General features: G+C 47.8%; 1 protein-coding gene across 1 annotated transcript; it reads left to right on the top strand.

Annotated features, from left to right (window-relative positions):
• The first annotated feature begins 1,304 nt into the window (after nt 1-1,304).
• Nucleotides 1,305-45,411, top strand: PLPP3 (phospholipid phosphatase 3). Its single transcript, XM_039556012.1, has 6 exons — nt 1,305-2,028; nt 25,862-26,019; nt 30,616-30,899; nt 31,896-31,953; nt 39,120-39,296; nt 43,573-45,411. Exons 1-6 carry the CDS (start codon nt 1,890-1,892, stop codon nt 43,696-43,698), a joined length of 942 nt encoding a protein of 313 aa, XP_039411946.1. The 5' UTR covers nt 1,305-1,889; the 3' UTR covers nt 43,699-45,411.
• The last annotated feature ends 25,403 nt before the right edge of the window (nt 45,412-70,814 follow it).

Raw genomic sequence — 70,814 nt, forward strand, 5'->3', positions numbered from 1 at the left:
TGTCGTCCCGGGCAGCTTGGTCCCCCAGGTGGGTGATTGACACCATTTTGGGCCAAAAGTGATGCTTTTGTACTCAGTGCCACAGGGTGATAAAGGGCAAAATAGCCTCCTGAAAACTACATTGGGAGGTGGCACCAGATTTCACATCACTGAGGCATAAACAAAGAATTGGGGGAACATCCAAGGTCTGTTTTCCCCTTTCTTTTTTACACCGCACATATAAAAGTAAAATATGGAAACACTTTCTTCCTCCCTGCCAGGATGGGCTCAGTATGCCCAGGTATGTGTCTAAACAGATTCCTGGAAAACCTGCCCTTGCCGAGGCGCGCTCTCCAGCGCTCTGGTTATGGTCTGCAGCTCCGGGAGGAGCAGCAGGGAAGGGTGGCCTTGCTGGAGGGGTCTCCCTCCCCTCCCTGCCTGGGAAACACCAGGGGTGCAGCAGGATACGTGCCAGCACACAGGTGAGAGGCTGACAAATACACGACCCAAAAATAAGAGGAGAAGTGGTTAAACACTGTCCTGAGCAGTTCCCCGGGGTAGCAGCACCACCTGCACCCCTGCTCAGAGCAGAGCATTGCCCTCCTGCCAGCTGGGCTTCCTAGGAAACCTTTCCTTTACTTCCCTGGTGATTTTTAATTAGACCAAACGAGCGATTAACCAACACAACAATCCCTCACCCAGCTCTCTCCTCACACTCATTCGATGAAGGTGGTGTTGCTGCTGCGGGAGGGCAAAGCCGTCACGGTTCAGCGATGGCACCTGGCAGGGTGGCACAGCCAAACCTCCAGCCCTGAGCCCAGGGTCGCCCCGCTGGGGTCTGCCAGGGTCTGTGGGTACCACACACATCATGTCCCCTCCCCTGTCTCAGCACACGGAACAGAGCTGGAGGGCAGGAAGTAAAAACAGGAGAAGAAAACGTTTAAATTTATTTGTTGTTGGTTTTCTGCCCCTTGCACCGTTCCCAGCTTTCGGGAGTCCTCCAGCCTTGTATCGGTTGGTTGTTTTCCTTTCCCCCTGCACTCCTGTATGAACGCTAGAGGCTCTCTCCTCTCCTCTCCTTCTGGTCTGCGAGAGAAAACTTTAGTTCCTAACTCTTTTTTTTTTTTTAAACTTCCCTCAGGAAAAAAATGTGGAGTTAATTATCTATGTAAAATGTCAGATGCAGGAAAGGGGCTGTGCTTACTTGGATATCCCATCCGAGGCGAAGTGACTGATTTTTTTTTTTTTCCCCTCTTCTCTTTTTTTTTTTTTTTTTTTTTTTTCCTGAGGGTAGAAGGGCCTCGCGAAATAAAAGTGCAGAACCGAGCCGGTGGCTCCCAGAGCGGCCGGGGCGGGCGCGGCGGGAGCCCCCAGCGCAGCGGAGCCCAGCGCGGAGCCCACCTGCCCCCGGGGCAGCATCGCCCCTGCACCTTCTCCCGGACTGAGACCTTGATACATACATATACACACATATACAGACATAAAAATATATATATACACACTTTTTTTTTTTTTTTTATCCTTCCCCCCGGCTTTTCCTCCAGGACTTTTCCACCGCCTCTGGGACAACCCGCAAACTTCTCCCTCGCTGCCCCTTCGCTGGTTTTATTTTTTGGGGCTTGTTTTGGTTTTTGTTCTGCTACTTTGATTTTTTTTTTTTTTCCCCCCCTCTCTTTTTCCTCCTCTCCTTGGGAAGACCCGCCTGCCTCTCTCGCCTCCCGTGCCCCACCGGAGAGGCCGGGAGCGGCTCCGGCGGCGCGGGCAGCACCTCCCCGGCGCACGGCGTGCGAGCCCGGCGGCGCGGCGCGGCTCGGCGCGGCACGGCTCGGCTCGGCTCCGAGCGGCTCCCTGCGGCCCGGCACGGCCCGGCTCGGCTCGGCACGGCTCGTCCCGGGCGCTCGCCCCCGATAATGCAGAGCTACAAGTACGACAAGGCGATCCCGCCGGAGAGCAAGAATGGGGGCAGCCCGGCGCTCAACAACAACCCGGCCAAGAGCAGCAGCAAGAAAGCCCTGCTCATCTGCCTCGACTGCCTCTGCCTCGTCATGGGTGAGCACCGCGGGCTCCGCGCCCCTTCTCCCCGCTCCCGCACCCCCACCACTCCCCGGGAAAAACTTTTGGGAAAGTTTGGCGGCGGGCGGACAGAGCTCGGCCGTGCCCCGGCCGCGCCGCTTCCCAAACAAAAGCGGAGCGGGGCCGCCGGGAGAGCCGGGCCGGGCAGCGAGCGGGGAGCCGGGGAGCGGCCGGGCCGGGCCGGGCTGGGGAGCGCGGGGGCAGCCGGGGGTCCCCGCGGGGAGAGCCGGGCACGGCACCCCCGCACCCCGATCCGCTCATTGTCGGTGATACTCCTTTATTTGTGCCTCGCTGCCCCCGCGGCCCCGCTGCCGGAGGGTGGGGGAGCTGCCCGGGCGCTGCCGCGGTGCGCAGGGGGCACTGTGGGCTCGGGGATGCGCCCCGGGGGTGCCCCCGGCACGGGCCCCGCACCCGGCGCTGGCTCGGCGGCACCTCGGCGGCGCCGGGGCCAGCTCCAGGTGGAGGCAGCGCTCTACGGTCAGCCCGGCTCGTGTTTTGGTTAATAATGGAAAATAGCAACTCTCGCCGCTCTGGGGACTGTGTGTCGCTCTGCTGGCGGCTTTACCAGCGCTCCTCTCTTTCTCCGGTCTCGCTAAACTCCTTTAAAAGCTCGGAGCGCTCTCGCAGCCCCTGGCTGAGGTCTGGGTTTGCCTTGCCTGCTTGGCTTTTGGAGATGCGATGGCTTTTGGAGATGCTGTGGCATGGAAGGAAACTGTCAACAGCGCGTCTCAAAAAAACTTTTTGCATTCCAAAACATCAACCCTTCCATTGTGGCTGCGATGCTGAATATTTAATTGACAGACACAGGCAGGGGAAATCAACTGGCTTCCAACAAAGAGATTAATAACACAACAGCACGTGAGTTTAATACTCCAGACACCACAGTCTCTAAAACAATTGTTTCTGCTTAGAGCCTATTTTTTAAAGACTGTCAGTTTGATTTAATTTTTATGCAGTTTATTGATCATCTGGTGTGTATTACGGGGCACTAATACATTAAGAGGAGAGGCATGGTTTTCTCTTTATATTCCCACAAGAATAGGGGCCAGTGCAGAAAGCTTCATCTTTTCGGATCTGGAAAAAATAAAAATACTTGATATCCCATATATGAAACTAATATAAGTAGAAACATAACTAGCTGGACTTACTTACTTAAGCAGAAAGTAGAATTCCTAGTAAAACAGCTCCTAGGAATCAGAACTTTTAAACTTTTATTTACGCAAGTTTGCTTAACTTGAGGCATTCCTGGCATGAGTAGGTGCTATTTGAATGGGAAAAGGGTTTTGCTTCCCATTCTCTGGGCTAAGGGTCCTAAATGAAAAAGCAGTTTGGTTGACATGTGTTATTCTACTTGTGCTAGTTTGGGTAAACAGGACTTACCAAGCATCACTGGAAAGTATTGTTAGCAGGGAATAATGTGATACAGCAAAACTGTGATTGTTGCTTTGTTTCAGGTTGCTACAGGTGGAAATCGGAAAGTAAACACCAGAGTTGGCTTGTTTAGGGGTTTTTGTTGGGGTTCTATGTTGTTGTTTTGTTGCTTTTTTTTTTTTTTTTTTTTTTTTTAGGGTGAGCAGCATTTAAAAGTAAAAGCATGAATGCAACAACTGAAGGAAAGTTTAGATCTGGCTGATCACTGGCAGGTGAAGAGCATGGGTGGGACATGGTGCAGGAGGTGATTATGGGATGGAGAGCCCATGATGTGTGTTTGGGGATGGGCTTTGCAAATACACCCAGATCAGGAGTATCAGACCTGCTGGTGGATGACTGGGCATGAGTTGCTGTGAAAGCTGCCCCACTCATGGGAGACTTGGCTTGCTCTTCCCTGTGCCTTTTGCTAGGGAAGACTATGAGCTTATAGTTTCCAAGCACTTGATTCCCATTTTCTTGTAAAAAAATCCCCAAAAAACCACTTGGAAAGTGGGAAAAAGGTGCCTTAGCTGAACCCTTTCTGTAAGAGAAAGGTGGACAGGTACAAGTTGATGGATATTTACACATGAAGTGAGGAAGAAAAAAAAAAAAGAGTCCTACATAAGATAATGAGGAGCAGAATTGGGTGAAATGACTTCTTTTGAGGTGGAGGGACCAGCAGAAATCTGCTGGGGCATGTGGGCGCATGGCCAGTGGCCTCCAGTGCCGTCAAACTGAGTTACGCCTCTTGAGCAGCTGCCCGAAGACATTCAGAGAAGCAGGGAAACAGAAGGCTTTTTCTCATTTGAGGACCACTTTAGGAACTATTAAAACTGGCCATTTGATTTGCAGAGGCCTGTGACGCTGCTCTGGCTCCTGCTGCAGGTGCTGCCATAATTCCGCCTTGAATTGGTTTTCTATGAAGGGAAAATGAAAAGAGTGAACTATGGCTGAAATGTTTTTCAGAAGTGACACACTCTCTGGGAGGCTGTAGGTGTGTACAAACCCTTTGTTTACACACAAATTTAAACAAATTACCCAGAAGACAATTATCATAAACATCTAAGAAAGCCTGAATTAGTAAAGCTGAGCTATCAGGAGCTTCCTTCAGCTTTAATTTGGTGAGAGTCGTTAGAAAGATCTACTTCTGTCTTTCATCCTTAAGTAGCACAATGGTTATCTTGATAGCAAATGCATGAGAGGAAGATTTGTATCTTCTTTTCTTGGGGAACAGAGTCATGGAGCCATGGGCAGAAGAGCGTGGCTGGTGGAGTGGGTTGGATGAAGATCCACTGGACCAGACCCTCCGTTTCTCCTGCATTTCCAACTTGAGTGGAGTTGGCAGGGAGCTGGATGTTACTGAATGACCAGCCCACTCCTCTAATGAGTGCACTTGGCACCCCTAAATCCCTGGTTTCTTGCATGAACGAGAGGTTTGATCGCCGACGCTGTGAACTTCCCAGAAACTCCATGCCCGTGCTTAACTCAGTAAAAAAGGCAGAAAAGAACTGAGTGTGCATTTATTAAAGCAGGTCATGTGAGGGGGGAAAATAACTTTCTCCATCTGCTTCCTCCTCTTGGGAGGGCTCTGTTTAGAGCAGTGGAAGATGCTTCCTGAAATTGTTAGGGCCACAGGCGAGCTCGGCGGTGTGGAAGAGTCCCCGCTGCCCTGTCCCTGTCTCCTGATCACTGCAAAACATCTGAAAATGTGGTTGAGGGGGTCTGGGCGGGTCTGAAGTTGCCCCTGCTGAGCTGGTTGGTGTCTTCACATTGTAGAGTGGTGGGGAACTCTCTGAGCAGCAAAACAAGAGGCGTGATGGGTGGACCTCACTCCACCTTCATCTGACCATCCACAGCCCATCCCTCTGCCACGGGTTTCCTGCACCTCCTGCCTGGAGCATGGAGTTGTTTTTGGGGGGAACTGGGGTGACCCTGGCTGGGGCAGATCTCAGGGGACAACTTTCCTGGTGCCATGGGGTTTTGCTGTCCTGATGCAGCACTGCAGGGAGCTGCTGCAACAGCCACCAAACCTCCTCCTGATGCAGGAGACGTGGCCAGCTGGGGAAAAGCCTCCTGCCCTGACCCTTGAGGTGGGATATTTTGGAGCCTGGCCCCACAGATGTAGCATCTAGGGTTAAATTTACTCCTCTCAGACCTGCTTTCTTCCCTTGGCGGGGACTCCTGGTGTTCAGCAAGCCCTGAGCAGCCACCTGTGCTCTGCTGACGGGTGCTAAGTCAAGCGTTTAATCTCGGAAGAGGGGAAGGCTGTGTCAGCAAGGGTGATAGGGCAGATGAGGGTCTTCAGTAGCTTGTATTTGTGCAGCTTGTGCAGGTAAAACAGCTTCCAAAAAGTCCTGCTTGTGCCATAAAATAGAAGGATTTCATCTGGCATACCTGCTTCTGAGGCTCGTGGAAATTGGGTTTATGGGAGCATATGTTTCAGGCTGGTGGGATGTAAACTGCACATAATTTACTGCCCTTCTTCTTTTCTGCCTCTAATTTAATTTTCTCTCTTCTGTCAATCCCAGTTAATCTGTACAACAGAAGTTTTACTGCCTTGGGGAGGTTTTTTGAAGCAACAGATGGATAGACCTCTTACAACCTTAATATCTCTGCAGCTTTCTCACAAATTTGGCATCTCCTGTAGCGAGCTTGATGCTAAAATGAACTTTTAAAGTAAATATTTGTGCTAGCTGGACCTTGACATGTTTATGTAAGTGGGGATATAATCTTGTAATTTGGGCTAACAGTTCAGATTACTCTTGACTTTCCTCTTCTGTGTAGAAAATTGTGTCGTCCTCCAGCTCTCAGAAGCAAAAAGGATTTGAGCTCTGCCAGGGGCCTTGTCGCTTCATCACGAAAATTGGTGCAAACAGGCCTGGGATTGTCATTTAGGTGTAAGGAGTGGGAGGAATTGGAGATGAGGGGTGAGGTTAGAGTTATGTGGGTCGTGTAAAGCTGGATGTGATGAGCTAAGCAGCTTTGCTTTGTTTGGGTTGGGGCTGTTGTTTTTTATTTTTAGGACTACCCCACTGCGCAGCACTCGCTTGTCGTGTGGGTGACATCTTTCTGTGCACCTGAAGAAGATGCTGAGCCAACCATTTCTTGTTTTCAGCAAGGGACAACAAGACCTGACTGTACCAAACCAGCTGGACAGTCCCAACCCCCGGTGTTGCCTTCTCCACGCTGTGTCTCCTCCATGTCGGGGAGGACCGAGCCCACACCACACAAGAGAAGCTGTGTGGGTGGACAGTCGTCATTGTGTTTTGAGCATCCCTAGGTGGGGTTTGGTTGTTAATGTTTATGTATCACCTCATACCTGTAGGATCTCTTCGGTGGCAGCGAGCTCCTGGCCAGGGATGGCTGCTCTGGAAGCGCTCGGGAGAGGCAGGTTGGCAGAAGTGGCACCTTGGCATGGGATTGTTGTGCAGTTGGACTCTGCCATAACTTGGGTGTAAAGGAGCTTTTTTTGAGTCGGGAAAAGCTTCTTATTGAACCAACAGTCAGCGCCTAAAGCATGATACCCATCTGTTGTGCCTCCCTTGACAGACCGAAAGAGCCAAAGATGACTGGAAGTAAACGCAAGAGAAATATTTTGGGGGTGTTTGAAATCCACTTTTTTTGCATTTGCTTTGTGAAAACAAACAAACAAACAAAAAAGACAGCCAACCTATCAAAAAGAGATTATTAGTGACAATTATACTTGAGGTGTTAATTGCAGAACAAGGAAATGCTGTACCTATGGCAGACCGAGTCCTCAGGGGTATAAATCTGTTGGCTTTCCCGAGTTGGTGGAACCTGGCCAGCCTGAAGATGTGTCTCCAGGAAAAGCAGAATTATGTGCAACTGCTTCATGGCCAGGAGTGCTTTGAATCCTGTGTACCTGCTGCTGAGACAGGCAGGAGATGGGATCACAATTACAGCAGATGACATTTTTTAATTGTCTGTTTGTAGTGAGCACAGAAAATAATATAAACATCACTCCCAGATCAAACGGATTATTTTTATACCCTTTAAATCTCAATTTAATATGCATGCCTTTCCTAGGCTGCTTTGGTCTGACTCTCTTTGTCTGGATACAGGCTGGTGCTGTCTCTCCAGATGCGTGTGCTCCGTGTACCACCCAAAAATGGTTTGCATACCACAGCTGGGGAACCTCTGGCAAACCAGGGCCCCTCTTCAGCATGTGAGATAGGCAGGGTGTTTGTATGGCTCCATCTCTGCCTGAAATGCCTTCAAAGAGGGGGAGGCAAAGGCCCAGCTCTGCTGCGTGGCTCGCTCTGGCGGAGCAGGCTCCATCCTCCCCGTTCCCTTCATACAATGCTCCCACTTCATCCATAGTAATCCAGAAGGGACCGTTGTGGTCTCCCGGCCTGCCTGGCCTGGAACAAGGGCCTGCCTGTTGAAGGCAGCGTGGGGAAAGGCAGCAGCCTTCAAACCCTCCTATCCCAGCGTCCACGCAGCCAGCGCTGGGAACGGCAGCTTCCCTGGCATCCCAAGGGGCTGTGTCCCAGCAGGGGAAGGAAGCAGGGAAACCCCCTCCCAGGATGTGGCTTTCCACCCTGCCAGCTGGGGTTTTGATGAGGGCTGTCATATATATATATATATATATATTTTTTTTTTTTACATTTCTTCCTTTTTGTTCTGTCCTAGGGCCTTGTTCGGCTCTTCTGATAGGTCAGGTTTCATATTTCAAACAAAGAAAAAAAAAAAAGGCTCAGAAGTGAGAATGATAAAACCTCAATGAAAGAGGTGAATTAAAGTAATCCAGCACTTATCCTGTAATTATAAAAGCCTGAAGTCAATTTTCTGAATGCACTTCTGTGCTTCCTGCCTTGCCAATGTGTCTGGAGGCCTGGCCCATGGCCAGCCTTCCCTCTGCCTTTCCAGATACCTCAGCTGGGTGGGTTTTGCCAAAAGCTGGGAAGAGGGTGCCCTGTGTGTCACATCTCTTCAAGGATCAGCACAGCCCCTTTCTCAGAAGGGCGTTTGTATCCCTTTCAAAGCCACCCCGTCTCTGTTTCACTCCCTCCCATGGCATCCACCTTGGAGGGGCACTACCTGCTCCACAATTTTAGAGCAGGTGGGAAGTTCCTTCATGTGGATCAGGTGTCTGAGCCCAGGGATGTGTTGGAGCAGCTGTTGGGAAGTTATGCTGGAGAATCCCTTCTTGCCTCTTAGCTGTACAAGGCTTAGTTGCAACAGTGGGATCGTGATCAGCAGAAGCTGCTCCTCCAGTTAGACCTGAGGAGGCAGAATGCCACGAAAACCAGGGAATTTGAAGTGTCTCCGTTTGGGTTTTGATGCAAACAGTTTGAAAGCAAGCCTTAAGCATAAGTTCGTTACCAAGAGAATGCATGAATGAGTTTGAAAATTAGCTTTGTCCTGGCAGGTTTGGAAGTATTAGAAATTCCTATGGAACTCCATCCTTTGGAGTCAGTCACGTAAGTGGGCTCATTTTTCACATGTGCTGGATGTTTTGGAGATAGAGGGTTGAAAACAGACTCTGCATCAAGTCAACTTATAAGCAGAACATGTAATTTAACTCCAGAGCTTGTGATGCTCTGAAAATGCCTGTGCTCTTTGTGTTCCTGTTCCAGCCCTGGGTGTCCCTTGCCTGTAGATTGCATCCATACACGACCTTGTCTTCTCTGAGCACATGGTGCCCTCCAACAGGGCCAGGCTGCAGCTGCCAGCCCGAGCCCAAAGGGAGCTGCAGTTGGTCTGACAGTGACTCTGAGTCAATGGGGAGCGTTCATAATCCTCTGCTACTTTCCCATAGTTTTGCATCTCTTGTCCAGAAAGACATGAAAGTGTGATGATCATAGCACCAAGAAGCTTGGGAGGTGCCTCCAGGTTGTCTAATAAAACACCCCAGTGGGCATAGCCTATCATGCCCAGAAAACACAGCAAATTGAGGCTGGAGCAGCTGGCACTGCTGGGTTCGCCCAGACCTCGCCCAGAGGCGGCTGTGGCGCAGAGCTGTCCTTCACTGCTTCGGGAGCTTGCAGATGTCAGACTGCACCTCTTGCAGCCTCATCACCTTTGCTGGCTGCTGGAGCTGAGAACAGCGTGTTTCTTCCCTCCATGGCTTTAAAGAGAAGAAGTGAAAGTTACTAGTTAATGGTTTTGGGCAGCCATCCTTCCTGAAAGAAGTGAGGCTCCTTCAGAGAGCTCCCATCTCCCAGCAGTGTCAGTCTGGTGCTGCACAAGGGGAGCAATGAGCTGCGGGACATCCTGCAACTGACTTTCACCTGCTTTTGCTGTAAATCACAGAAAATGACAGCCATTTCTGACCAGCCAGCAGTGCCCCTGTGTCCGAGCATGCAGGCACTGCACGCAGATACTAATTACATTGCTGTTAATTCAGCGTGTGCTCGTGCAAAGCTGAGACCTCATCACATCCTCCAAGCGCCCAGCCACTGAATTTGAAAGCCAGTGTGCCAAATGGTCTGGGCTTCCTGTCTCCTTGACACTCAGCAGGTTATTTATGACTTTTTTGGGGAGTGGTGTGATGGGCTTTCCTTTAAGCTTGGAGGAGCAGCCAGCCCAGCCCTGGTTATTGTTCCCACCCAGCTGACAGCAAAGTCTGTGCTCTGGTCTTTGTAGCAGCGCAGCAACCGTGGCAACCAGTCCCACATCCCAAGCATTTTGAGGGCTTCCAAGGCTTTTCTGCAAGGCCCACCACCCTTTAAAGTGCTGGTTTCCAAAGGGAAAGTCGCAAACAGTGTGGTAAAATGCTGATAAGCAGGTCTGGTCAGTAACCACCGGGTGCATTTGTGTTCTGAGTGATGCTCAGGGAGTAATTTTGGATGGCTGGTGAGCTGATGGCAGGCAGCAAAACTCCTTTGAAGTCGATAGCTGTGAATCAGTTTGGTGTTAGCAGGTTTCTGGAGCCGCTCTTTGATCACTGATCAGATGGCCCTTGCTTTTTGAGGAGCTGCTTCTTCCTGAATTCACGTGCTGGGTCGAGGATCCCTGTGCCAGGCTGTGCTGCCCTGTGTCCTGCCCAGGCACGTCACGGGAGGTTTGTGCCTCTGGGAGTTTCTAATCTAGGGAGACAGGGAGCATGAGGGAGCAGCATCACCTCCGTGCGTGGGCAGGAGCTGGAGCCTGGCGAGGGCACACTTTGAAGGCAGTGTTTCCAGTACAGAGGCACCCAGGTGCCCACTGGGGCTTTCAGAGCTGCTGAGGTACCTCTAATTCCTTCCTGAACTCCCCATTGGAGCTGCAAACTTCACTGCTTCTGCCAGTCCTGCCAGGCCATCACCAGCCTCCCAAAGTATCTTGGAATCAGAGCCTCAGCGACTGTGGAGGAGTCTGTGACTGCCAGGGCTTGGGCTGAAATGTGTCCCTAGGGCATATGGGCACCTGTCCTGGAGCTTCCCACCCTAATTCCTAGGAAAACTTCCCTGGGTGGCTCTGTCCTGGTGCTTCCATGTTCTGCAGAAAAAGGAAACAACCTTGGATTCACCCACTGCAGCAGGAGCTGGCGTGTCCTTTCCCAGAATAAGAGCTGGAGTTTTTCAGGTTAAGGATATAGAGGAAAAGCTGCACTAAAGGCATCTGCCAGTTGATAATACATAACGAAAATGGATAATTCTCAAAGGGAAGGGCTTGGAGGGGCTTTTATCCTACTCATACTTGCCAGGCTGAGAAAAAATTCCCTTTGCTGCCTGACCACAAGGGGCTGTGCTTTCAGTAGAGAACTCAGGGGGTTTTTTGTAGTTTTTATTTTCCTTATTAGCTCATAAAAATTTGCAGCATCAGTTACTATCTCCTCAAATAATTCCATTTTTTTTCCCACGTAATCTGGTCCAGATATTTTTTCATCCAGCACTCCTGGTTTCTTGACCATCCCTGCAGCTTTAGCATGCAGCTGTCATTCTGCTGCAGCTCCCACAAAGCGGCTGAAAACCAAGGTAACAGCAACATTTTGAGTGAAGGGGATGAAATGTGGGATAGGTTCAGCGTATTTCTTTGTCATTGTTGGAGTCCTATTCAGTCTGGAACTGAATAGGAGGCTGATTAGCATGTGGAAGCATTTCTAAAGCATTGGGCTGTGAGGGTTGGGTGGTTTGGATTTTTTTTTTTTTTTTTCTCCTTAAAGGAGAAGTTTTGTGGCATTTATTTTTCTGACTGAGCTGGTGTGAATCTTTGTCAAATGCAAAACCCATGAAAAAGCCAGACAGCATTTTGGAGAAAGCCTGTTTTGATAAATCACCATGGGCACAAAGAAGTTTTCCAGTGTGAAAACTCTCAGATGCACTGCAGAATCTAGGCATGCAGCATGTTTGAAATTGCCAGACAAGTGGGATAGTGTTTGGGATACACCAGGATTGTGGATATAACAACAAGTACTTTGCTTTTGCTCTCACTGAAGTTTTCTGCCACAAATGTATCCACAGTCTGAAAATCCACCTGCTTAAAGCTCAGGGTTTTTCTTTCACAGGGAAAGATGTAACACTGAGTTCGATTAAAAAGCTACCTGCAAGTGAAAAACAGCTTCTTCCCCTGTGAAATTGCTTCAAGTCCCGGGCCTGAGGCTGCTTTTGGAGGCTTTTCCCTTTAGTGTCGGGTGAGGTGTCAGGCTGATATTCTCATTAACACTCCCTTGCTGCCAGATCTGCTGTGTTTTCTCTGAGGGGTGAGTTTATTGCCTTGGTGCTGTTTGTGGGTCTCAGCTGCATCATTGCTAGAGCAGAGGTCCTTCCCTGGGAGTACCGTGTCTCTGCCTTTTGTGGGAACGCAGGATTTTGGGGCGTTTGCAAGTTCCAAGAGAGACAGGAGACCCCATTGCCTGTCAGGAGCTGTATGGAAGTACCACACTTGTGCCCTGAGCTTGCAGACAGAGTGGGCAGTGCAAGAAAATGCATTTTATTTCTGTGTGCAGTGAGTGGTGGACTTGAGGTCCACCTTGAGGGCCTCAGTGAGTGATGGCCTTGGGGCTGCGTGGAAAGCTCACAGCAGTGCTTGGAGTCAGACCCTCTTGGTGATGTGTGCATGGTCCAGACCTTGTGCCTGGGTTCCTTTGATGCCTTGTCTGGTTTCCTTTCAATTATTCCAGGTTAAGAAAGACAAAATGGTCTCACTGATGTGCCTTAATGTCACACAATGGAATGGTTTGGGTGGGAAGAGACCTTAAAGCTTGTCTTGTCCCACCCCCTGCCATGGGCAGGGACACTTTCCATCAGCATCCCAGGTTGTTCCAAGCCCCATCCAACCTGGCCTTGAACACTTCCAGGGATGGGGTATCCACAGCTTCTGTGGGCACCCTGTGCCAGGGCCTCCCCACCCTCTGTGTAATGCCAGCTATTGAAGGCTGATTAAAGCCATTGTTTAATTAAGGAGAACTCAGCTTCTCCGTTCACAATTCATGATTAAAGGATCTTTTGAAGTAATTCTGCAATACTTTCTTGTTCCCTGCCTTTCTCTCCTTTATCGTGGAGAAAGTTCCTCGCGCTGAGCGTGCCCCAGCTCCGCGGGCTGAGCGCTATTATGGGACCGCAAACCTGCTGGCAGATCTGGCTGCTGCCAAAGGCATCCCAACATTAAAAAGCCATGCAGAGGGGTGGAAGGGAGTTCAATCTCAGGATACGCTGATTTGGAAAGGGAATCCAAACAAAGAGGCTTTTCAGCAGAGGCTGAGGCTTGGCTTCTCTCAAGGGCAGTTTGGGCTTGGGGAAGCATCCGGGAGGTGGTGAGCGGAGCAGGAGTACATGAGCTGGATGCCGCGTGGTGTAAGGTTTCCCAGCACAGCCCGGTTTTGTGTTACAGGCTGGGGAACTGGCTGTAAGCTCTCCTCTCCTCTCCTTTCTTTTACTTTTTTTTTTTTCACCCCCCCCCCCCCTTTTTTTTTATTTCTGTTGGAAACAAAGAAGAGGTTTAGGCTTTTTTTTTTTTTTTTTTTAATAAAGTCTCCCATCCCCTGCAGGTTTGGCGGTGCCTCTCCCTGTTGATGCTGGAGGGGGACCCATTGACCTGGAGAAACCCTTTTCAGGGTCCCACTCCGGCCTCACAGGGATGTTTTATTTTGCTCAGAAAGCTCAGCCCTCTCAGGGGCTCACCGAGGGCACTCTGGCAGGAGCTGGCGTTCCTGAGGGGACAGGCACCTCGTAAAGAAGTTCTGGCTCAGATAAGAAGTGAAATGAGGTGGATGCTGGGGCACCTTCTTCCCAGCAGGAGGGATGCACAGTGAGTGGGGTGTGTGTCTGCCAGGCTCCCTGTTCCCATGGCAGCCCTGTGCCTCGCTGTGACACCTCTGGTGCCACCGCGTTCCCGTGAGGTGCCAGGAAGAGCTGAGCAGGGAGGAGGTGCTGCCAACCATCCCAACCAACCAGTTGGGGTTTTTTATAGGCACCAGATGGTTTTAATAGAGGAAAGCTGAACTTCTTATGACCCTTCCCCACAGACGTTGTTTGTTGTTTTGTAATTGTGGCCAGGACAAAACCCTGTTCCAGAACCTGCAGTGAATCGAGAGCTTGGTGCCTTCTTCTCCCATCCCATCATAAAGCCCCCACTGCCCCCATGCTCCTCTGCCTGCCCTGGCTGCAAATGATCCGCAGGAAGCTGCTGGGCATGGAAAACTTGAGGCTTTCCACTGATCCCTGGCTAAAGAGATTAGCAAGAGTACAAGCTGGAAGAAATCGAAACATCTAAAAGCAAAGCACAAGGAAGCAATAAAATGTCAGGCCATGTTTTCCCTGCTGGTTGATTAAAAATTCTCCTGATAAGCAGGAAGGCTTTCATGGCTGGACAAGACCTGTATCGTGTCAAATGCAGTGAAAGGTTTATTAGAGAAGGATAAAGCGGTGCGAGCGTTGGGCTGTACTTGCAGCCCTCCTGGAATTGTCACCCCCCCAGGGCTGAGGAGCAGTGTTTTTTGGGAAAGAGAAAGTCAAGCAGAAGGAAATGAGGCCTGGCTCTCCATGCTCCCCACGGGGAAACCATCAGCAGTGGCAAACCAGTGAGCTTGGAGACCTGTGTGCAGTTGGTGCCAAGATGCTCCGCTGGGCCCATGGTTTCCCTCTAGCCTGAGAAATCTTCTTGGGATCAAACACAGGACAGGAATGACAAAACAGGAAAACAAAAGGCTCACTTCCATGCTGTTGTGTTTGACTTCCCAAGGTTTTAATTGCCAAGGGCTGCACTGGGAGCCAGCTGGCTGCAAAGGGATGCAGATCTCTCCAGTAAGAGAGGCAAAGGGATGCAGATTTCAAGCAAGAAGAGAAAGGCTCTTTTTTTTTTTGTGGGTTTTTTTTTTAATCTTTTGTTAGAGAAACTAACAACTGTTACGTTTTCCTGCAGGAGATGCAGTCTCGTGTACATTTCCACTCCAAAAAATAAATTACCAGTTTTAGTTACCTGCTTCTTCAGCTCCCCCAGCTGCTGTTAAAGTTTCTGCTGTTATTGTTTTGCTACCTGTAGGAGTAAGAAGGTGCAAGAAACAGGAAAGGGGAGTATGGAGCGCAAATGGTACCTCAATTTTAGAATTTTTCTCCTTGGAGCAGAAAACCTCTGCTTTTTACAAAGGGAAAACACTGTAGGGGATTTAACTTGCAAGCCCTTGGCCCGTGCTGCAAGAGATGTGCATTTCCCTGCACATGTGGTACACAGTGTCAGCAGGATCAGGCGCACCAGTGTGTGGCCCTGGGAACAGGCTGGACAATCGCAATTTTACTGCCAAAACCTTGTTTTTGTATGATATTTTGAAAAGAGGAAAAAAAGACCAGCTAAAAAAAATATATAATAATAATAATAATAATAATAATAATAATAATAAAGCATGGGATACTTGGCACGCCGGGTGTATAAATCTCGACATTAGCTACCTGTGAATCATCCAGCAGCATGTTAATTGGTACCCCTCAGTAGATGAGGATTTGGCACCAGGTCTGCATGTAATTACAAGCCACACACAGAAGGACACAGGCAGCTAATGAACTCCTGCCAAACTCCAGCTCCGCTTCTGCGGCTTTTGAAGTCCGCTGGTCTTTCAGCGTTTTGTATGGTAAGCACTGAAAGGCATCAAATCACTCCTTTGACAGTGTTTAGAAAGGGTTGGTTTGTTGAATAACCCAGTCCCTCCAAAGTCCCAAATCTGAGAACTGGAGCATCTATAGGCTCCTTTCTCAACAGAGCAGTAAATAGGCTGGAAATAGAGGACACCCCTGAGGAGCTGCTGAGCTCCTGCCTCGCTGACAGGAGCCAGAGGGCTCCGGTTGCCACGATGGGCTGCAAGAAAAGAAACTATTTCCACTTAAAAAATACTTCAAAACAATCCCACCATTGGGATGCTTTTTTTCCCAACCCTCAGTGTTTCAAACTGAGGCTGTGTACAGCATCTCTCATGGGTTTGCAGTCACTCTGGTGTTCTGAGCAAGGTGGTAAAAGGTTCTGGAGGGTTTCTGCCCTGTTGGGAGGGCAGGTCTTCATGGTGCTGGGTTTGGAAGGTCGTGGTGCTTTTACGTGGATGCTTTGTTGCTGGGATGGGATTTGAGCCTGAGCCCTTCTTTTCTGAGGTGACAAAGGGAGTAGTTGTTGAGATGAAAACAATTGCCATGAAAACCTGTGATTTTCAGGCAAACATACCAGGCGGGTTTCATGGCACTACCATGGTGAACAGGAATAATGCAGCTTGGCACGAAGCCGTTCCAAAAAAAAAAAAAAAGGGGGAGGAGAGGAAACAGAAGAGCCTTTGTCAAAATTAACTGCAATAAAGAAAAAGGGACTCCTATTCCCTTGGGCTTCTTTAACTTTTTTTCCTCAATTTATTCACACGTTCCTTGACAGCAGGGCACAGCATTGTTTTAGGAGGCTGGAAATGGAAATTGAGAGTTCTCCATTTTTGGTTTTAAAAGGCACGGTGTGTGTTGTGTCCCTCGAGTCAGTGTGAATAGAGCCTTGGCCCTTGCCTGTGCCATTCGGATGTGGCCCAATTCATCCTGTCCCTTAAAGAAACAGGGTTATGAGATGTCACCTGCCTGCAAAGCACAGCCATAATGGGGAGGTTTGGGCTGTGCATGGGAAAGGGGCTGGGGTGACAATGTGGCTGTGCCCACCCTGGATGGCCCTAGGCTTGCAGAACAGGGTGGTGAAGTTTTCAGTGTTACTCTCTCACCGGATTTGCAGAATTTTCAGTTTTTTAGAGGGATAAAAGCATCCAGAAGTCCGAGATGGTGTGCGGCATGGAAGCATGCTGTCCCAAAAAAATCTGTTTGGCTTTCAGGGGCACAAATAATTCAAAAGATCTCGTCCAGGGGCAGATGGACCAGGGTAAGTCCTTGTGAGCAGCATGAGGTGGCCACTTCTGTTGCTGCAGGTGATGTCTTCCCTCCAAAACACCCCATTCCCAACTGCTTTCCACCAAAGTACCTCAAACTTCTCTGGGCAACAAGGTGTCAGCATGGCCATGGCAGCTGTTGTCATACCTCCTCCTTCCCCTGCAAAGTCTCCTTTTCCTGTTATACAAAGCTGTTTTAATTAGGAGCATGATTTTTATTTTTTTTTCAATATTACCCAGGTACCAGCACAATCTCAGTTATACCATGTATTGCATCATGTATACATTAGGATGCCGCTCTGTGCAGGCAAAATACAGAGGAGCAAGAAGAATGGTAGTAGTACACTTTTTTAACCTGTTGATAAATAGGCAAAGCCTTACTGAGCTCCGCTGTGGGGACCACCAAGATCAACCCCCATCACTTTAAGGGCCTTTGGATCACTTCCACCCACGTCTCTCTGCCTTTCAGTGCTCTGGGCCGTGCTTTATGTCCTGGAAACTCTACCAAATCGCGACTACCGAGGGGGAAAAGCTTCATTTCCAGTTAATCAAGGGAGTTGTGTAATACCATTTTCTCCTGGGGAACTTCCAGAAAAAAGAAAGGAGGAGAGGAAGGGGAGGGAGAAGGGGGGTATTACATAAAGCAAGTATATTAAGAGGAAATAAATTATGAATTAAAAGTGATTAGTGAACTTTTAAGGAAGAGGTCAGAAGTGCTTTTTGGAATACAAACTTTTTAAGCTTCCAGTGCTTGTATTGGGTTACAGAGTTATAACCCAGCCTTATTTGTGCAGGTGGCTGCTGCCTCAAATCCAAAGAAGGATTTTGCATTTACAATAGGTACATTGACAGAACTGGGTCAAAAAGCTACTGGTGGCAGGCTCAGGGCTATGGCCACGGGCTCTGCTGCCTCCTGCATAGGGGCAGTTGCTCCCAAAAACGTGCTTTATTACAGTGGCAGTGCCTGACCATGGTGCTGAGGAAGATGTTTGGGAAGTTCAGTGATGAAGTTTGATGAATTTTTATTTAAGAGACCTAATGTTGACCAGGTTAACTGGCTTCATTTTTCCTTCATATTCTTTGTGTCTTTACTGATTTAAAAGTAGTATTATTTTGTTGGCTGCATTAGACTGGCTACAGTTTTATATTTCCACCTGTTCTTGTTATGGTTTGGGATGGCCATGCAAAGAGAAGAAACCAGGGCTTGTATGCTGGGGTCATTGGGGGCACGAAGCTGAGATAAGGAATTTTTGCTTGCTATTTTATGTATTAAAACAGCACCTACAGCTCACAAAATTTTCCTCTTGAATAGAGGTGATGAAGTGGTTGGATGGGGCCCTGAGCAACCTGATCTAGTGGGTGACATCCCTGCCCATGAGTTGCAACTAGGTGATCTTTAAGATTCCTTCCAACCCAATCCTTTCTCTCATTCTATGATTCTATGTGAGTAGAACAGAGTTGTTATTACGTGGGGAAATATTTGGGTTCACCCAGCCAGTGGGACGACAGGGACAGAGGAGAGCAACTGGTTTGCTCACCCTTCCATCAGTTTGGCCGAAATCTCTCAGATTCCCCCCAAAAGAAACAGGGTGTTGAGTGTTGCTGGGGCTGGGCAGTGGTCTGGGCAGTGGCCTGAGCCCTTCCTCAAAGGCAGAGCGCAGAGGAGTGGTGGTGAGAGGCTTGTTCCAAACCCTGCTGATGGGCAGAGCAAACCCTGCTCGCTCCATTTGTAATTGGAAACATAACAGTCACCACAGCATGTTTTTCACACGAGCTGTTTGCCTTCACCATTGCAGAGTTCAGAGGCACATCTTTTTTTTTTTTTTTTTTTTTTTAAATTTTTCCCGTCTCTTCGAGCTGGGTCATCCTAGGTCAGGTTTGTCGTATCTGTGAGACTTCCAAAGCACATGGATGTGCAGAGATGCCTCAAAAGGTGTTGACACTTCGGGGTTTTCATGGGTGTTGCATTTTATCCCTTGCTGTTGACAAATGTGAAATGATGACTTTGTTTCCACCAAGTTTGGCTGGAGCTGGCTCTGGATTCCTGTTGGTAACTCTTTTATATTCACCCTTTCCAAATTTGCTGTTTCCATCATGTTTGGCTGGAGCTGGCTCTGGATTCCTGTTGGTAATGTCTTTTATATTCACCCTCTCCAAATTTGCTGGTTGGCCAGTCTGGTTTAAATCTCTTCTACCCCACAAATGCAGAATTTTATATTGACCTGCATATTGTGGCTTGGATAAGACCTTTCGTTCTTATTAATGCATTCTTAGGTATTGAAAGTGTACATGCACTTTATATTAAAGGTTTTTCAATGTATCAGCTCACGCCAAACTCCCATGAGGAAGAACTTAATGTTCTTTGTAGAATTCCCTTCTCTTTCTCCCTTTGTATGTGGTCCTTACTTTTGAAAATAGGTAACAGATACTCACTAAAAGCACTTTTTCTCCCAGAAAAAAACAGTGGCAGTATTCCTGTCCATCTGGAGCTCTTGGAGCATGAGGCTGGCACGTTGTGCTCCAGCCACATGAGGAAGTGTTTCTACTCTTGGTTTCAAATCCAGAGGAATTTGCAGTGCAAGAGGAGAATTTGGCATTTGTCTTAAAGTATCTGTGACCAAGAACCTTTTTATAATAATATTCTCCCAGGATGGCTGAGTCAGTCAATATGCTCCAGGTTGCACAGGGGAGTATTAACCACAAAGGATGAGTATCATGGAATCCTAGAATGATTTGGGTTGGAAGGGACCTTAAATCTTGTGGTGTTCCAACCCCGCTGGCGTGGACAGGGACACCTTCCACTAGACCAGGTTGCTCAAAAGCCCATCCAGCCTGGCCTTGGACACTTCCAGGGATGGGTTTGGGCAGCAGGCAGAGATACCTGTCATTTCCGACACCACCTTTGGTTCCTTTTAAAGGCACTTCTCAAATACCTCTGCAGCCTGGGGTCACCAAAGTTATGGGGTTGTCTATATAGAAAATAAATATTTTTGGCTTCCTTCTTGTTTGCTGTTGCACTCACAGGCATGAGAAGGCATTTTACCCAGTGTTCCTGATTAACCAGTTCCTACTAAAAACAAAGAGAATCCCAAAAAAGTAAGAACCCAGAGAGTATCATCATTTAGGTTAAAATGAACCTGTGTCTGCCCACTAGGAAGTCTTTTGGACTCCGTAGCATCTGGTGGGCCTAAAATGGTGAGGTTTGCTTTGAAGTTCCTATGATTTGGCTGAAAAATAATACTAATAAAGTGGACAAAATTGTCACTCTCTTCACAGGAAGGACACAAGACAGATTAACATAGATAGGGCAAATCTTCATGGGAGTTACATGAATGAACCTACAGCAAAAAGAAAATTAACTAATTTTTTTTCTTTTTTTTTTTTTGTGGAAATCAACCCATCATGTCCTAGAACTTTTCCAAACAGGTCAAATCAGAGAAATGCAATATATACTGATCCTTGTTTATCGGTTCTTTAGTGCTCTGAAGCAGGTACCTGTTTTACCGTAAAGTCTAGGGTTTGTTTGTGTGGAGAATTTTCTCTCCTCATGTGTCTGTGTAGCTGAGAGTAATGGAACTGTAACAGAGTTGAATGGGAATCTGTTTTGCAAACAAAGATATTAGATGTGTTTCCAAAATACAGGCAGATGCACAGATCAGTCTGCTGGACTTCTGGAATCAAGGTGAAGAACAATTAAGACTGTGCAGGTAATAAAATAGCAGAGCTGATGGTTAGCCCAGTTGTCTCCTTGTCCTAGTAAATATATGGTCCTCAAGTATCCAGATTCAGTCAAAAAACATTGGGATGGAGGCACGTCACTGTTGCTTTCAAGATCTTTAAAAATCCAAATTTAATAGCTTGATGGAGGCTGCAGTAGGATCCTTATTCTGGCTAACACTGGGCTGTGGATCTGGCCCCTTGAGATTATTTTTTTAGCTAACCAGATTCCCACCATTCCTTCAGATACACCCAGGGCTGGTGCAGAGCTGGGCTCTGTTTTTGATTGACAGCACATGCCTGATATGGCAGAAATGTGGAAATACTATTCTTTGGGTTGTTAAATTTTATTTATATATTTATATACATATATGTACACGTACAATGTAAGTTGGCTTCAGGAGTTGCTCGCTCTTGCAGCAGTTGCCAAGGTTGGCCTTGCAATGCTGCAATTCTTCTCTGAAAGTTGGAGAAGCCAACTTTTAAAACCCCAATAAAAGCCTACCGTAGGCTAATCTAGTTTATATGCATTTTTAAATATGTACAAATGCTGTAACCCAAATAAGGTTTATATGTACCCAAGATCAGCCACTAAGTACTTCAAACAGAAAGCCTGTCTCTTGTAGGTTCCCAAATATTTACAGAGTGTGACTTGAGTGAGGAATTAGATACCCCACTCAGCCCTGCCAAATTAATTAATGGTCTTTTTCACTTATTTAGGTAGATGTCTGATCTAGTGAAACCCTAAGAACACCCAAGGCCTGGACAGTGGCAGGCAGAAGCATCATGGAATACTTGTTAGAAATTACCATGGCTTTGTTGAGATAGCCAGCAACATCCCACAAGGGACCTGCAGGCTTGAAAGAACAAAGATTTAATGGAAAAAAACCCCGAACTCCACCAAAACCAGATGTTTAAAAAGAAAAAGGTGGTGATGGTGTTTAATTTGGTGCAAAGGTGAAGGCTGGGCTGGGAAGATGAGAGTGGCCTGGGTGGGTCACTGCACAAATGCCTCTTGCCTTCCTCTCCCTCTGCTTTTTGATGAGTGGCCAATGAAAGCTTATCCCCTTTTTAAATTTTTTTCCCTCTTTAAATCTGCACAAGTGTTAACTTTTCAAAGACTCCAAGATTCAAAGTGCTGTACCCAACACAGAGCCCTTTTTTCTCCTGCCTTTGATTTTTATGCACATTTCAAGCTGGTCAGAGAGTACACGGGGGTTTTGTTTAGGCTTGGTGATGGGGTTTTAGCTTTCAAGCTGCCAGCCTTCCCAGGATTATTGCCTATTAACTGCTTCTTAATAAAGGTGCTGACCAAAGAAAGGAGTATTTTTTCCTTGGTGCTAGATTTCCAAACTCGATTGGCTTTATTAAATGGAAAGACAAATAAATTTAAACCCTGCTCTGAAATACCTTAGCGTAGGACACCAGCAGTTAGAGGTCACCAAGTCACTTGGACTTCCTCCCAACAAAAGCAACATCATTTTTCAATGTCCAGCCCCACAGCGTCCCGCAGTGCCTCACACAATTCCTTAGTGTCCACACCTGCTCCATGCCGCTTGGAGTGGGGCTGAGCCATTTTGGATGGGGCAAGATCAGACCTCGAGAGAATTCTATTATGCTCATGGTTTGGAGCTGTGTTTGATCTCCTGCAGCATAGCTGCATAAAAGCTTGTGGTTGGGATTTCCTTGTTCTGTTATTAAAGCAAAAAATCCCCGTTGTACAAGGAAAAGAAACTTTCCTTCACCTTGTGAAGGATGTTACAGTTGAGAAGGTAATTTCAGCTCCGTTTATCTTTATTACATTGGAAAAAGCAAATCCCTTTGTTCTATGCTTTAGTTTCCTGTGAGATGAGGATAGCAGCCCTTCTCTGGTTGCACAGGTCCCTTTGGATGTGCCAGTGTTGTGTCCGTCCTTTAGGACATGGCCCACATGCTGCTGTGTCATTTCTCAGTGTGGAGATACCAGTATTAAGAGGATGTGAGGCCCTTCTGCAGCGTTCCTAAAGATTTTGCAGTTGCGTGTAGGCGAGTTGTACCCACAGACAGAATGACCAGATGGGACCATTTCTGGAGAGAAGTGACTATCCCCAAAATCAGTGTAAGTTTTTTGCCTGCCCTGTACATCTGTCATTCACTTCAGTGCAGGTCACTGTTTGCTGGAATGAACCTCTTGTGTCCTCAATAGTTAGGTACCGTGTGTAGGGATGGGAAGTGGTGGAGGTGGAAGACTTAACACCTTTGTGGGGTTCAGCTGTTGAATCTGTAGATCCAAATCGCTGCAGCCAGGGATGCACAATCTGAATTCCCTCTTAAAGTGCTGAGTCGGAGAGGCAGACTGGGGCAGGAGAGGTGATGAGGCCAGATGTTCCATCTTCACAGTACAATCCTATTCTGCTTGGCTCCTGTTTCCAAGGTGTGTGGGCTGTAAGCCCCGCTTCTGGATCCTTTTGCCTCAGGCAGATCTCCTAGTGTGAATAATGTCCCTGTGGTGTTTTGTTGAGGGATCCCAAAGGCATCTCTCTCTGCATTTAATTTTCTGTCTTCTTCCAGACTTCCCTGTGTAGTGCTTTTGCTGCAAAGCCCATGCTCTGGCGGCCTTTTGGCACCACTACTGGTTTCTCCGTGCTGGAACCCCCTTGCTAAAAAAAATGTGGGTGGTGACCTAGTCCCTCAGACAACCCGTCCTCGGAGAAATAACCTCGTGGAAGAAGAGCCATCTTGAGCACAATTTATTGTTTGCCATGGGCTGGGGTCTTCCATTCCTTGGGTGAAAGAGCAGCCTCTCACCCAACCCTCAAAATCAAGGGCATGTTATGTCTTCTAAGTAATATTCATTCAGTTATAGGGAGTGTGTTTATGTTTCTCATGTTAAAAAAAAGAGGAAGGGAAAAAAAAAGGGAATCTGAGGTTAGTGTTTTGCTGGAAAAATATCAAGACTTGATTGGCAATATCCCACTAAACCACAAGTTTGTAGGAGAGAAAACAAACCCATTGGATTTTCCAAACTATGCCTATGTGCTTTATGAAATGTGTCCCATATAGGTCACTTATGCTCTTATTATAGCTGTGGCAAGTGTACATATAATTGAGACATGGAAATACTACCCCATGCAGCTCAATGAATGAAGGGGAAACAAATCTTTATTATTCCTGGGTTCACAGAATATATAGGAACACTATTGTCTTTTTTTTTTTTTCTTTTTTTTCTTAATTTATTTTTTTTTTTAGGGCCGGTTTTAGCTTTCAGATGTATTTTATTGTCTGTGGGAACATGTGTTTTACAGACCTGTCATGTGAAAGCCATTAACAAGAGGAACTGGAGGAATAACAATGAGCCACGTAACCGTGGTGTGTCTACTCCCCGAGTTCAACCCTGCGCCGCCGCTCCGGGTGCGCGCGAAACCGGATCGCGCCCAGCGACGTTAGCGCTTCTCCCCCTGCCATTTCTCCTTGGGAAACTTAAGGATTTTTTAAGTGGCCTATTAAAACGGGGTTGCTGGCACCAGAGGCAGGCTTTTGGGGCCAAGCTGGCTGGGCATCAAAACGGTTAAATCGTGGAATGAAGATCAGCTGGATTCACACGAGATGTCCGATTTTATTTACCAAATCTGAGCAGTTCTGAAACTGTTCCTCGCTCGTTCACACGTGTGGTGGAAACTGTCCCGCCTTGCCAAGCAACTCGGGGCCCAGAACTTGCAATTAACCCATTTCTAGGGCTTTTAGAGAGGCTCTGAAAGGGGTCCTGAGCAGTGGCCTACGCCACTACTGGGTACTTGAAAATTTTACTTCAGTACGTGTTGTCCCTGCTCACGGGTTATGGAGTTCTTTCTTAAGAATAACAAAACCCTGTAGTAATCCTGGCTTAGGGAAACCCATTAACATATAGGAAAAGGAGCCAAAGTGGATTGCGCAAAGTGAAATCTAGAGAGTGGTTCATGTGGACAACATGGGGAACATTATTTTGATGACACTTCTGAACAACATGGATGGTGCCCTTGCTAATCACATCTAGCAGATGGTGCTCACTACAGATGTACTGTGGACAGCTTTGGGTCGGACCCAACAGTGCTTCATTTTTTATTTGTTATTTTTATTCATTTTAGAAGGAAAAACCCTCTGATGTCTTTGACTTCTAGCTGTGTAAACAAACCCACAGATACTTAAGCAAGTTAGTGGTCGACAAGTATTCCCTAATGCCTTCTGTAGGATCTGGGTGTGAGACCTGTTGTCTTGGCTCAAGGACAGCTGGAACCACTGTGCATTTGTTTTTCCCCTTACCTGGGTTTCGCTCTGCAAGTGGGAGGAGGGTTTCCTGTACCTTGTGGCTTGTGATTTACTGTGAACGTGGGTTTCAGGGAATTTGGGGCTTGGTTTTGTGGGGATGTAGTGCTCCTCTCAGTGATGGGCTTAACAGCAAAGATGGATGGGGAAACTGAGGCAAAGGGAAGGAGTGTGCCCTGTCCAAAGTGACATTGTGTCTGGGAAACATCCTTCTAGGTTTGAGGCAGTGCTGCGTTTCTCTGAAAAACTTACAAAAACATGGATTTACGGACACACTGCAATTTCCAGGTGTCTCCTCCATACTTTGGGTCCTGACCCACGTTCTTGAGCAGATCTGCTCCATGCCTGGTGCAAAGATCCAGCCAAGGTGTGCAGACACAGGAATCCTGAGCAGAGGGTTCACAGATAGTATTTAAACCCCAGATTTCACGTGGCTTTATTGTGACTGAAGGTGAACAGGCTCTGATGGGAGTTCACCGGCTCTTGTGGATGGGCTGGTCCTTGCATGGATGGGTGTTCCACAGCTGCTCAAAGCCCATGATTGTTGCATTAGTGGGTACAAACACTCTCAGCAAGCTGTCAATACACCCTGTAAATACAAAGAGGAGTGAGTCCAGGAAGGCTTCAAAGGCAGGGAAGTGACGGGGATGGAGAGTAGCTGGGCTGGCCAGGTAGGAGAGAAGCCCTGCAGATACTCGATCCTGCCGTGTTTGTTTGCTCAGCTCTGGGCTGCTCTGCCTGGGGCACTCGGAAGAACATCGGGCCCTCCCCGGAGAAAAGTGCCAGATTGGTTTTCATGGCCTTCTGCAGAGGGATTGCTCCAGAGGTCTGTTCCTGTAAGTTAATATTTGCAGCGCACAGGGCTTAACTGGAACCAGGCTGCGCAGACATCTGATAACCATAACAGAGGAGATGCTTTTTCCCTGCAAGACCAGCTTGGAAAAACAAATCCCAATGCTATTCCCTTTGGAAAGATAGCTATAAGAAAAGAAAAGCACCAGGAGCAGTGATGAATGGTTTGCAAGGGGTTTTCTAGTTGAGTCTTGGGGTTTTTTTTCGAGCTGCTTGTGTTTGCCTTTATTGCTGATGGGTTTGGTTGTTGTCTCCCCTTCTTTGTAGCTGGGTTGCCCTTCCTCATCATCGAGACAAGCACGATCCAACCCTACCAGAGGGGCTTCTACTGCGACGACGACAGCATCAGGTACCCACAGAAGAACGTGGAGACCATCAACGACGCGGTGCTGTGTGCTGCGGGCATCCTCATCGCCATCCTCGCGGTAAGTCCCGCCTCCAGAACCTCCTCCTCTGTCCCGGTAGAGGCTTTTGGCACCTCTTTGTCTTGCTAATGTAGCCATGGCCAGGCTATCTACCTGGTGCACATCTCCTCTGCGATTGTTTGACTTTTGTAAGCGTGGAGTTGCAAACATTTACAAATGAAAGCTTGTAATGAGAGCAATGAGATTACTCCTGAAGCCTGTAAACAGGCCCAAAGCTGTTTGGGCAAGTCTGTGAGCTTCCAGAGAACTTTTTCACCCTCCAGTAGGAGTTCAGAGTAGAGGCAAAAACACTTGAGTGTCAGTAAAGACTTGGCATGGTTTGTCCCTATTCAAATAACTCTTGGTATTTGCCTATTTTATAAGGTTTAAAAAACAAAGAAAGGATACATCTTTCCAGCTAACCAGTGCCTGGAAAATTTAACAGGTTAGTATTAGGTTTTTAAGAGATTGCATATTACAGCCGTTTTTAAAAGACAATTAAAACCTTCCATGGGGAGCATATTCCCAGAGTCCTCGCTGTAAAAAGTAGCTAATGCCCCACCTTCCCAATGCCTCTTCATTTTCCTTCTCCTCCTTCTCTCCTTTTTCTAGAGCTGTGCTAGGAAATGATTGTACGATAAGAGCTTTATTTGTCAGCCAAAAAGCTGAGCTCAGCCCATGAGCTGAGCCTCCTTATGCCAGTGTGTGCCTGGTGTGGGGCAGAAGACAAGAGCTGTCTCCTGGTTGTTGCTTAAACACTTCCAGCTAAGAGGAAATTCCCCTGTGAAAAGTACCTACATTTTCCTTCTCACCTGCTGCCAGAACAGCTCAGGTGCTTTCCCAGAGATGCCACCTTCCTCTTGCTCCTTCAGCTGGGAGGGATGGAGATGGAGAGGTCAGGAGCACTTGTTCCCCTTCCATCTTTCCTCCTAGATGAATGTCGTGGGCAGTAGATATTTTAGGATGGCACAGTGCCTGCTTTGATAATACTCCATCCTCAGCCTTGCTGCTTTGTGATGTGAGTATCTCCATCATTTCCTGACCACATACACTCACTCAGCAAAGTAGGTCCCAAAACTTCCCTGTCTCTCTGCCCCCTCCCTCCCCACAACAAGCCCAAAAGGTGCCAGGCCCCCAATTCTATAAACACGCCAGAATTTCACCCCGCAGGTGAATGACCCCCGAGTGTGGAAAAGCCATAAAAATGAAATGAAAAAGCCTCTCATTTTCGCATTACTGCCAGAGCTATCGGCACGCCAGCTCCATGCAGAGTGTGCTTCTGATCCCTAATGAGGCGGTGGCAAATACAGGAGTTGGAACAGAAACTGGAAACATAATCAGCTGCCTATGTGATCCATCAACTCTCTACCACGAAATAGCAGGTCAATTAAAAGAGAAAGAAAATCCCCAAAGAATTGGATGTTCCTGCCCTGGTTTCACTGTGCCCACAACAAATGTAACTTAATAAGGTAAATTCAAAAGCTCAGTTATTTGCTGTTGAGTGACACAAATGGCTAACGAGGAACTGAAGCAACAGATTTCTTTGCTATGGCAGCCTGCATGGAAAATTCAAGTCAGCCTGACCTCCTTTTTCAGATGTAACCCAGATACCAGAATTACTGTAGCATAATAGGAATTCCTTCCAAATCCACAAAGCACTGACTCCGCTCCCTTCGCTCACATCGTTTGCCTTTGGAAGGCAGGGCAGTGGTTATGAGGACTTCCAGGGAGCTGGCTTTTGGGGTGAAGCAGCCAAAATTTCACGCCCTAGCTTTACGTGGTGTCACAGGCAGTCTAGCCTGGGGTGAAAAGGTCCAGGCCATGTTTTAAGTGGCTTGAGGACACCCAGAGAGTTTGTTAAGTAAACGGCAGAGGCGAGACCTTTGCTTCCATCAGGATGGGAGAGGATATGCATTTGGTTTTAATATCTGTGTATTTACTGACTTCAGGCAAATTTCCATGCAGATGACACTGGAGAGGCTCGTGCCCCTGGGCTGTGCGCTCTCACATCTCTCCTGACTGCTCTTCATGCTGGAAGGTGGTTGATTTGATGTTGGTGTGGTCCCTTGGATGGCCAGGGGAAGGTGGCACTCCTCTTCCTGAACCTTGTAGGGGTACCACTGCTGTAGTCCCGTGTCCTCACACCTGATAGGTCTTGAAAGGCTATGAAAAATTCCTAATAAAATTAATTTGCTAGGTAGTCCAAGTTACACAGCTGGATTAGCTGGTTGTTTTACAGTCAAAGGTGATACGCTGCAATGTGATTAGCACAGAGAATGTTACACAAAAAGCAAGTGGCTAGAAGAGCTCTAAAAGTAATTACAGGCTAATTGGATTGCTGGTGATACCTTATAATAACAATGAAGTGGGCTTGACAACTGAAAGTCTGCAAAAAGCATTCACAGACAGAAAATTTTGATGTTGGCTTCTCTCTAGTGACCAACTTTTTAAAATATGTGCTCCAGTCCCTGGGAGTTGTGCCCATCACCACGGAATGGCACGTGTCCCGTGTGGTTGGCTTGCCAGGAGTGCAAGGCCTGAGAAGAGCTTGATATCTTTAAAACTTGTTTTCTTTTCAGGATGTCCTTCCAGTCTGTGCACATCTGTGCTGCATTAGTTTTTCACCGTCCTGCTTTATCTGGGACAGCGCTGCCAAAAAACCAAGTTTACCCAATTTTTAGCTTCTCATTAAGTTGATCCATGGCTTTCACTAACTGGGGAAGGTTCCTGGGTACCCAGCAGCGTTTTAGTGAGAGAATGAAGGCTCCAATTTACAATCTGCTACATGTGTGCAATTACCCAGACCACCAACAGTGAGAGAAAAATATTAATCCCCAGACTTTTGTTGGTCCCTGTTTAAAATGGTCACATGCCTTTCCCAGGCCAAGAGCCTCAGGTTTGTGTGGATCTGTTTGTGAGTTTGCAGTAATGGCACATCTCCCAGTATCAGATACCATCCTTAATTTGCCTGGTCTTCCCTCTGTGAAAGCCATGAGTTTTGAGCCTCTCAGAGGTCCCCTCCTTGTGAATTTAGGCTTTTGGGAGTGGACCTGCCCTCGTGCAGGAGCCTCTGTGTCCATCCAGGACAACCTCCCTCTGCAGGCCTCACGCCTGTAGATTTCCTGGCTGGCAGCTTGTGCTGGAAAGTGGTCCAAACTGGAGATAAACCATGGTCTTTGGAGACTGTGAGGATTAAAATGATGCTGAAGCCAGTTAGCTGCAGCTCCCTAAACAAGTCTTGATCACTACCAGATTTCCAGGAGGAAATCTCAGCTGTCACATTTAAACCCCAAATGGTGGTGCAGCCACTCAGAGCATTTCTGTGCCTGGTAGCAGAGCCTGCTCTAGCTTGGCATTTATTTTCTGTGATTACAGTTGTATCTCTCTTTGATAAAGCCTGCTTAGCTGCAGTTTCAGCTGCCGTAGGTGAACCTTTGTTTTTTCAAGCCCTGGTACGAGTGAGTTCAAACAATGATACAGCTTCAACTCTTCTTAGTCTAATTGCCATACTTTTCCAGTTTATTAGTTTCCAAAGGTTGTGCCAAGCTTTTAAAAAAGGTAGGCAGGGGAACCTCGTCTCCTGCTTATGGCTGGCAGGCTGCCACACTGGGAGAAATATTGTTGGCTGCTCCAGAAAGGGATTAACATGAAGGCATTTTTCCTGACAGTTAATTTTACATATCACAATCCCCGTGACTTCAGAGAGACAGGGACAAGGGGGCATCCAAAAAAAAAAAAAAAACCAACCCTGCCCCGATTTATTACTCAGGTATAAAAACACTTAGAGTAATGAATGAAATCCTAAAGCTGTAAATCTGGAGCTTAAAATTTAGGTGTGTAGCGTGACGGAGAACAATTTAAACCTTTGGCTCTTTGGGAGAGGTGAGACATTTGGACTTCATTTCACAGCCTGATTTTCATTAACCTGCCTTTTAAGAGTCCTGAATGTGAGAAGTTGGGTCCTCTGCTCCCTGACAGTGATTTATGGCAGTATTGTCAAACCTCAGCACCCCCGACACAAGAAAAACATAATCTGCTGCCATGTGATGGCAAGACCCCTTGAAATGCCCCAAAATAGCTGGACTTTATGGAGGCCTTGAGAGGTCTGAGTTGGGTCTGCTGGCAGCAAGTTTTGGGCCACAATCTGAAAAATTTGGGGCTTTCTGTTTCTTCCCCTGTTGTGTTAATGATTTTAAGAGAGGAAGATAAGCAGGCTGTGTGTTTATTTTCCTCCAACATCAGTTTGATAAGAGGGTAGTGGGTTTGGCCTCTCCTTCCCAACACACACTAATTCTTTATCTGGTTTATGTCAATTTTCTTTTCCCACTCTGCCTGGGGTGTTATTTCACTTTTGTGAATATATGCCAACATGCTAACCCAAAATCTACCCCTTTTTTGTTTTGTTTATTGGATTTTTCCATAAACACCATTCCGAGCATTGGGAGGGAAGAGGGGGAGGATGGAGGGACACTGGCCCATGGGTTCTCCTTCCTCACTGGAGAAGCAGATTCCTGGTTTGAGATCTCAGAGCTGCCTCAGCCCTGCTTTCACACCCATCCCTGGTTTTGCACAGCGTTTTTCCCCCTCTCTAACCTCCCTCTTGTGCTTCCCTCACAGATTATAACGGGAGAGCTCTACCGCATCCACTACCTGAAGGAGAAATCCCGCTCCTTTATCCAGAACCCCTACGTGGCAGCTCTCTACAAGCAAGTGGGCTGCTTTGTTTTTGGCTGTGCCATCAGCCAGTCCTTCACAGACATTGCCAAAGTGTCCGTCGGGCGCTTGCGGCCGCATTTCCTGGCAGTTTGTGACTTGGATTTCTCCACCATCAACTGCGCCAAGGGAGTTTACATCCAGAACTACACCTGCAGGGGAAATGACAGCAGGGTCCAGGAAGCCAGGTGAGACCCCGTGGCACCAAAGCCGTGGGTTGCTGCCACTAAATGTGTCTGGGGTTTCTCTGTCAGCAATAGAGGACTCAAATCTGAGACTGAGAGTAGGGTTAGATTGGATATTAGGATGGAATTCTTCCCTGTGAGGGTGGTGAGGCACTGGAACAGATTGCCCAGAGAAGCTGTGGATGCCCCATCCCTGGAAGTGTTCAAGGCCAGCTTGGATGGGGGTCTAAACAACCTGGGATAGTGAAAGCTGTCCCTACCCATAGCAGGGGGTGGAGTGAGATTGTCTTTGATGTCCCTTCCAGCAGAAACCATTCAAGGATTCTATGAAATTATGCTTTTTCTGTGAAGGCCATAAATCCACTTCCCAGTGACCAGCAGTTTCCCTTGGGAAGTGTGGCACTCAGCTGAATAACATTTCTTTTCCTTTCTCTTTACTCCTACACTATTGTTTCCCTGAGCTGCTGCTCATTGTGGGAATTCACCCCCAGAGCTGAGCTCATGGTGAGCAGCCCGAGCTGTCCCGTGTGGCAGAGCAGAGCTTCTCCTCAGGAAAGGCTCCACCTCACAGGCAGGGCTGCCAGTGCCTCCCCTTGGAGCTCTAGCACATCTATCAGATGCCCAATTTTGACTTTTCCAGGGGCACATTCCTCACGCTGCAAAGAAGCGCCCAGAGGAGTTGCTCTCTTCTCATTTCTTCAGTGTTTCCCGGTTATTTGAGGCGAGATGATGAGTTATTGGGCTAGCCTGGAAATAACTGCTGTCCCATGAGTAGGCCAGGAAGGGACAAACAATGCGAGCATCCTGTCCGTCCGTTCGCTTTCTGCCTCAGCAGCAGGCAGGGCGGATAACAGGGCTTTCATAACCCAGAGGATTGGGGGTTGTGGGTCCCTCTGGTCTGGCATCCTCAGATACCACAGGCAAGTCACCGTATTACAGGGAAAATCACAATATTGAGGATTATACTGGCTGGTTCTGAGCACCTGCTTTGTTTTGCAGGAAATCCTTCTTCTCCGGGCACGCGTCCTTCTCCCTGTACACCATGCTGTATTTGGTGGTAAGTGACCTCACTGATTGATCCCTTGTCCCCCTGTCCCACATTCCATAGCAGTAATGGCAGGATGAGCGTTGGACATGGAAAGTTGGTTGAAAAAAACAAAGAGTCTGAGCTGGTGGTGGGAAGATCCACCCTCAGCTGCTGTGGTGTTATTTAGGATGGAGACTCCTGGCGTGATAGCTGAGCTGTGCGTGCAACTTTGGGATGTAGCCAAGGTGGCAATTAAATCCAAATCCTACTGAATTTGTGGACGACCTGCGCAATTTTGTCCGCCTCACGTTGTGGTTTCCGCTGAGGAGAGTTTGGGGCGAGCCAGAACGTTTCGTGGATGGAGGGGGAGGATGTGCTGCCACGGCCATGTCAGGAGGTGATGCCTGGCTCCGAAATGTGCCAGCGGAGCAGGTGGAGCAGCCTCTGCCCGCCTGGTTCCGCAGGGGAGGGCTAGGACTTGTTTTCCTTTGTCAGTGAGAAATGGCTCTGCCCTTCCTGTGCCGGGGCTGGGGCCAGGGTGGCTGCCAAGGTGCTTCCTGCCAGGACTGCGGGAGGCAGCGCTGCCCACACGGGCTGGACACACACACAGGGCCTTCTGCAGGGGACTGCAGAGGGGTTTGTGTCTGGTTTTCCTTTGTAAAAAGTTACTTAGTTCATAAAAAATCAAGTATTGTGCTGCTTTTAAGGTTCGTGCTCCTCCTCCATCCCCGGTAATCTTGGACTAGCAAGCAGAGGAACAGCACTGATAAAAACATGAAACATGAGCTTTTATCTATGAGCAGTGCACCCCCTCATCCCTTACCCTCTGGGAAGAAAGTGACCACTCCTCCCTCCTGCCTTTTCAGCCTTGGATGCCCCCTCCCTGTGAGCAGCTTCTGTAATTGAATCACTGAGCTTTCCAGGCAGTTGTGGGCAGCATATTAAATTCTTTCTTTGTTTTCCCTTTTATTTTGTTCTTGGAAAACTTTTGGATTTCTGCAGTGAACGTTTTGGCTGTCTCCTCCCAGCTGTATTACAATGAAGAGCTGCCTTGGTGATGCTTCACAGGAGGCTCAGCCCATCATAAAACTCTCTGAGCTGAGTTTGGAATGCTCACATGGGCAGACATTTATTTCTGGGGAGCTCTGTGGGCAGTTGGATAAGTCAGCCCTGAGGTGCTTCTGAGCCCAGCATCTGGGAACAGCAAGGACTGCCAGTCCCTATTAAGTTGGGGATGGTTTCTCTACTGGGGCTTAACCCATTTTCTGCAGGGTGCTGGACAAACTTTTTTTTTTCCCATGTGTTTTTCTAAAATTCCGGCTCTTGTGGACCAGGTGGGAGACAAATGGGTCTACAGTGATTGGGGGGCTGGTGACAGAGACCCCAAAACTGCAGAGTGCATTCCAAGTTCCCACAGAATGCATGGGAAACCTGCATGCCTGATTTCCCAGTGCTGCTTTGCACCAACGCCTGCTGCCTGATGTTCTTTCTGACTTTGCAACAGGCTTTAAAAGTGGTGTTCAGCTCCTGTGGGATGCTTTGGAGCACAGAGGTGCCTCTGGTCTCTCTTTGCTGCCCTTCCCTGTCCCCATATAGGAACAATTGAGCTGTCAGCACTCACCAGCCTCTCCCCACGCCCCCTGACAAGAGGCTGCTCCATTTATCCCTCTCTATGGAGGAGGCAATCCCTTTATAAAAATTATTTTAATTTTCAACTTGAAGTGTTGTGATAAGGCTGGTAGCAGCCTCTGTCTGACCAGCTGTCCAGGTGCCTTGTGCCTTGAGAAGTCAGGGAAAATTACATCAAGTGTTTGGTGATGAATTGAAGGGAGAAAAAGGCAACTTGAGACAAGACAGGTGAGGCAATGATCTTAAGGCTCTCTTCCACCTGAATGATTCTGATTCCAGCTTGTCTAACAGCACCCTGCTCTCCATCACTCCAGCTCCCTGGTCACTGCCCGAGCCTGACAGAGAAATCTCACAGAAAAAGCGAGGCAGAAAATCTGACACGCTGGAGAGGCCGATAATACCAAAAAATAATTACAGGAAAAAAGAGATTATAGTAAGCCAGAGGGATTTTATTTGGTGCAAGGTAAACCCCACTGTCTTGCCCACCTCAGTGAATGGTTGGGGTTTTGAAAGCCTGGTTAGAAATGTGGCATCCACCACGCCAGTGCCTGCAGGAGGTGTGTTTGATGGATTCAATCAGGAGATCATCTCAATCAAGACAAAACGGATGCTCCCCTGTTCCTGGGAAGTGAGGGCTGTGCTGCAGCAGGTTGCTGCCTACACTTTGGATACCAAGAGTGTGCCAGGGGCCTCTGCAGAGTGGGGGTATCTGTGGGGCTGAGCGTGTCCTGCAGAGGTTTGGCAGATCACTCGTGTCCCGAGCGTGTTCCTGATTGAACAATACTTCATATTTCCAGGATAAGTCACTTCCCGTCTTTTCCTGGCGTTCCCTGGCTTCACTCTCGGAGCCCATTCTGAATTAAAATGTTTTCGAGTTCGCTTCACCTGGTGGAGACGGGTGCCAGAAAATTCCAGTCAGTCTATTCAAAAATCCATGGATTCCCACGCATCCCGCAGGGCTTCGCTTGCACCGTGGGGCTGGATTTGTCCAGGTATTTGGTTGGACAGTGGATGAGTGACCACAGCTTTTCCCGGCACAGCAGCAGAGCCCTGTGCTATCCATGGGCTCCTAGCAGGAAAACACCGATAGGTGCCAAGCCCTGGAGGGCTTTGAGGGAAAAGTCCCAGGGAAAGGCACTTGCAACACAGCAAAATCCCCTGGGATTTAGTTCTGAATGCTGAGACTTCAGGGCGAAGTTTCTCGCAGCCTTCTTGTCACCAGGAATACTCAATTAACATCAGGCCTTTGTATAAAAAATTTAAAAGGGGAAATTACTCTTGGGTAATCCTCTTTGTCTTAATTTTCCTTGCTTTGTTACTCCTTGGCTGAGCTGTAATACATATTTATAGCAGGCTGAGGAAAGGGGAGGTATGGAAGGAACAGCTTATTCCACAGCTGACCCACACCTCTTGGATTTTGTTTCTGTGGATGTGTGGGAGTCTTTGCAGGGAGCAAAGGGGATTCTTTCTACTCCTCGAGCATGTGAGACCATAATGATGATTTATTTGCAGCATGAAGTCGCCTGAAATCACACGAAGAGTGCAGAAGAGCTAAATTTAAATATCAGAAAAGCGGAATTAATATCCTTCAGCAATGTTGGCTGATTCTGGATAATATGCAAGCAAAGCTTGTGTATTTGTGTCAGTGGGTGATCCAGAAGACTTTAGAATGGGTTGTGGTGTGTTCTACTGATGTAAATGAAAAATGAGAGATGTTGCTGGGTTTGTGTGTCAGAGGGAGTGTGAGGTTTCTTCCTGGAGCTCCTTGCTGCAGGGTGGAGAAGGTGCCCTGGTGCAGCTAAGCAGTGATGTGCCCTTGTGAAGGAACCTCTGTGGTGACTGTGGACTAGGAGTTGAGTTCAGTGGTGACCTAAGGAAATGAATAAATTGGAATTACATCAGAGGCCAAGGCTGAGGCGTGAACTGAGCTGCTGAGCTGCTGGGGATGTTTCTGATGGGGTGAGAGGGTGCTGTGCACTCAGCAGAGGCAGGGAAGAGGCAAACAATACATGCTGAGAGGTGCTGAGAGGTCTTTTCCCATCTCCTGTCCTTCCTTTCTGTCCAGCTTGGTGCTAAAAGCCAAGTTCTGCATTCCCCAGCCTCCAGCTGGCTTTGTCCAGCCAGGGCAGTCCGTTACACTGGAGTGAGTTTGGGCTGGGGAAGTTTTGGCCCTGTAGCACTTTGGGTACCACTCTGCTTGCAGATGGGGCTGGAGAAGGAGGTCACTTCAGGTCAGACAGCCAGGAGCAAGCCCAGCTGTTTCCCAGAAGGAAACTTTAGGTGTGACTAAGGGCTGAGGTTGATGGAGTCCAGCCCTGCGGCGGGGAGAGTGTGAATGGGACAGGGTTTCTGGAGAGCAGAAAGCCCCGGGAGGCTGGAGGTGATGCTCTGAGCCTGTGTCCCCTGCCAGCTCCTCCTCGGTTTGCTCAGAGGTTGTGTGTGGCTGTGGGATGTCCCCACCAGCACTGTGGAAGTCCCCTGGCACAGGAAGAGTGATATGACGTCCCTCAAACCATCTGCTTTGTGGTAACTCAGCCTCTGCCAGGAGACAGCGGATGGGAACTCCAAATAACTCCCACTCTGTGTGATCCCATTCCATCCACCCTTGCTCCTGGTGGTGCTCCTGGTTTTCGCTGCCCTGCGATGATCTGTGGTGGAAATAACCCTGATTGTGGTCTTGCTCTTCCACCCCCTCCCGGGAAGAGCTCCATTCCAGCTCCACATTCCCATCCAAATCTGTCAGCCTGTAGCAGGCAGCATTTCAGATTTGCTCCCAGGAGCAAAAAAACACCAAAACAAAGCAACAAAAAACACCTTCATAAGCAGATTTTCAGATAAATTTCCAGGAACTTCCCATTTCTTGTAATAGCACTAATTCCTGCTTTAGGGAAATTCTGATCCTTTCAGCCTCTGAATTCTACTTTCACTTTTTGACCTTCTCTTATTAACTGGGGTTTTCTTTCATACTGAGGGCAAAGTCTGGAGCACCTCAAGTCTTACCTTGAAAGTATTTAGGGGATCCTGGTGTTTGAGAGCAGCTTTTGTAATACTGCAGGTTCATAAAATGCCTGTGGAATATGAGGAGTGCTGTTACCCTCTTTTTTTGTCCTTATGAATGGGGAATAAGGAGCAACTTTTCCATGGCCTTAATTGTGGCAGTAAAAGGAACTCAGTTGAGATCCTCACACTGGTGTTGCAGTGTCTGAGGGGCACTGTTCAGGTGAGTTTTAGCCCTCCAAGATGTGCAGGTGTGGGTGTGAGTAGGGTGCTGGGGACTTGGGGGACACCCAGCACACCCCATATGGTGCCACACTGCTTTTTACTCCTTTTCCAGGGCTAAAGATTGCACATGAGGGTCACAGTCCAGCTCCAGAAGTGCCTGCTTTATTGTGTCTTCAAACTTGCTATTTGCTTTTTTTGCTGATTTTTAATTGATACTTTGCACCCTCACCTCTAGATGACCTGTTCAGTCCAGGCTTGTGGGATGGAATGATTTGAGGAGATGTCCAGACTGTGCAAAAGTGACAAATGGCAGATTATCCAGCAGCAAATTTCCTTCTTAAGGGATTTGATGGGACAAAGACACAAGATTAAAATAAGGCATCAGGTTTCAAGTCTTCCTGGTAGAACTGAGAGTGATGGTTTATAATATATAATATTGGAGTTATTTTTGCTCTGCAGCAGCAGTGCACTGGAACCTGAGTTTTGCACTGTCTCCTGGGCTGAGCTGAGGCTCTCGAACATGAAAATAGAATTGTGGAATGGTTTGGGATGGAAGGGACCTTAAAGGTCACCTATTTCCAGTCCCCTGCCATGGGCAGGGACACCTTCCACTAGACCAGGCTGCTCAGAGCTCCATCCAGCCTGGCCTTGGACACTTCAGGGATGGGGCATCCACAGCTGTATCCTGTCTGTACAGTTATCCTCTGGGGCAGAAGTTGGGTGCCCAAAGACCATGGCAATGAAAATTATCATCCCAAACTATAGAGAACCAGCCCAGTGGTCCGTGTGCTGGGCTGCATCAGCGTGGGCTTGCTGTGGGAGCTGAGACTCACCCCATAGCTCTGCGTGCACGAGTTTCTGTGGTGTGGGGTGTGGGGTCTGCTCCATGGGGCCGTGGCTCTGTTCCCAGGCTCGGGCTGGTTTGCAGATATATTCCCCAGAATCACCATGTGAATTAGCCAGCACCGAGCTGTTTTGGTGCTGCTCCCTTCCATGTTAATTGGCTAACAATCTGGATAATTTGGAGCATCTGCTCCATTGAGATGACGCGATGTTTCGTTTCTTCAGAAGAGCCCAGTGTGTGTTCTTTCCAAAAAGGGGTAAATACAATGTTTGTGCAACAGCCAAACATACTAAATTGGCCAAAATGATGCTTCCCTCTTATCAGCTTCCCAATTAGTTCTGCTTTTATAGGTCATTTTATGCTTTTATGTTGTCATTAAGTTGTTTGTGGTTTCAGGGAACCCAGCGAGAGCTTCATTCCCTTTCACATCAAGGCAGTGCAAACTGCTCTGCATGTGTAAAAGGGATCATAAATGGGGAGTAAACCCCTTTCCAGCCCTCTGATGTAGCAGAGCCCCTTGCAGGACACTGGGTCTGACTCCAGTGCTTCATTTAGGAGCAGGCAGAGCAGAGCTGGGGGGCTGAGCCCACGGGCAGTGGGGCTGAGCGGCCGGGGCTGAGCAGCATTTGCCACGCACTCTCACACCCTCTGCTCCCCAAGCCTGGAGGCTGCTGTGGCGTCCCTCCCTCCCCACAGCCTTCCTCCCTGCACTCATCCACGGGCAGGAGTTGCTGTTTTCCTGCCCTCTCTTCCCGCCCAGCTTCCCGGTTCCCACAGGAACCGGCCGTGCCCGGCAGCCAGAACGGAAACGGGCTCGAGATAGTCACGGCAGGGCTACAATGTCTGCTTGACATCACCTCAGCATCGTGTTTTTGGGCTGAGCCAGGGCCTTGCTTGTCATTCCCACCCAGTGAGGGAATTCCCAGGCCGTGGAGCGGGGCAGCTGCTCCCTGCTTTCCTGCAAACCCTGGGGCTCAGGCTGGGAGACAGGGTGGTAGTGTTAGAGGGTGGCATTGTGCATGTTGTCAGTGGCTGTGGCCATGTCTGGGAGTTCTTGGGGTGGCTCAGAAGGTTAAGCATGCTGTATTGACTCTTCTTTTTCCTCTGAGAGATGCTGTGAGTCCTAAATACCCCAGATTTGGGACCTTGTTTTTGTTATGCGCTAAATAATGCTCCGGAGGAATTTCTTTACTCGGATGTGGTGCTGTGTGGAGGCTGAAGCAGAGCTGGGATGCAGGGGGTCCCAATCCCCTAGTGTGGGCTCACTGAGGGGGGGCTATGCCCATCCACCACTGTCCTCATCCTCTCCATGGGTTAAAAACCCCTCCAGAGCCCACACATGTGCAAGGAGCATCCTTCATCCTTCCTCTTTGACAACTCCCCCTCCTTGAGCCACAGGGCCATGGCTGCCCCACAGCCACCCCCACAGAGCAGTTGCTGCTTCATTTTGGGCAAATTAACACAACCTTTTTTTTTTGTTTGTTTCCCTCTCTTCCCACAGTTTTATCTGCAGGCCAGATTCACGTGGAAGGGAGCCCGCCTGCTCCGTCCCCTGCTGCAATTCACCCTCATCATGATGGCGTTTTACACCGGCCTGTCCCGCGTGTCGGACCACAAGCACCACCCCACCGACGTGCTGGCAGGCTTTGCACAGGGAGCCCTGGTGGCTTACTGCGTGGTGAGTGTGGAAAACAGGGCAGGAGCGGCACTGGGAGTGCTGGGAGGGTCCTGTGGGAATAGCAGTGCCTTTGCAACCCACCAGTTCAGCTCAGGTGATTCCGTGTTACAGCTGGGGATGTGGTGGGAAGCGCTGTGCTGCGGAGGCTTGGTCCAGGCAGCTCGGGGCACTGGAAGGATGTTCAGTCAAGGGAGAGTATTTCCCTGTCCACCAGGAGCTGAGCAGAGAGTCTGGGGTGGTTGGGATTATGGCTGTTCCCCACACAATCCATCCGAAAACGGGTGGCAGCCCAATGAGGGGAGGCAGATTTTCATGGAGGAAAAGGGCTTTTGAGAAAGTGCCCAACAAAAGCTGTGCCCACTTCTCTTCAGCTGCTGGGCTGGTTCTCGTGCCACTTGCTCTCCAAAGGGTGACCTGATTGCAGAGCCCTGTAACTCGAAGTGACAGATGAAGATGTTTTAAGTTGGCAGGATGGGGGGCACCAGGTCAGGCAGCTGCCTCAGATAGACACAAAGGAACTCTGGGGGCTGTGGTGGTTTCTGTGCCTGTGTGAACTCCTGAAACCAAGATTTTAACAACTCACCACTTTTTGTGGGGTTTTTGTTGTTGTTGTTGTTGTTTTTTGGTTTTTTTTTTTAACTGTTCTAAAAGTAAATCAGCCTTGGGAACAAGGAGTTAAGTTGACCAATATTACATTTTGCAGGGAGAGAAAAGAGGTTATTTATGTACTTCCCACTCGTTGATAATATTCCAAAGCCAAAACAGACATGTCATTGTTGGGACGTTTTCATGGTATTAACTCTGTGAGCAGTAGCTGTTGGGTTTTGCCATTGCCTGGTGCCGATATCCCATGCAGGGCCAGCAGACCCAGAGGGGAAGGTGGGAGAAGTGTGTGTGTCTTTATGCTGAGAAGTGGGCTAACAGCCCTAGGGAAGGGGAGTGGGGACCAGGCAATCCATCCCTGGATCCCAGCAGCGATTCCAGAAGGACAATAGCTCTCCGGATGCTTGGGATGGGTGTCCGGATGCTTCCTGGCTGGGACAAGCAGCAGGCCTGGCTGTGCCCTCCCAGCCCTCCGGCAGCTGGAAGCTGTGCTGGGGAGGGGAGGCTGTGGCAGGGCTGGGATAGTTTTCCTGTGTCATAGGAAGCAGCTGCCTGGAGTTTCCCAGGCAGGCTTGGGTTTGCCTGCGAGCCTGGGGCAGCCTGAGCTGCTGTCCCAGCCCGCTGGTGGAAGGGGCAGTTGTCTCCAAATGCTTTGCAGGAAGGGCTCCGTGACCTGGAACATCTCGGGACGTAGCTTAGGGCTCAGGGCAGGGTGTGAACCCAGCCCTTGTCCCATCCCCTCAGCCTGCAGAGAACCACCAGTGTGCTGTTCTCCAGAACCTGGCTTTGCTGGTGGGAGCCTTTGCCTAGGAGGGCCTGACAGACTTTCCTCCATTTTGGGAGGTGGCAGCAAGGGACAAGAGGAAGAGTCATCCCAAAACACCCTGGAGTTTGCACTGGAGGAGCAGTTCAGCAGCTTTTGGCTGCAATTCCTGGGATGTCCTGGGGGTTCTTGCCCAGCTCTCCCACACAGGCTGCTCTGAAACAGAGGGAAGGACCTGGAGACTCATCACCTCCAAGCCTGGGTGCTCCCAGCCACCCCTTCCCCCAGCAAAGCCTTCAGGGTCCACCCTGGTGATAGTCAAGAGCTGTAAAAACACCACAGTTATCAGGCCGTAATTTGCAGTAGCAACCAATTGTGGATTTCATCTCCGAAGGCTGCCCAAGCTTAAACCCAGGTCATGCTGCAGCAGACACATTTGTCTTTCAGTGCCTGAAATAACAAGCAGAAGACATTAATGTCAAGCACTTCCAGCTGATGAAACATTCAGATTTGGACCCAGGCTGAAATACGATGAGGATTTCTCAAATAGAAATAGTTTTTATGTGCCTTGTAGGCAGCTTGCTGTGTGTTGTGTGGTTTATGTCTCATCTGAGGGAGAGGGAAGAGGGGAGATGTCAGAAGGACATGCTCCCAGTGTTGCTCTGGTTAGCTTAGATGAGTTGTTTTAACCTCTCTGTATAGGATTAAAAATTGCTTCAATATAATGAAAAGTAATAGGAATTGCTGAGTGGGAATGTAAGATACTGGCTTAAAATAGGCTCTCAGTCTTCTCCCATCAAGTTTTCTTTATGGGTGGAGAGCACCTTCTACAGGAAATGGAGCTAATCCAAGTGAAAAACTTAGCACGTTTATTAGTCCTTTTTTGTGTTAAACAGTTCAAGCATTAGGAGGATTTAACACACTTTTAACCCCCAAAGATCACATTTCATTATTCCTATAAATGTTTATATAACCTCCAGCCATGTTAAAGTGAAATACAGTTTAAAGAGAAATGAAACCTCTTAACCAGTCTCTGAATGAAACCCTGAAAAGCAGCACAGTAAAAGCTGAAATACCCAGGATGACACTCCATCATAACTCATTCCTGTCAAAGGACCGGACTCAAAGCAATCCCCATATGCTTCTTGCACTCAGCAATCTCCTCCCCTAAATTGATTTGTCATGGCTATCTTGGTGCAGAAGCTGGACACCTTTTTGATTGAATCAGGCTCTCAGAGGTGGACAAATGAGCGAGATGGCACCAGAAGTGCTCCAAACCAGACAAATGGGGGGTTTACAGTCATTAACAACCCAAAAGAAAACCAGTGCCAGAGCAGTTCAATGTGTTTTTACACTGTGATGCTCCAGCAAGGGGCCAGACTCCAACTTGTGATCCTTAGGAGCATCAGCTGGATCCTGTTATTTACCCAAAGGTACACATGCTGCCACTTGGATGCCCTGTAAACAACTTTATCAGCTCTGTTACACAACCAAACAGCCAGCCACCAGCACATTCACCAAGAAAAGACCTGTTTCATAAATCTGCTCCTTCTCTGCTTTTCCACAAAGTAATAAAAGCAGAGCTCAGCTTCCTGCATCCCTGGTTACAATTGCAGGAGTAAATTGCTGCTTACAGCAGCTTCGCTGTCTGCCCAGCTTGAGCCTCATCTGCCGTGCAGATAGGGGCTTGCAAAAGTTATTTCCAAGGACAACTTGACCTGCTGCACACGGCTCTGGGTAGCTAGAAAATGTGGAGATGCAGGTGGGGCAAACCTTTCCTTCCTCCCTGTGTTACCCAGCCTGGAAGTAGTAATCTAATGTTATTCCTTGAGCACCTTGGAATTATTTTTTCCCCTGATTTATCTGGGTGCTTAAATGTTGCATTTGAGTACTGTGGGAGAAGACCCAAATGTACTGTGATTCCTACAGCCATGTGCTGCTCATCCTGGGATTTCAGCTCAGCAAACCATTGGCTTTAGTCCAGATTATTGGGGTTTAGGATTTCTGGGGTGAGCCATCACATTTGGGCTGGGAGAGGCAGTCGGTGGCAGGACGGAAGTTTGGGGCTGTGGTGCTAGGTGAAAAAATGATGAATCCTTGCCACTTCTTGCTTCCTCCAGAGGATCTGACTCTTTTCCCTTCTGGCACGGGGCTAAGGTTTGGCAAGGGTGAAAGTGCCCCAGTCCTGAAGGACTGATAAGCTTCGTGTGGCCAAAGGAGGATGTGGAAGTTTCCTCCCAGCACTTTGTTTCTTATTGTGTTGCTACCTTCCGAAATTGCCAGGCACTGGCTTTTTCACATCCGGGAGAGGGGTTACATCACGGGATATTTAGGAAGAAGGAGTCAGGAATAGCTCCTCCTCTCCTTAGCCTTTGGCTTCCACCAGACCCCAGCTCTGTCCTGGTGCCTTGGTGGGGCGTGAGGAGCATCGCTCACTCTTGACTCTCTGCTGAGAGCTTTTAACACAGCTTTGATTTGAAAGCTTTTAATTGCCTACCTGATGTCTGGCTCAATGAATTGTTTCACACCAACTCCATCCCTGAAACCACTCAGGATGAGTCAGGCCAGCCCTTTGGAGACCTTTGTTATTTTATTGGAGTGCAGGCCATGGATCTGTTTCCTGGCTTTTCAACCCATTCAGCAGAGGTCTGGGTGTTGCACTCAGTGATTACGCAGTGAGAAATCAAGTTGTCCTCTCATGTTTTTACACTCTTTAGGGCGGGCTGAGCCTTTTTCTCTGCTGTACAGAAAGGTGGTAGCAGGCACTTGGGATTTCGCAGCTGTTACGGCCAGGCGTTCAAAAAGTGCTATTTTCACAGCTTAAAGACGTGTGTGTGTTCTGTAAACCAACTTTTTGAAGAAAGCATCACCCACTGTGGCTAAGTTTGCCTTTTCCACTTATTCCTACAGGTGTTTTACGTCTCAGATCTCTTCAAGCCGAAGACAAAGACTTGCCTGCCTCCACCTCCCATCCGGAAGGAGATCCTTTCACCTGTGGACATCATTGAGAGGAATAACCATCACAACATGGTGTAGAACTTCAAGGAATCGGATGGGTGTTGTATTTTAAACTCTTTTTTTTTTTTTTTTTTTTTTTTTTGCAAAAGAAAAGTGACTGCTGACAGCAACTACCTGCTGCTCTCAAATCTCATCAGACAGTAGAATGTAGGGAGAGACTTTCTTGCCCGACCAGTAAAGTCTTACTCTGTGGTCTTTTCAACTTGCGACATTTGGATGAAAGGGGTGGTGGTGATGGTGAACTAAGGCAAAGGCGGCAATGAAAAAGGAAAGAAAACCCACACAACACAAAAAGCCGAACAAACAAAGAGAGGTGCCGGAGTTCTGGATGTGCAATTGGTTTGAGTGTTCATGTTGTAGTGAACGCCAAATTGTTCCTAGCCCAATGAACACTAAGGGATTTTTGGAAAGCTGGCCATCCTAGATTTTTTCTGACTATGAAGATTTCCAATGCCTGCGAGAAAAAAAACCAACTCAAGACACTAAATTGTATAGCACTACATATGAGCAACAGCACTGAGTCAAGATCTGGGATTGGTTTGTAAGAGTTGCTTTTTTCTCTTTTTGATCCTAGTTTATTTTTGCCTCCTCTCTTCCATACTGTGACTTAATTTAGAAGAAGCTTGCCCAGTCCAAGATCTCCGAAGGGTCTCTGTTCTCTCTGCTCACACTACACGCCTTTAACGAGCGGCCCCAAGACGCGCAGTGAGGCCGGAGAGCTCCTTCCTCCATGCAGAGAAGCCACATTTCTTCCTCCCCGCTCACTCCCTGGCAAGGGCTCATCCCACCCGAGCCCCTCTAAGTGAAAAGAGCATCCTCCACTTCCCAGCCATCCCCTTTTCCCCAAAAAAAAATCCCAGCAGGTTTTCTGTGCGCCCGCCCGCGGGAGCCGGCGGTTTGCGCGAGGGGAGCGGCGGCTCTGCCGAAGACTCGTTCGCACTACGACCCCGGGGCTGAGTCCCGGGGAAACTTTTATTCTGCAGTTTTGGGACGGGCTGCTGGGCGGCACGTCCCGGCCTGGGTGTCAGTCGGTTTGTGCATCCCCTCCTCTCCTCCTCCTCCTCCTCCTCCCCGGGGCACCCCGGGGTGCGCCATGGCAGTACCAGGTCCTGTGCTCCGCTGGGTCACTCCGGTGGGAAATCAGCTGTGCCTCTCTCGGGTGTGATGGTGAATTTTTTTTTTTGCCCAGAAGCCACAGGTCCTTGGTTTGCAGCCCTTCCACGAAGCGCGTTTGCAAAGGGATCCCGCAGAACACGCAGAACGGCCATTTGCACATCCTTCTCACAGAATCCGTCCTATCATTTCAACTTATAGCAAGCTATGATTTTTTTTTATATTATAAATATTATATAAATAATGTATAAAACCTTAAAAATTAACTATGTAAAATATTATTTCTGAAACAATTTTAGATATATCCACTATGACTATAAACTGTGTCCTGACCTGTGTTATTTACATTTTGCTGCTTAAAAAAGCATTGAATTAATTTTTTTATAGTCGACTAAAATATTGTAGTTCTGTGGTAGTAATATTTTAATGAAAATAACTACAATTAGAGACATTTGTATAAAAAAAAACATATTAAATTGTCTGTATTTTTGTAATGTTCCATTTTGTAAAGAGAAGAATATTCAAAGACTTTTGTAGAATACAAAATTGAAGTTTGTATCTGCGAAATTATTGCTGTATAAATGTGCTTTTTAAATAAAAGCTCATAACACAACTAAACATCCCGGTGCAAGTAGCGTTCTGTCTTTGGGTTGCCCTTTCCTTGCCAGAGAAGCAGGGTCCTTGCCCAGGGGGACAGTTTGGGGGGGGTATGATGGGGATGTCGGATGACATTTTGGGATGTGATGGTACCAGAGGGCAGCTGGATAAAAAGGACCAGATGCCACTTTCAATGGGAGTGATGAGAAGGTCCCACCAGCTCCTGGCTGGGGACACTTACGGGTTCGCATTGATCTTCTCTTTGCTATGCCCAGTCTTTAAGCAAATCCCATTTTACCTAAGGCATCCATTTTTCTTTAGCAATCTTATAAGCTTTAAAGAAATTGTATTGAAGTAAAATAAGGTCTGAAGAGCCACAGCCCAGCTGCTGGTTGTCCTGGACAGCCCCTGCCTAGGAGGGCTCCCAGCTACGCTCTGCTCAAATGCCTTTCCCATGAAAAGCAGACGCCTTGCAGCTGAACCAAAACCTTGCAGCTTGCTGGGTTGCAAATGTGGGTGGAAGGGGAAAGAAGAAAAAAGAAAAAATCCCACAACAACATGTTCTCAGAGAGGCACATGTGCACAGCACACAGTTATGAGGCAGCCTGGATTTTTTTATTATTATTATTTTAGGGGGTTTTTTATTGTTATTTTCCTCCTCCTACAGAGGCAAATGAACTTGGTGGTGGTGACACACAGTCAGAGCTGCGTTTCGACCACTCCTTGTGTGAACCACATCAGCGAGATAACACGGCACAAATAATATGCAAGAATGCATGACAGGAAGCAGATACCACATCAAACTGCAAAGAAAGAGCAGGTGGAAATTAAGCCAGCAGAACTGAGCTAGCACTTGCTATTATTATCCTAATTAGAAGTAAAATTTTATTACGCGTGGAAAAACTTCGTAAACCTGCACCTGTCCTAAACGCAAAGGGAGTTTTCATGGTGCCACGTGTGATCTGAGCCTGAGTGTTTAGGGGCTGAGTGTGTTGCAGAGGTGAGACTTCAGCTTTGGGGCAATGGCTGTGAGGATTCTTAATCCCCAATTTATCTCCAAAATGCATTGCCTGGGTGTAAGCAACCCCCACGGGAGAAGGATGCCCCATCTCCCTGTGGAGCCCTTCATGTGCAGAGCCAGCCCCAGTGCAGCAACCACTGGGCTGGGAAAAGTGTTTGCTTGCATCTTAACCCCAGCTACTTGGAAAAAAAAGAGGAATACAGATGTCTGGGTGAAAGAGGAGGGCTTGGAGAAGGGTCAGAAGGGAAGCAGCACAGGAGGCGATAAGAGCCCAGGCAGGGCAGTGGGCAAGTCACAGGATCTCTCTCACTGTGTGTGGGTCAGCCTGGGGAGAGGGAGAAAAGGCCATGGATAAACCTACAGAAGGCAACAGGGTCGAACTTCATAGCGTGGGGCTGAGCATCAGCATTGCCAAGTCCTATTTGTGGCTGAGCGATGGTCGTTTCCTCCTCTGCTTCCTGCCTGCCTCTCCCCTGCTGTTCCATCCCATCCTGGGAAGGTAAGGGCAGCTTTTGCATGGCAGCATGTGCTGGGTGGGTGGGTGCAGCTTTGCTGGGGCTCACCCCTACTCACTGCCTGGGGATTAAGAGAAGTGATCATGTCTGGAAGCATGGGTGGGAAAAGGCAAGATCCACGGGGACCTTTCTGGGCTAGCCAAGCACAGAGGAACCTTTCAGTGTTACAGGAGGAATAAGGACTGGTTTTAAACAAGCATTTCAATGAAACCCCACAGAGAAGTGAAAGCCAAAGAAGCAGAGTTGTAGATACCACAAACCATGAGTACGGTGACAGGGTGTACCTACTGCCATTGCTTCCTGAGGGGCAGGAAGGAAGAGAAAATAAACAAGTGAAATGGGAAAAAACCCAAACCCATACGAGCTCTGTGATCCTGAGGCCACCACTTTCTGCAGTGTCTGCAGCTGCAGCTGGAGCTTGCATCTCTTGCTCCCTCCTGCTGGGATGCTGAGCAGCCAGCAGACTTTGGGGTTCGCATGCTGCCGCTCTCTGCAGCGCTCCTGAGGAGGCAGACGGGTGTACAAACCCAGATGCACTCATGCAAACAAGACGTGTTGCTGGAGCCTGGGGCTGGATGCTGGTTGTGGCCTTTAGTGCTGCAAACCCTGGGCTCTGCTCCTGTTGATGCTAATCAGGGGCTGCGGAGCACCCAGCCGTCTGCCTTTGATGCCGGGGCCTGGCTGGCAGAGCCTCTCTGCACAAGGGGACATTCTGGTCAAACCTGTCTTTTTTGCACCGAGACCGGTTGAACACGTTTTCAAAGGGAGGGATTCGTGCGTGCACCTGACTGCCATGGGAGCAGGTCTTTTGTTCCAGGGGAAGGGAGGTTTACGCAAGCCCCAGGTCCGGCCGTGTCTCGGTGCACCTAAACAGCTTCACTCAGCAAGAATGCCTTGGCAGCCTGCAGAGGCTGGAGCTGTTGTACTTCTGCTCAATGATTTTCGGATATGAAGCTCTCAATCGAGGGAGGGGGAGGGAGGAGGTTGGCCCCACAAGCAGAGACCTGTTTTTCTCATGCTCCGAGCCTGCCCTTGTTTTGGGTGTCCAAAGGTTTCACCCAGCTCTTTGTAAAGCCAAAACCAGCGTTCAGCCATGGAGCCAGAGGACGTGTTGGGCTGAGGTCCTGCTGCACAGGAGGGCTGATGTCAAGCCCACATCCATGGCTGGGGTGCAGCACAGCTGTCCCTGGAGCCAGCACCCCACTTCAGCTGCATTTTTCCCCCCATCTTTGCCTTGACACACTCCCTGCCTTCATCCACCATTCCCTTCTCTAAAGGTGAGCGATTCCTCCCTTGTGTTTTACCTTTTCCTCTGGACACCAGATCAGAGGTTCAGATTTTTAGGAACGAAGTGAATCACTTGCCTCCTGGCTTCTGTAAACACGGTCTGTACCCCTGCCCACAGAGAGGAGCTACTGCCCATCTGCTCCAGACTGTCCTACCCTTGTTCCCTGGGTGCCAGGTGATGCTTTGGGCACAGCCCTGACTGCTTGGATTACCAAGCAAAACTGAAGTTGTCACCTCCACTGAATGAAGCAGAAAGTAGAAAACAACCTCCTGTTGACTCAGCGTGGGGGGGGAAGACACACAAACAAACCCCAAAACCCAACAACTTTCAATTATCACCTCTGCACGCCACCCCCACTGGCACCAGCCGGCGCAGGAGTGCCTGCGTTAGCTTGTCTCGAGTTCCAATTTCCTCGGGGCACGGACTACACCTATGTGTGTGTTTGGGTAATAATGATCCGACTGGTTGTGATGAATCCCCGCCTCATCCTATCTGTAGCTAGAAGGGAGCGAAGTCACCGGGAACATCTCCCAGTTTCCTTAGAAAGTCTCGTTCTGCGAGTTCCTGCCCTGCCGGAGCCGCTGAGTGCCACCGCGGCGGCGCCTCGCAGGCAACGCTGCTTTTCATACATAGTGCTGTGGCCTCGTGCAGCGTTTAATTCTTGTCTTGAGCCCAGAAAAGAGCCATCTTGGCTGATTTGTTTGCTTATTTATTTATTTATTTTTCATTTCTCATCAGGTGGCTCTCAGCGCGAGGCTGCCGGGTAATTCGGCGCTGGTGGCAAAGGGCTGAGCACCTGCGGTGTCTGAAGGCATGAACTCTGCAGGGTTTGATCTCGCTTTGTGCAGAGGGTTCATAACCAGCTGGAACAATGGGCTATTATTTAAGAAAAACACCTTTTAGTGTTGCCACGTGTCAGCAGAAAGTTGAGGAACAGAACCACTGAAACACCAAACTGTGTGTATACACATGTCCACAGATGGGATAAATGGGAATTGTGGTGGATTCAGCTCGCTCCTGAAGTCTTTGAAATGATTCAAAATATACCAAAACTTGAAATAATGTGACTTCTCTTTCCCACCTCAAAAATTATTAAATTGAAACAAAGTCATCACTTTCTTTGTACGGGAACTGGTGTGAAAAGCTTGGCTTTCCCACCGCACTTTGACATCTCCATTTCCAGGTGTGTGGTGTGAGTGCATGTGAGCCAATGTCAGCCTGAGATATAAATTAAATAAAGGAGCATTTAATTCTTGCTAGGCTGATCTTTCCCCCGGAGAAACATCAGGAATGGAGCAGAAAGAATGGTGCTGTTTCAATAAGGAACTCAGAAAGAAAATGAAGTGTTAAAAAGAGAATAAAACCTAAAAAAGAAACACTCTTTTTATCCAAAGAAGAAAGGGAGCCAGATCTCCTGTGAGCACCATCTTTTCAAAGGGACCTGCCTTCTGCACAAGTGCATAATTTGCTTATTTTCAAAGAAATTTTAGTGATGTTGAAGGCAAATTAATAACACTGCTCCAGCCTCCCAGGGCTTGTCTGAACAAGAAAAGTTGTTAATGTTTAATATGAGGTAAAATTTTAATCCATTTCAATAAAGTGCATAGATAATCTTAGTTCATTTTTAAGCAGGATTAGCCGTGTTTACCTCAAGTCAAGTAAGCACAAGTATAACGTCAACTGATATAAGCCTTGCTTAAATTAAGGGAAGAATAACTACCAAGGCTTAGGGGAGGGAGGGAAAAGCCCATTGAAGCTTTTATTTAAAACAAAAAATGGGGATTTTTTTTTTCCTTTACAAGGTATTTCTTTCCATGGGAAAACAATAAAACCCAGAAAAAGTCTATGAAAGTTTTGCTTGTAAATGATGAGACGGTTGCAGCTGAAAAAACACTGCTTAATTCAGGAGAGGTGATTCTTTTCAGCAGGGCCAGTCTAAGCATCCCCTTGGATGGATCTGGGGGGGGAGTCTGGGCCTGTTGGATGTGGCAGTTCAAACTCACCCTTCTAAGAGTCACCAACACCGACCATCAACAAATTAATGATGCTCCAGCTCTCTCCAGGGGATCATGCAGCAGCTCTTAGATTTAGCCTTGTAGCCTATGGCCAAGGTACTGCAAGTCCTTTAGGAAGAAATCCAGGCTCAATGTGAAGGTGCCAGATTAAATTGGATTTACCACATCCCTTGGCCAGCTGTCCCACCAGTTCGTTGGCCTCACTGTTAAAAACATGTTAATACTTCCCTTGGTTTTCATTAATAACTGCTTCTGTGTTCCCATGCCCCATATCCCTTTCCTTCTATTTATCAAAAAAAAAAAAAAAAAAAAAGGCTTTTTCTGATTAAATTGTGCCGTTTTCCCAGAGCTGAACCCCCTGGTTAACTTCTCATGGGGTTTCCTCACAAATAATGCTTCTTGGTTTAAAACTTGCTCAGGTTTTTGCTTCCTCTACAAGAACATAAGAAATGCTGCAAGTTAACACAAAGTCAGTGGGGAAGGGACCAGCTGGGGACCAATATTCCTTTGCACAAGCAATTAAGTAGGAGCACCTTCTGCTTGTAGGTCAGATTTAATCTGATGCTCTTCTAGAGGAGAGATTCCTTATCAGGTCTTAACCCCTCCACCTTCCAGGCCCTGGGAGAATAAAGGCTTGACAGCATTCGCCCTCCTTCAGCCTCCTTCAGTCAGGCACCTTATCTGCCACACCGGGGGGTACTTCTGAACTCTGGGCACTCCTGAACAGCAGATAACCCTGCCCATGGGGTTTTCTGCAGCTGCAGAAAAGGCCCCATCTAAAAGTGAACATTAATGACTTTCAGCGTGTTGAGTTTCACCAAGCAGTGTTGAGGGTGGGCAGCATTTCCAAGCTTGTGTGGGGTGGGATAAATCACTTTATACTTGGTATAAGTTAGGTAGGACACTGTTAGACGGGTGAACTGGGTCACCATGAGTTAGGGTTGGGTGTATTTAGCAAAAATCTTCGAGGTTTGAAGGTGAATCCTTGGGGTGATGTGAAGCTGCAGGGTCAAGTCATGGAAAGAAGGTTCTGTGGGGATTGACAGGCACCTTAAAACTCACACAGCACAGCTGTATCTAACCACCTCAGCTTTCCAAAGGAGCTACAAAGGAACTGGAAGTTACCTCTGTGCTAAATGCTTGCACTGCAGTGGATATTCCAGCAGAGACAAATGCAGATGTGACCTTGCAGTGCAAGCCCAGAGCAGCACCCTGGGCTGAGAGCGAACAACTGCACAGACACAGTGGATGTGAGCTGAACAAAAGGCTGCAGGACACTTTCCACCTGTGCTGCCAGGCTGGAGGGGAGAGGGGAGAGATGCTAAACACAGGCTTACATCTCCAGTTTTATTACTTATGGACAAAGTATTCAAATAACTGTGTGCCTGCTCCCTGCCTGAACTGGCATGAAAATAGGAAGACAATTGCCTGGCTGAGCTCTTGGAGGAAGATTTGAATAAAGAAGGCAAGTTTACTGGAGGCACTAAGCCACGCATGCCTCATCTTGCAATGAAGCTCTGCAGAAGCAGCCAGGCTAGGCACCGAGCAGGTGGATTAACTGTTCAGGAGAAAGACATGGAAAGCAGCTTTCTTGCAGAGCAGGTCTCCATACAAATAAGTCCAAGGCAGCGTGGATTAGTGCTTAAACTAATGAACCAGCTGCCAGACCTCACTGGGAGAAGATATTAGCACATAGCGGGACAGCCTTCGACAGGCTGGCACCTCTGCACGCAGCCAGAGGCTCTGGGAGAGAACAGCCTGCCTGTAGCCAACCTCCCAAAAATACACATTGTGCTTTAATGGGAGCCTAACACAAACATTGCCAGTGCAGGACCTGTAATGAGCTTCCAGTTTGCCTCCGGACCTTTTCTCCCAATTTGGTTATATTTATGAACAGCTATTTTTGTTTAAGTAGAGAAAGAGGAAAAAAATGGCACGGACAGAGCTCCACTTGCCCCTGCACCCACAGTGGTAGGGGGGTGACCTTTTCACATCCACTCATCAGCTGTTGTGCTTTATTTTTTTTTTAGGAGGGGAAATATATACATTTTCAAAGACAAAAGCCAGGCAATCAAGGGGTTTATTAAACAGAAAATGAGCGTAAGAACAAAGAGAGGCAAACCTAAGGTGCCAAGGTGAACAGGAGTGGGCTGAGGTTGGGGCATGGAGGTGGGTTTGGCTGTAAAGCAGTCATCCTGCTCCACCCATGGAAAACCTGTGGTGGGTGGGTTTGGGTTCTCCAGGAAACCAGGGCGGGTGGCAGGAGTCAGAAGGGAAGTGTATCCCCGAGGGACACCCCTGTGGCATTTCCCCCCATCTGCACTATCAGCCAAGGTAGGTAACCCTGTGAGCAGGAAGCCAATCTGCTGGTATTTCTACTTGCCAAAAATGCTTGGGGTTTCTCCTCGCCATTCCTCACTTTGTTAAGGCGGCTTTGAGTTTGGGGTTTTCCCTTGAGAAATTCCAGTATTTCACTGTGTGCTATTAACCTTTTTTTCTTTTTTTTCCCCCCCATGGAATGGGGAATTCCAAACAATCCCCATTAGGAAACGTTAAACATTTTCTGTGCAAATCTCTCTGCCTGTCTAGTGCAGCCCCACACAGCTCCAGACACTTACCACAGAAGAAGTGTCCTTGACTCCAACATCACTTACAACCTCAAAGCAGTCAAGGAACACATTTTTCTTTCCTTTAGTGCTTCTAGACGTGGTACGAGCAGGAAAACAAGATTAATTATTTTAAAGTGTGGTGAGCTCTTGCTCACCGACAGCAGCTGTGCGAGTGCATTGGCTTACCCCCATCCTGTGAGATACTGCCTGGAGTGTCACTCCTGAGCTCAGGAAAACTTGTTTCTCCTGGCACTGCCGCTGGATGCCTCAGCAAGGATTACCTGTCTCCTTCTCCCCTCGGGCTGTGCTAATCGATCCTCAGGGTTTAGAGGATGCTTAGCAAAGGTGAGGCCGTCCCAGTGCTAAAGCCTCCAGGGAAGGTGCTTTTGCTGTAACGACCCATTTCCTCCCCCCATTCCTAGAGCAATGCAGGGAGCAAATATTCCAACAGCGATGAGGTGATGGGGTTAAAATGACTCCTTCAGTAACACAGGTCGCCCAGCTCTGGTTTCACGTTTAGTTTGCTGTGTAGCATATGCCAAGCACCTACAGACCTCTGTGAATCCCGGGGGTGTTCTGTGAGGTTATTCAGGCCCTCTGCTCTTCCAGACTTTAACAGGAGTTGGTCCTACCCGGGCAAAAGGAGTCTAAATAACCTTTTATGTACAGACCCCAAGTCCTGAGCATGAGCCGTGCACCCATACTCTGCTGCCATAAATAGCATGAATCATACGACGCTCAATCTGCACAAACCCATCATAACGTGACAAAAGTCAAGCGAAACGCCCTTCACCTCCTGTAAATAACTCAGGTCAGAGTCAAAATAAGTGCCAGCAGAAAGAGTGTGTTCTTGCAGCGACGGGATTTCCAGGAATTCTGCTTTCCTTACCCAAACCCCTCTGTTGTCCGAAGGCTCTCAGTGTTTGAGCAAACCAGGGCTGAGCCGAAGTGAGAACTCGCTGCCGGAGCCCGGCAGCACATGTTTCACATTAAGGAGCTGTTTGAGGGGCCTATGTGGCTTAGTGGATAAATCATCAGGTTTGTCCCCTTGCAGCTCACGTGTCCAGAATAGCCTGTGGTCCAAAAGGAGGAAAAACCTTGGCCTAAGCTCAATGGTTTCCATCACAGAGGTTCTGCTCTGGTGTGAAACAGCCGGTGGTGCAGAAGCTGGGTCTGTGGGATGGACCCGTGGGAAACCCCAGCCCCACCTAATGTGGAGCCTTGGGAGCAGTTTTAGGATGTGAGAGTGCCAGTCCTGCCATCCACGGCTTCTCCTCCATCCACAACCTCAGCAGCAAACGGAAACGTGGGAAAAGCGATGAAAACTCATTGGAACACAAGCCCAAGGATCTAGCACATAAATAGCAAAGGAAGGAGAAATAAATACTATGATAGTCTTTAAATATCTGCAAAGGAAACCAGCCAGGAGCCAGTTCGGCTACAGGGGGATGGCTGGAAGCAAACGATGGATGATACTGATCTCACCCGATGGCTAAGTGGATTTGTAACCACCCTTTTCACAAAAAAAAAAGAAGCTGAATGATCCGGTTCATTTTCCTGGGTGGGGAAAGAACTGCTAAAAGCCTTTAATAGCTCCTGTTCAGGCAATCGTGCTTATGAGAAGCTGGGAGGAAGCCGGGCCTGAAGTATGAGATGCCAGACTTGAACGTGGTAAACAGGGGCAGGGGAATATTTGTTTTGACAGCACGCTCAGTACACAGGAAACACCAAGCAATGAGAGGGACGACTCTGCACAGGAGTTCCCAGTCCTATATTTAAGAGCAAATCAAACTAAGGGAGGACCCTGCAAATTACAGACATCTACAAATAACCCCAGACCTTTTGTCTCAGCTGTGGGAAGATCCTGAGGACGCTGATAACAGGCACTGCGTTGCACAACCTTGGGAAAGAGGGGGCCTGGTGGTGTGTCCACTCTGCCCAGGATCTTGGCTCTGACTCTGGTTACAGGCTGCAGGGCAAGGTGGAGAAAGCCCAGGAGAGGATAATTACGGAACAACCTGTTGATGGAGGAAGTGGCTTCCCAACCTCCCTATACTTAGGGCTTGAGTTCCTGCTCCAAAGCAGGAAGATTTATAGCCCTCCCCATGGTTGTGTTGTTTTCTCCTTCTGGCCAGATTAGTTTAATAAATGAGAGGTAGGGGAAAAAAACTGCTGAAAAGCCAATCCCCTACAGCAGTTCTGTAATAAGGACACTTTTTACTTAAGAGGAGTTGTTTGACCCATAATTACAGCTAAACTCCCATTTGGCTTTTGGTCTATGGGGGCCTCTCCCGTAATTTTAACTGGATGCAACATTTGAATCCTCACCTTCCATTTTCCAGGGCAACATCAAGTGATTATATAATGTTAAACAGCAGCTGTTTTTCAGGCTGGAAGGGGCTCTTCACTGCTATTACACACAGCATCTCTCTGAAATCAAACACTCTCTGTAAATCAAATAGCACTGGGTTCTCATTCCTGAGGTCTGCACACAATTCGTTGTGGCGAAACACAGGCTGAAAACTGACCTGACTTGTGTGACACAATGAGTATCGACTGGGAATTTCCAAATCCCAGCATCACTGGGGCACCTGGAGCTCAGAAGATGGTGAAGGTGTTGCAGTGTCCTGAAACATGGGTTAACAGCAGTATTTACTGTCCCCCAAGACTGGATTGGGCATAGCAAGAACGCAATGGCATGTTTAGCCTTGTTGCCTCATCACCATTTTGATCTAAACCAATTATGAATCTATAAATCAGCTCAGAGGTGAGCAGGCAGCTTCTTCAGTGATAATAATAATTACATTCCTTGCGTTTACACTGTATTTTTCACTTGTAGATCACAGGAGACTTCATCAAAGCAGGCAGCAGTCATTGCTTCCCTTTATTAGCAGAAGGGAAAATGAGATGCAGGACACACACCACGTGTGTCCCAGACTTGGGGTCAGGTGAGGGGGGTGGCAGGAATTACGAGCTCTGTGGGACCTTATTCAAAGGAGAAGCCATAGCTGCTGACCCACTCTTTCAAGTAGATTAGCATGGATTTCTCAAAACCTAATGGTGAGGAGACAAATGGGAAGTTCTGGATTAACTGCTTCAGCTTTGTCCTTTACTTGTTCTTGTTTTCTTCCAAAAGAAACATTTCCTGACAACCAGCTCTTTCTAACTGGGCTCTCCTGAAGAAAGGTTTCTTGATATCACAAGCTGCTTTGTGGTCCAAAAATGTGTGTATTTGGCCATAAAGATCCTTGATGGAGATGTGGGAAACCCCAGACCTGTGTCAGAATTTGTGGCCACATCTCCCCATTCCTGACAAAACTTCTGGTCATGGTCTCACCAGATTGGTGCAGCTGGTCTGGGCTGCTCACGAAAGCCTGGTTCATCCAGCCAAAATAACTGCATTCCTGCTTTAGCTGTTTCTAAAAAAAAAAGGGATTTAACATTATTTGATCCCCTGGTGTTTGGATTGTGACCACTTGTGAGACAAGACATAAGCTGTCTTCCTCTCTGGAAGCTTTGAAAGGTGTTGGTCTCATACCCACTTCCCAGAGAACAGGGCTACGTTTTGATTCCTCAGCAAATTTTTCTGCTCATGTGGGAAATTTCCTGTCCATATTTAAGCCTTGCACAGCCTCTTTCTGCTGTCACTCCCTCTAACAATAGAGTTGCAAAAAAGGGAGTAAAACCCAAAAAGACAAGCCTGTAAAATGTCCCTTGCATTACACCCTTAAGAAAAACAATAATAGGGCATTATCCAATTGAACATTTTCCTTTCACATCACTTTTAATCAGAACTCCTGTTTCGTTTCAAATTTGAGGTCTGGGAAAAATAGCAATTTTTTAAAATAAGAAATGTGTTCTTGGGGGGAAAAAAAAGCCCACCCAACCACCAAAAAACCTCCTTTTGATTCTTTCTGAGGAATTCTTCAATACTTGATCTGGAGTTGTTTCTAATGCACGAAGTAATTTGTGATTTGCACGCAGCCATCTTTGGGCTTTTGCCTGTAGTTGTGCAAAGTTCTGACAAAAATATCCCCAGCAAGAGTTATTTCAGTTTTTGATTCACATTTTGGTGTCAGCAAGGAACTGAGACCTCAAAGATGGAAAGCAGTAATTTCTCATAATTTTAGAAGTCTATGTGTCATTTAATTGTCTGAATCAACTCTGCAAAAGTTTTATTGCTATTATTGTCCTGGCCTCCTTCACTGGAACGGGGTATTCCCTAAAAAATGAGGAGTTTGCAAATTAGGGACGAAAGAAAGCCTGGCATTCCAGCTTCTTTCATACACAAAGGTGCACTTTGCAACTTTAATTCTTCTCGGTTAGTTTCTATTCATTCAGTTTTGCATTTGAGGAGAGGCAGGTTCACAACAAATGCCAAATTAGGTCCGCAGAGCTCTGCGCTTTGCATTGGTTTGATTTTTATTTTCCCCCCAAAAAAACCAGCTGGTCTACTGCAAAGCAAATGGTTGCAGACTCACAAACTCCAAACAAAACCCTGACCCGGAGGTGAAACCCCCTCGTGTCCTGCAGAAGCAGCAGAGCGTTTTATGGCGAGGCGGAGCGGTGATTTTGGGGGCTGTGCTTACTGGCAGCTCCCAGGACAGATTTGTGTCTCCACCGAGTTTTGTGCAACCCTCGCCAAGTTTCGTGTCCCCAGCGGACCTGAAATGTGCGTTGTTTTCTGCTTTCCACGGCTCCCAAGGGCAGGGAGAGGAATCAAACCCCATCCTGAGCGGGGCCGCTTGCCCGCCGTGGAGGAGGATCTGGCATGGAGGTGCTAATGTGCCGAATAAAACCATCACGGTGCGAAAGCACCGGGAGCCCCTTTTCTGATGAAGCCCGTCTGAACACCAGTTCTCCATGTCAGCCCATGCTTAGGCTGTATAAACTAGCAAAAAGAAGGATCTTTGCATTGATTTCACTTCCCTAATTAATATTCCCCATATCCCACCTCAGGAGCATCAGCAGCTGCCCAGGGAACCAGTGCCGGAACTGGAAGAGAGCACAGAGCCATGCAAAGCAGCCACCAAGTCCTTTAGGGTCTGATATGGAGGCAGAAGGGAGAAGAGGAGCCAGATTTGCTTGGGAGATAGGACTGGCAGACCGGGGGGGGACAAACCTTCCTGGCCTGGCAGGTGATTGCCACCCCCAGAGGAGGCTGCAACGAGAAGCCCCCGACAGCCAAGCACCGTGAACCCTCCTCTGCTTCCAAGGAGATAAAACCAGCCTGCAGACAGCGTAAGTTTAAGCTGATTTAGACACAGCTGGTGTGCTGGGAGCTGAAGGTAATTTATTTCTCTTGGCTGATGACCCGCTCCCTTCGAGGGCTGCGTTTTCCAAGTGCTCTCTGCTTGGCCACAACGTTTGTACCTCTGGCGGTTATTGTTATTTTAATATTAGGCTAAGAGCTAATGTATTAGGCTAATATATTAAGCTGGTAAACTCTTTAGCCAGCCTGTCCTGGTGACACATGCAGGAGATTTTATAGATAGGCTTTTCAAACCCAGCTCAGCCCTGGTCTGGCATTTAACCGCAGCTTGCAGAATATAATGGTTGAATGCATTTCACCCATGCCCACAATAACTCTCTTTGACGGCAGAAGAAGTTCCAATAAACATGTCATTCAAATGCGGATGTATTTCGGTAAAAATTAGTGAAACTGATGCTATGAATCACCTGCAGTGCAGTTTCAATTGCTCTCCCATCAGCCAGGACCGAGATGATTAACACCAGAGCAGCCACGATAGTTATATTGCTCGGATCATGGTGTGTCATAAGCAAATGCGAAATTGGGTACTCTATTGGAACAGCGGGGATGGGAAGAGCCACATAATGAGCCAGATTTACAGGGAGAAACAAATGGGATTGTAACACAACCCTGGGAACAAGGGAGTGCTTCCAGGAGGGGCGAAGGAGCAGGACAGCAGTGTGTGAGAGAAGCACTGAGGATGACTTTGAGGTTAAATCAAGTAATTTATATAAACAGAGGTGTTGGGTGTTTTCTTTTCTTGCAATGACATAGCACACATTTGAATAAATGCTGTGAACAACATATCCCCAGAGCTGACCAGCTTGGGAGAGCATTTTATTAAGTCAATCATTTTTGTTTATTTCTGCTAAAACAATCCCCTGCTATTTTTTTTTTCTATTATCCTCTCTCCACCCCCTCTATTTTATCCATAACGGGGTTCCCTCCTGTGAATCTGCCCCTGCAAGCAGCGAGTCCCTCCCCCACCTGCGGCCCCTTTCCACCGAGTGCTATTTTGTAAGATCTCTTGTCACCAGGACTCTGCGAAGACTTAGGCATGTAATGGGAAACATGTGTCTTTCCCTGGCGCTTGCAATCTTACCCCGAGGAGCTCCAGCGAGGGCTGAAATGGGAGTGCTCTCTGTGGAGTCAGGGAGCTGATGAGGGGGAAAAAAGTTTAGAGCCACAGACGGCAACTTGGGTGTTTTTTGTTGTTTGCTCCCAGAAGTGCGGGATCTCACACAATAATGATAGTGGCAAACGGTGGTTTCTGCTGGGGAGGTGGGGGGATTGTTGGGCAACAGTGCTTGTGACAAGCAGCTCAGACAAAAGGAAGCAAGGGAGACATAAATGGCTTTTTGGAAGATGGTAAAAGCAAAATGATGGGAAAACAACCCCCAGGTTGGAGCCTCAGCCTGCCACAATTTTGCACATTTTCCTGAGCAAGAGAAAAACAGAGGAAGGAGCCAAAGAAGATACAGAGAGGTTGGGAAATTGTTGGGGCTGTAAAATGATTTTTTCGTGAATCATCACCATTAAAAAGAAAAGTGGTCATCATGATACTGCATGAATGGTATATGACATATATCACACACATAATATATGGGATAACAGGCCCCATTCCTCATTGTTATTCCTTCTGGGTGACTTCATCTGTACTCTTCTGGACAAAGTTGATCCTGCAGAGAAAGTGGTGCGTGCACAAGGATGTCAGGCTCAAAGTGGATGAGGTTTACTCCAGTGATTAAACCTACTCATCACCTCTGCCTCCTCCTTATATTTTTCTGGGGCATCAGCCAGAAATACAGTCCAGAGCAATCAGGACCCAGACCCAATTGTCATATCTGAAATCTGAGTGTGACTTGGCCTCATCTGGGATCAAACACCGGAATAACAAAGCACGCAGGATCTGGCTGGTGTCTGACAGCCAGTGCTTCTGGGTTTCCAACAGCCAAATTCATTCTGAGGAAAAAAAAATACAAAAAAAAAAAAAATCAGGCTAAGGCTGAGGCACGTTGTTGTTTCCTTACAAGTTCACTTGCAAAGGTCACTGCTCCTCTCCCCCTCCGCAGTCTCCCTCTCTCTCTCTCTCTGCAACTCTTTTGTTTGTGCAAGACTTCAGGAATTAAAACCTCATTTCAAGGGTTATGAGCAGACCACAGCAGCGATACATTGCCCTGCTTATCAGCAGCAGGCGAGCTTTTCCCCGGCAGCCCTTTAGCTCTGGTGGTGTGCAAGTTCTCTATGGCTTACACTGATTTTTCCTGCCTGTAAATTTTTCTTCAGAGTTAACAGGGACTCCATTGCACAGTCTTACCGTGATAAATTACACGGGATTATATTGTTACAGGGAATTGCCATCACCTCAGCAGTGATAGAAAGCAAAGGTTAAAAAAAAAAAGATTAGATAAAGAATAGCAAGATGGCTGGGAGTACAGTGAGAAGAGAAATGGCCCTGGTGGGGAAGCTGATAGATGTCTTCCTCAGGTGAAAAGATTCATTTATGGACAGAGCACTCCGGGAAATCTTCGGATGGAAGAGCCAAACTATTGGGAAATCTTTGCCTTTATTAAAAAAAAGTGGAGATTTAAGGGTTCCTAAGGGCTTAAGTTTTCTAGATCTAGAGTTCATATTTTGGTGCAATGATAGGAACACCATTTTTAGACGTGAACAGTGATTTTCAGCGGCATTACATCTGGGTAGGTAGAGGCAGAAACCTTGGAAGATGCTGGATTTCCCCAAAGAAACTGTTTCCTCCCCTGGGAAAGTCAGACTTCCTGCAATAGGACCCCCGAAAACCGAGGGAGCCCCAAATCATTCAGTGCTTTTGCAATGGGCACATCATTGATTAAAGGCCTGGCAGAAATGTTATCTTCCCTGGCCTCTTGCATAAGACAGGCTAGATAATTAAATTGTATAATCTTTACATCAAGCCTGTAATTCCCTGATTGCATTAGAGTATGTCTTTGAGAAAAAGCCCCAGCCTAAATGCCCCCAGAAGCATTTTGCCTCCCTGAGCAGTCTTCACATTAGAAGGGGTCAGACTTTAACATTTCCACCTCCCATTTTGCACTGATTTTATCTGGGTTGAGCTTCCAGACCTGGCACCATTCCTGATGGCTCAGAGAAAGGCTGATTTGCCACCAGCAGCCCTTTCCCTTCTGCGCTCACCATCCAGCTGTGATGGAGCCGCCTCTTGCCCTCCTCTGGGCACTCAGTGGGTCTGAGATGCTCACCCCAGCCAGGTTTTCAAACATCTTTTCCCAGGCATGTTTTCCTAAACCTTCAATAATTCACTGATGTCATCTCCAAAGTCCAGCTGAGCCAGGCACGTTCCCAGCAGTGCTCCACACAGGAGCAGCGACGCTCACCCACTCGTAACGCCAACCTCTGCCTCTCTTTTATTTCTCTATATCATTATGGTGATGCAATAAATATGCAGAGGAGCTCCAGGCACTGGCTGTCTCCTTTGTTGGAAATGCTGCCCCACGTTCTCCCAACTGGATATTATCCTTTGATTATACACATGCCAGAGGAATGGCTTCCGATGTCCGTGCAGCTTTTACACCATGTCCCTGCCTCCCTGGCCTTCCTTTTGCGCTTCCCATCCCACATTCACACGCTCCCATTACATGCCAAGCCTATATTTTACTCCCTCTGTTCTTGCTGTAGCCCTTCTTGGTAAGGGAAGTCTTGATTATATGTTTGGCCAAGTGACTTAAATCATAGAAGAAAAAAAAAATGAACATGCAGGAGCGTTGCCTTGAGGTCAAAATCCATCAGGATTTAACCTCCATCCCAGGAAACTCCAACCCCCCCCAAGCCAGCCTGGAGAGAACTGGGTGGAGAGCAAAATCTTACACATGGGCTGCAAACTTCAGGCACTGGGAAGATTCCTGCCTATTTCCAGCAGTGGGAAAATGTACAAGCGGGGAAGTCATATTTACATAAGTCAAGGAAAACACAGTTTCCTTCTTCGGCAGGAAACAGAAGTTATTCTCAGAGCTTCGGCGAAAGAACGAGAAATTACATAAAGTGCTGGCAGCCTAAACTTGTTTTATTCCTGTGGTTTTACAATCTCTGAGTAAAAATAAACACATTTTCAATCTCAGGAGAATTATTAGGGTAATAATGGGGGGGGGGGGGGAGTTATTTACAGTCTCCGATGGAATCGCTCAATGAATCACACGAACTGTAACAACAGATCCAGGGCAAGAAAATTCACATTTATTCAACTGTCTGGTTCGATTCTACTGTACTGGGTGTTCTGGTGCAGCAATACAAGATTGGGCAAACCTTTGGGTGCTCCCAGCAGGAGTTTTGCCTGGGAGAAGGGTAATGATCAATATTACAGCATCCGATTTCTGCCATTTGGGAGTTTTGATGGATTTTAATGGTGCTGTCCCTCCTTATGCCTGGGATGGACTCCCACTGGTGGGTACAGTGCAAAGTTCATGGGTGAGGGCTCCCATCTCAGGCCTAGTATGTTGCTAATTTACGTTGCCTTGTGATACCCAAAGATTAAATGCAAATGAAGAATTTGAATCCTCATACCTTGTACTTAATATCTCAGCTATTAAAAAATAACAGTTTGGCATTGTTTTTCCTCAGGACGGGAGGCCAATAGCCCACATGGTCCTTCACCTTCTCTTCTGCCTGGAAAAGATGTGTTTGCCCAGGATATGACAAGGACACCCCTATGGGCAGCACCTTCCCACCTCCTCCAATTTGTGCTTTTCCTGTGAAATTCTATGGTATGGCAAAGGCAGTTCTTTTTGGGTTGAATTTCTGTCTACCTCTGTGTATTTTCTACCTGCCCAAACCACTCATTGTGAATGAATGGAAGAGTTAGGTGTTTATCTAATACATACATACATATATATACACATACACACACAATATATATAATATAGAATATATGCCTATCAGAGGCTTAAAGAGGAGCAGCACCATTAATACATACATTTATATAAAAATAACACATATAAATTTATTCACACTGCATGGTTTAGGCATTTAGACATAAATATATTTACCATAGGCATCACATAATCTGTCTACAGCCAGCAAGAGCTGCAGGTACAAGGACAACCCGAAGCAATTACAAGAGATAGCTACAAGAGGTAGTTACAAGGGAAACTACAAGAGGTAAGCACAAGGGTAAGTACCAGAAGTAGGTTCGAGGCTCTCCACCCTGAGAGCATGAAGAACAGAGGAAGAGGAGCCTGTGTTTGGATGCCAGGATGGGAATGATGTGATCACAGCGAGTCCTGCGGCTCCTTGCAAAGCTCTCGCCTTTCTCTGGAATCCCGGGAGACAAAAGCAGACAGCAGCTAAGTGAGAAAAGCTTCAGTTGCTCACCCCTTTCAAGCCCTGAGGAACAGCTGGCCCTGCAAAAAGCAATTCCTAAGCTTAGGCTGCTGTTCAAAGGGTAGGGGTTAAACTGGGATGCAAGCCTGTAATTTTTATAAACAAGGCTCATGTTTCCCTTCTGGCAACGCATGTATGGAAACCCACGTACGCATGAAGCCCAAGACATGCACGAGAGGACCATTGAAGCCTCGTTATCTTTGCTTTTGTTCTACTTTCCTGGTGCTTTTTTAATTCCCTCACCGGCACTGCCTTGGGATCGACTCCCTTTTCCAGGACAAGCTTTTCACAGGGCTGAAGGGCTCTTTGTTCTCCTCGGCAGCCCCTCTGCGCTGTTTGTTGTGCCTGTCCCTGGGGTGTGCTTTGCTCTTCCAGAGGGCCAGGAGTGGAGAGGAAGAGGCAGAGGATGTGAACTCCCATGTTGGAACACAAAGGGAGAGAAAGGAGGACCTGTTTATCCTTCTGCTAAATGCTCCCTTAGCAGACAGCGAGATTTCCTCATGTTCAAGAGTAAAACACTAAAAAAAGGGGCAAGGCAGAGGAGGATGTGAGTTGCTGGGGTGCTGTGGTGCTGGATTCCTCCCCATGGGTAAGTTTGTGGCCCTTGCTGGCTCTGTCATCATCTCAGTGCCTGGGTGAACTCTTCAGACTTGTGTGGGAGTCGCCTGTGGGACTTCCAGGTACAGAACCTGCTGGCTCCAGCAGAGCTGCTCCACATACCATGGCAGGGAATGTTAACACATCCGTGCCGATGGCTTGGGAGGGAGCCATGGCCATTCCCAGCACGCAGGGCTGGAAGGGACCACCTACGTCACGGCGCTCAGTCACCAGCTCCTCACAAACACCTTCCTCAAGCTGGTCAAGCCCCGACTGCTCGGTGATTTCCTGGTTAGTCCTGCAGCTGCTACCCCTCGCTTATTAAAAGCCTGGCACAAATACTGGAGTCCTTCGGTTTGCCTCAACATTTTTTTTAAATTAAAGTTCACAGAGCCCTTTTTTGAGGAGCATCCTGAGTCCACCATCCATGTGCCATCACTTTTTTTTTTTTTTAGAAAACTAGCAAAAAATACAGCTAGGATGCATGCTCACTTGCTGCACTGTTTTGCTGGATGGTTGGTTTTTTTTCCCTGCACTCTTGAGGACAAATACCTGGCAACGATTTTGTGTTTGGTCGTCCACCATAGGGAGGAAAGTCGTCAATCATTTCACAGCCCTCCTCTCCACATCTTACGGCCCTGGTGGTCCACAGCTGAGGCCTGAGGACTGTGGGGTTGGTGGTTAGACCAGCCAAGTGCTCTTGTGCTCCTCCCAGCAGGTTGTCCTGACTGATTGAATCATTAAAGTGAGTAATTTGTTGTAACACAAGAACAGCTGAAACACCTTCTGCATCTTCACAATGGTGCTCCACCATCCCCCTTGCCCAAACTGCACAGCCAAGGTGTGAGTCAGATCTTGGAGGTGATCTGGGCTATAAACAATATTTTAGAAGGAGAAAGAATTCATTTCAGTGGGGGCAATTTCTCCACAGCCCAACATGCAGTTGGGAAGAGCTGGCATGCCCTAGGCCCCAGGAAAGGGCAGGAAGGAGTTTCTTACTCTGTTTCTATTTGCAGGCAGGTCCACCACAAAACCATACTCAAAGTTAGATATTTCAGGGGAAATAGATATATATTTGCAGGATTGAGCTCGAGGCGCTGTCCAGTGTGGCAGCCCTGCACAAATATGGTCCTGGGGTAACAGTGATGGGACTTGGGGGCTCTCGTGACTCAGTGAAACTGGAGCTACCTTGCATTTATTGTGGATTAAGGTGAGGACACAGACAATTAGTCCATTACAAACTGGCGCTGCCCCTGCCTGGTGGGAACCTGCTGGAGAGGCCGTACCCGTGGAAGGAGTGGACAGTGGTTATCTCAAGGTCAGGCGTGCAGGAAACAACCAGGCCGATGTGAACATTGTGCGAGTGGGAGCTGCTGGTGGGGCTATCAGAGCTTCCCAGGTCAGGCAGGACACACAGGGAGTCACCCTGTCCCAGAACAAAGCAGGAAGGAGTGAAGATGGCGCCAAAAATCCTGGAGAGAAGGTTCAAAGTCTGGTCAGAGCAACCAGCTCTTGTCAACAGAGAGAGACACAAGCTGAGCAATACCCATCTGGAGCTCAGCCTGGCAGGGTGTTCCTGCCTTGTAGAACCTGCCCTGCTCAGGCTGGAGTTACAGAATCATTTGGTGTCTCTTTGCTTGATATTTATTTATTCCTTCATCTGAGAGCATCATGGTCCATGGAGGAGCTCACAAGCAAACAACAACAGGAACGGTAATAAATCCACCAGCAGCATCTGAATCTCCTCGAGGGTGCAAGCAAAACATGATGTGGCTGCACAGCCACAAAATCAACAGCAGCTCCCAAAAAAGCCCAGAGGACAATGACTTTGCTGGAGCACCGGACATCAGGAATGTCTTTAAGGGTTAAGGTAGAAAGCTGACACAACCCTTAATGCTTTTACAGCACACAGACATGTAACATACAATACAGGACAATTCCTTCTATTGATGTCTAAAAATTCTTAATGGAGAAACAGGCTGTTAAAATACAGGATACTTTATAGGCTAGCTCTTCTCCATACTTCACCCTCAGGTATTTGCCAAGTTAGCAGAGGATCAGACTTCAAGTCACATTTAGGCTTCTTTAGAGCAGTTTTTCCACTAAAAGCTTAGCTCAAAGACATACATATTAACGAAAAAAAAGAGCCATTCATTCTTGTCACACATTTTGTCCTCAGAACAGTTGCAAATCCTGCATATCATTTTTTTTCTAATCAAAGGGAAATAAAACATCTTTTATATAGTTAGACAATTGTCCACAGTCTTTCCCAAGAGTGGAAAAATGCCCTAAAAATGGAAAGCAGGTGGGGTTTCTCAACAGCAAGTTTCTTCTTCTGCACCAGAACAAGAAGGCTGCATCCCTGTTTTCTGTTAAAAAAATTCCATAATCAGTGTGGTTACTAAGAGAGTCCTGTGAGCTGGAGATCTGTTGGAAATGCTTTTTGGTGCCTGTATTAGCTGTATTTGTCAACAGTTCCTTTAACCAGATGGAGAAAACTTTTCTGCTTTCCTACTGTACCACAGCAACCTTGGCATCCCACCTTCCCTTTCCATTGCTACTGACTTGGGAAGCTCTGCAGGCTTCTCTGATGTTGCTGTTGGCTTGGGAGTGTCACAGTTGAAGAAAAACCAGGGGACATCTTCAGAGATGTTGGTGGGGTTGGGGGAGAAGAAGCAGTTCGGTTTTTGCTTTAAAGACACCTGAGAAATGCAGAGGACAATAGGAAGGGGGGAAATGCTCAATTAAATAATCCCCACTGCAGGACTTGGGGCCTGAAGCTCATGGGTATTTCACTGAGGATTTGCTTCATTACATCTAAAGATCTTCATGAACTCAGAAGCCTCCTCGGTAGGAGCAGAGATGGCAAAATTGGACCCCTCTGGCAAATCCTTTTTTTCACACCCAGGTGGATCCCAACGAGGCACAGAGTCACACCATTATTTCAGACATGGGTTATCAGCAACACATACAAAAATGCCGGGTTAGAGGAGCAACTTCCAGAATAAAAGCTGCTGATAAACCTGGAAATACTCTCAGACCTCCCGTAGCACAGGAACAGCCAGGAATAGTTAAGTGAGTGCCAAAGCAAAACCCTTGACCTGAACAACTGCATATTTCAGAGACATTTAAAACAAAATCTTGGGCTGAACTCAGAGGCATGAGAACAGAATAGAAAATTGAGATGATATTAATGAGGCACAAAACAGGTCAGAGTTTAGTTTGGGGTCAAATTTTGGGACCTTCCTGACTTTTCTGGATTTTTTTTTTTTTTGTTTGTTTGGTTTTTTTTGTTTTTTGTTTTTTTGGTTTAAGTGCTCCAACTCAGTGGGAAGTACTCAGTGAACACCTCCAGCTTGTTTTCCACTCAGCAGCACATCACCCCTCCCAGATAAACCAGTTTGAACCACCCTTGCTTACTGTGTCAGCTAATCAAGGGATAAAGGCAGATGAGATGGTTCCATTTTGTTGTTTTTCCTCCCACCTTTCTTCTTCACCCCCTGTCACCGATTCCCCTTCCTCCCCCTCTCCTGCCCCCCAACTAAAACAAAACATCTGCCACAGTTTTAAGACGCTTTGGGCCGTTCCAGGCTGCTACCAGCAAGGACAGGACTTGGCAGCGAGGGAAGCTGAGCGAGAGCCACAGCAGGTGAAGGGTTTTCATTCCCCCGTTACTCCAACCAGCTGCCACGACCACGGAGTGTCTGCAGGAGGCAACAGTAATGATTTCCAAACCCAAAAAGAGAGCCCTGGCAGGCTGGGCTGGGGCTTGGCCCCATCCCTCAGAGCTCTGCAGAGCTCAGCTGGTGACTAGTCGCTGCGTCACTCCTTTCTGATTAAATTCCTGTTAAGTTTAAAATAATAACACGTCCTTAGTGGAATAAGAAACTCTGGAAGAAGAAAGAAACAAGCCTTTGTGGGGTTTTTTTGGCCAGTGGTGAACGAAGGGCCAGCCCTGAGGAATCATATGGGAAAAATGGCTCTAGGACCACGCTTTTCTTCTGTTAAGGCACAGGGCTTATCCTTGCATTTTCTATGACCACAGGATCCAGATCCACTGGTGAGCTAAGACCCTTTATACGACTACAACAAGGAGAAATACTGGACAAGGCACATAAATTATGATGTGTGAACTATAAGGTACAGAAGCACCCCAGTCTTTCAGCAGACAATTTCTCAGAGGGGTTGATCAGAACAACCTGCTCATTTCTGTCCAAGATATTTGGTCTGACACTCTGTTCTCCCAGCTCCCTGACCCTTTTTTTCATTATCTGTCTGCTTGCCGTCCTCTGCAGGAGCCAAGCAGATGGAGTAGAGGGGCCACCAGGTATTTTGGCATCCCCAGTCACATTTCCTGAAGGAAAATGGGTCCATGCCACTGGATCCCAGGCCAGGGAGGTCCTACCACCTTTACCACCAAGATTTGTCCATGCAAAAATTTATTACAGCAGCAATATTGATAATTATACTAATAATTAATCACCTTGGCTTATGTTTCTTCTCCTGCAGTTCTTACAGTCCTCCTGGGGAGGGAATATTAGTTTGTGTCTAGCCCAATGATAATAACTTACTCGTTTTAGCACTGAAATGGAAGAAACAATCCTAGAAACATTCATTAGTGGGTCAAAATGAAACTTTTGGCTAGAAGTGAGATAAAGCTTTTACCTTCATTTGGGGGCTGTATAATCTTTTTGGATAACCTTCTCCATTGGTTCAAGTTAATTTTTGAAACTGAAGCATGATGAAAAGCAGATCTGAAACAGGTGAACGGTCAGAAAAAAACAACAAAATGAAACATTGCAGCGTTTCCATGGCCAACCTTTGCATTTAAAAAACACTGATAGAGAAGTAGAGATGCTTTCCAGGGCTCTCTCTTTTCACAGGAACTACTCACCAGGTTTAAATCCATTCACAGTCTTTCCAATGCCTCATTTGAAGGATGGTAGAACTTCCGCAGGAGCAAATGTGGCTGAGGCACTTTGGGTCAGTCCTGCTTCCCCTTCCTGGACCAACACCTCACACAGAACCCCCCCGAATTTTGCCTGGTGAGTAGCCACGTGCATCATATTCCTAATGGAAAGTGGAGGAGCTGCTGGAATTATGGAGGTCATGAATAGTAACACCATGCTCAGCTAATTACACCAGGCTACTTGGTGCTTAGGCCAAAGGTATGTAAAATAGGAAGTGTAAGACACTGGCAAATACCCATTTTTGCTTGTGGTTGCTCATATGACTCCCCTGCTCAGAGGTAATCCACATCAAAGTCAGGTTACCTGGGAAAAGATTTTTTAAAAAGCAAAAGAAGAAGCTGCAAGTCATCTGGGTATCAGATTGGACTCCTCAGGACCACGAGGTTGGGGCCAAAGGCAGGAATGCAGCATGTAATGGCCTTGCTTATCCCCTCAGTGCTGTATCCCTGCGTTCTTCATGGTGTGCAGTGACAGCAACACCAGCTTGAGGGACAAGACAGTGAAAGAGGGCCCCTGCTCCAGGCAGCACAGCCAGGTCACACCAAGGCATCACAGCCTCCTCCCTGCTGCCCAATGCACATCCCTGGTCACCTGCTGTTCCCACCATGTGTCTCCTCCATCTGCGTGCTCTAGCACACTGATGGCTCCTGGGATGATTTGGCTCAGATTATTAAGGAATTAGAAAGTAAAAGAGAGCTCCTCAAAGCCCTGGGGAACTCTACCTGGCACGCAGAGAGGGGCTGGTAACACCACCCTCTGCACATGGCGGCAGCGGGGAGAAGGAGCAGAACTATTAATCTTCTGTAATCTGGCTGGAATTAAGTGACAGTGATGGAGTGCTTTGTAATGGACTTCCTGAATCCTCATACAAACAGAGGAAGTGACCACCCTTGACCAGGTTTCTGCTCATGTTGCCTGTTTCCCTGCCTGCATTACACATTTTCCCTTTTGCAATCAGCTGTGACCCCACTTGAGCAAGGCCAGTGAGTTAATGCTCAGCCAGCCTGTGGGAATGGCTTCTGGAGGGGCCCAGGGGAGTGGGTCGCAGGGTGCCATCAAGCTGAAAGCCTCTGAAAGGTCTGCTATGTACCAGGAAGGCAGCTCTGGAATGGCCAGCTTCAAGTCCCCATTGCCTGAGGAAATCTGGCCAGTCCCAAAACACTGAGCTTTCCTAGGCACACCAAGAAATGCTGTCCTTGGGCTGTCCCTGTGACATGGAGAATGTCTGGCATTCCTGGTGCCTCTGGTCCCTCCTCAGCAGCACAGACATGTCCAACAGAGCCAGCAGCACAGGAGCTGCTGGAGCCTTCCAAGCCTTGCTGGGGGAGAGGATGGCTTTATTTTTGGAAAGCATCCTTTGGGCTCTATTGTCCCGGCATATCCATGTCACAAATCCATGTTGGGGACACCTCCCTGCCTCATGCCAGGCTTGCACAACCCTCCAGCAGTGCTGCTGTTGACAAGGGACCACAACCTTCCCTTTGAGGAGCAGCGCTGCCCTGCCAGCTGGGAGCTCTGGCAGACAGGCCCTGGCAGGATTGTGAATTCCCTGCCTCCCACCCAACGAGCTGGCCATGAATGGACCCCGAAGGCTCCTGGAGAGGAGTCAGTGTGGAACAACAAAGAGACCACAGCTCACAGTCCGTGGGAACTCCCAGCCACGCCAAAGGGAAGGGCCAGTGGATGCTGCAGACACAGAAGGGCATAGTTGGAGTCTGTTCCCAGCATCCCGACCTTGGGCTCAGCACAGTCAGTCTGGCAGCCTGTGTGGGCTCTGCCTCTGGCACC

This window comes from Corvus cornix, chromosome 8 (assembly GCF_000738735.6).
Source record: "Corvus cornix cornix isolate S_Up_H32 chromosome 8, ASM73873v5, whole genome shotgun sequence".
NCBI lineage: Eukaryota > Metazoa > Chordata > Aves > Passeriformes > Corvidae > Corvus > Corvus cornix.

Coding starts and splice junctions, on each gene's coding strand:
- PLPP3 (XM_039556012.1), top strand. CDS start 1,890: ATGCAGAGCTACAAGTACGACAAGGCGATCCCGCCGGAGAGCAAGAAT. Junction 26,020..30,615: donor TCCTCATCGCCATCCTCGCG/GTAAGTCCCGCC, acceptor CTTCCCTCACAG/ATTATAACGGGAGAGCTCTA. Junction 30,900..31,895: donor AGCAGGGTCCAGGAAGCCAG/GTGAGACCCCGT, acceptor TTTGTTTTGCAG/GAAATCCTTCTTCTCCGGGC.